Below are 72,089 nucleotides of genomic sequence, written 5' to 3'. Positions count from 1 at the left end.
GAGAATCCAAAAAGTCTCTTTGGCCTTCCTTTACCCTCCTATGTGGAGTTTATGCATTAGATGATTTCAGGCATGTTGCGCTTGAAATTGATCACATTACATGTTTATAGCTTGCCACCATTCATGGTAGACAATTTGACCCCAATAAGGTTGCACAAAATTTCACTCCTTCAGTGAAAATAAGAAAATTCAATGACGAGGAGCATAATTTTGATGACTTGTTTGAGTCAGCTGAGCTATTTTCACAAGTGTAACGTTTCGCTGCTCTAAGATTCGACCCACAAGAGTTAGCCCGATTCCACCAGTATAGGAGGAAAAGGTTACAAAAGGTCCCTTTGGATATATTAGAAATCCCTCAGCCAAATTCTCAAAAGGAATAGAGCTCAAGCCAAAGCTCAGAAAATGGCTCAAAACACAGTTCTAAGCATGATTCAAAGAATAAACTAGATCAAGGTTTTGAAAAAACCTTAGAGAAGAAGTTGGCCACAAGTTCAGAGCAAGACTTGGGGCATGACTAAGAGCATAACTCATAGAAGAGCCCAGAGAAGAATCCTGAAAAGGAATTTGAAAGTGCCTCAACAGAGAAAGAAGTGGAAGATGTTTCCACTAAAATTCATACAAATGAAACCCCCTTAAAGAATAAATTGGATGAGGCATGCAACGATTTGATCAACAACTAAGAGGACAATAAGGGGAAAAAGGTTTTGAAATGGAAACAACATTCAACTAACTCCAAAACAGTTAACAAAGCTTTCTCACTGATAGGGCTACTGAAAAATTTGTCACCATAGAAGAGATTGAAATCATCCTGGCCTTCCCTTTAACAGAAATTTTTCTCAGATTGGAGGAAATTCCTCCTCTTGATGTCTTTTATAGTCCAAAGCATTGGGTTGTAGTAAAAATATAGAGGAAAAGGAGGAGAAAAAAATAGTCCTCAAGGATAATTCCTGATAATGAACTAGTGATGTAGTGTGGAAAGATACCCCTATGGATCCTTTAGTAAATCTGAAAAAACTATCACAGTTTGTAGGTTCTCAGGCATCTGCCACTATTGACAAGGCAGTGGAAGTCAAACAACTAGTATGGGAGAAAGATGAAGGGATAAAACAACTAGAGTAGTAGTTGGCCGAAGAGAGATATAATTTATACCATCAAATGAAGGCACGGATGGCACAATCATAACAAAGCTTTGACCAATTGAAGCTCCAGTATCAAGTAGAAACAAGTGCCAAAGACAGTCAAATACAACAACTGCAGTTTTCTATGGATCAGTTGAAAGACAATTCTAAGATTGAGTATTTTATAAAAGAAGAATTAGAACTCAATTCTTTATTATCTAAGAAACATGCGACATTCTGTCAGAATCTATCAATCATCAATCCAATGTGCAAGCAAAGTTATTTATTGATAAATCAAGCATCTAATTTGAGAATCACATTTAATAATATTGATCAAAATCAGGGTACATTACATGGAAGGATACTCTAGGGGGTAGAGCAACAATCGTTCCCAAGATACAAGAATATCATAAAGACATCCTCTTTACCGATGGGATATCCAACTAAAGAAGGCAGAAAGAGAAGCTTCAAGAGCCACTGATGCTGTAAATAATATCATTGAGACCATCAATGATAATTTGTGCAATGCTAGTTTGATACATGAATGCCACCTGGGATTCACTCAGATATCAGATCCCTGGAAACACACTGGAAAAAAACTTTAAGAGCAAGAGAGGAGGCAATTAAATAGCTAACAAAAATTGACTGGGAAGTATATTGGAGATATCTGGTGAAGCCACACAGTGAGTGGCTAATGATACGCTACCTCACTGACTCATCCATGCATACACTTCCTACTCTCTCAGATGCATTCTATATATGACAACTGCGCATGAGGACAGGTTAGTCACCTGAAGTCAAGTCGATGATGGATATCTACGAGCTCAGACAACGAATGAAAGAATAAGAACTGCTACATGTTGGAGCTTGACAATTCAATAATTTATGTTTTATGTGATTATGTCACTTGTTTTAAGGAGATTTGTTTAAACTTCCTCATAAATTTCATGTAATTTCTATTTTAGTACTTTATTTTTATTATATAAAACCTTTCATGTATTGAAGAAAGGATCCTCGGTTTTATAAAGAAATACTTTAAAATATTGTGCTCTTATACTTTTAAAGCTTATCTTAGTAAAATCACTGGATCAGAGTCTTGGAGGTTTGTGAGGAATGCCTTTGGAAGTTTGCACTTTTGTACTTTTGGAAACCATGTTAATGAAAAGGACTGGACAAAGATATTTACTTCATTAGAAGATTTATATGCATCGGGTACTTCTACGATTGTGTATTTATTTTTTTTATGAATTGATAGCCACTTCTCTTTATATTGTTTATCATGTGTATCTCTTTTCATGAAGTTTTGTATTCATTCACTTTTTTTTTTTTTTTGTTGATAAGTGGGTGAATCCTGAAAATCACTCTTACCCTATGGCTGAGAGGCCACGACTCAGGGGCATCTAAGCCGTCAAAGTCACCCGGGGATCGCACCCGGCCTTAGCCGCACCAGCGGAAACCATGCTGGATTTTTTGGTATCGGCGAGACTAGAACCGGTGACCTTTGCATACGGAGCGCCTTAACAGCGCGCTCCTTCACCAACTGTTCTATATCTCTTTGATTTGTATTCATTCACTTATAAACATGCTTGGAGTGTTATTTTTTACATATATGATCAAGTTTTCAAATGATATTTGATGCGATATATGTTTATCAATTATTTTGATTAACTATTTAACCAAAATAATTATTTCAAAGGATTTTCATTTCTATCAGTGTTTGATTAATCTTCATTGTCATGCACTAAAGATATTCATTATAGATCGCACAAGTATAAGTAAAGTCTTGGGTAATATATAAATAGGTTATACATATATGTATTTCAGTTCAAAACCATCTTTCTATCACTTAGATTTTGGTAATCAACACCATATCCATCCTATCAAATTTTTATTGGGAAATTTGTCCCATTATATCCAGTTGGAGCCACTAACCCAAACGGATAAGGGGCGATATTCAAGTGCTTGACCGAGTGATTTCCCCCATGTTGTTGCAACTATTTTCAAGGCTTCAACACGATCTTAAGCATATCTGTGAATATACGTGCTTTCCTTGAAGCATGCCTGCGTTTAGATCTCAAAACACTGAACACTAAAACTGAATCAATGTTATTCTGAAAAAACATTGAGGTACAACCTGAACCACTGAATCATTATGAAATCATCATAGAACAATCGCAGATCTTCAATCACATACAACTAGAAGCATCATCATTCTTCAATAAAAAAATTCAACTTCAATCATCACTATTAAACCTATATCATGAAGTAAGACTTCATTGACAGATAGAAGAAACACAACATGGATGATTAGACTCATCAAACATCTTATTCAACAAAACCATAGCTTATATATGCACTTTCCAAAAAAGAATTCCATGTGTATGTACGCACCTTTTACGTTATCAAACTTGTATATAAATATGTAATTATTGACTTATAGCTTCGCTGCACATCGAACCTTTAGAACAAAACCCATCTCTTGGCATACATAATAAAACATGCATTAGACATAAATGTTATAGATAAAATCAATCCATTATCAATGTAGTCATTTCAGATCTATTGGAACTAATCCATCATCAAATTCCCAGGTGCATACTTACTTTCAGATCAAACAATTCATTACTAGCCCATTACATGCACACTTGCTTCAGATCTACCTATTCATGAATTATTCATTACTTGCCCACCAAGTACTTTGACCTTCATCTCCTTATATAACTTAGCCCTTATCCAATACCCAAGGTCGGAACCATAATCATGCTAATGGTACTCTTTGACAGGGTCAAATATTCGTTGTTGGGCTCAATACTATGGGGGAGCACCATGGTAAAGACCCTTAGTATTTACTATACCATGGTGCGAAAATAGTACGTGCATTTTATTCTTCATACCCATGTGTGTACGCAACTTTTCTTCTTAGAACCCACGTATACTTCTCCAAACTTCATCTTTATCATTTCTCTATCTTTGAACTGATATTCCTTTTTTGTCACATCTATATTGGCTTGAATACTAATCCTACTATCATCATGTTGGCATATTTATTAAGTAGATTTCCATCAAGGACAACACATTTTTTCATAATGCGAACATATGTAAACAAGTAATAGCAAGTGCAAGAAAAGCACAACCAAGAGACACTGACATTCACAAATACTTGTGACATTTGATAATAAGAGAATGTTCTAAGACTAATCATAGAGAGATTAATCATGTCATAGGTTCTTGGATATTGATCATAGTCCAAAAACAGAACTAAATACTAAGATGCATAAAAGCATTACTCCTATAAGCTCCATTTCTCTATTAAGGAAGATATTAGTTGATTGTTACTTTATGTAAGAGTACAAAAAGTGATGGTCAAGCTACCATCACCCTATAGAAGAAGGTATAGATTGATGAATTTCATATTTGATTTTTGTCTATAAAATATGTCTCAAATCTAATAGATTAGGGGTGGGTATGGAAAATATATAGAAAATATAAAAATTAATTAGAAATACTTTGTAGACTAAGAGAACCAAGAATTAACAACCAATTGAGGAAAACTATAATATATTTATGCCTAGTGGAGTGACCAGTTCTATTAGTAGGAATTTATCCCTATGGCCAAGAGAATATTCCATATATCTACCCAAGATCAATAAAGACAGACTAATAGGCCACTTACTACTATATCCCCCAGACAAATCCATTAATTCCTTCATATACATCAAATGGAGTGTTAGTGTCAGTCAGTTCAGCCTGTCACTGGTGATCAAATATGCTCTTACAAGGTGTTGTTAGGGTGTCAAGTCAAATTTTTGTCATTTCAGTGAGACTTCAAATAAAAATTTGGTCACTAGTTGTTGTGTCTAGGTCACTTCTACTCGCTTCACTTACTCATGGTCTTCATCACCCATCATGGTCATTGTCTTCATTTAAGTGTCTTGGGTCATGAAATGGTTAAATTCCTCATTTTAGGTCATGGTTTAGGGTTTCGCTCCATGTGTCGTCATGATACCATATGTCAAAACAAAACATTTCCATCATGTGATTTAGTGGTTAAAGGGAGTTAGCAGCTTAGGGAAAGAAAAATAATGGTAAAGGTAATATTTAATTTCAAATAAGACAATGTTACAATACACTACCTCGCCTCATCATTCCTCATAGAGACATGTTTGATTCAAAATATGTTTCTGACAAACTGGAGAATAATTTTACAAACATGAAAGAGGTTTTTGTACACTATAGTCCAAGGAACAAAAACCTCCTTCATTTTATGCACAGGTGTTATGATTTTAAATAAATGCCCCAAATACACTTGCTACGGGAGTGTTGCTCCACTTCTGGACAGATTGACTTCAAGACAATTTTTCAGCGGTTTGGAGCAAGTATTGGAAGTTCTCAAGGACTCTATTGTGTAGACGACATCCCAATATTTCCAATGGTACCTTCATATAATTATTTGGATTAGTGGAAGGCATCCAAAAGTAATCTTCAAGTTGGAGTTGCACTCTAGTCAGAGAAACTGTGAGTTTTTGGAGTGGCCTTGGGAAAATCAATGTTTCTCCCTCATGGAGTGTCCAAATTACATTCTTGAGGTGTCCATATAATGGTAGACTTCAAGATATTTCCAACAAGCTATCAGGATCTCAATTTGTAGAAGTTTAAGGCCTCCAAAAGTGGTTTTGAAGATGGCACTGCGCTTTTGTGAACTGCGTTTCACTTTGGCGCTGCGCGTAGGACAGAGTGTGCATAAATCCTTCAAAACTCTCCCAAATATCAATTTTCACTTGCAGGCTTGATTTTTCTGACTTCTAAGCTAAGGAACAAGCAATTACACCATCATCCTCCATCTTTTTCTTTCCCAATTTCATCTCATGTCAATGATTCTTCAAGTTATGGTTTGTAGCAAAATTTGCATGGGAAATGTTAGGGTGAAAATGGCCATCATTATTTTAATTTCTAAAACATGTAAAATGATACTCTACACCTTCATACATTTTTGGTGAGCCATTTTGACCATTTTACCCACCTCAAAACAAAGTTTAAAGACTCAAAAAGCAAAACGCTAGTTTATTCTTAGAGGTTCTTGGGCAAATCTCATCATAAACCCTGTTGTTCCCATCTACAAGAAAATCATTTTTCCACTATTTATCCACTTATTTTCATCAGATTTCAAAGTCCTCTCACATTTCCCAAGACCCCTCCCATCATTTTGTCAAAATCCAACTTCACATCAGTTCATTTCCATTTGTACCTCACAGTTTATTTTTCATTCAAATGGAGGTGGGGTAATCTAGCAAAATAGTGGAGAAGACTTAACTATCCAAACCTGAGGTGACTAAAGTGTATAAGAAGGGTTAGAGGCTAGTTTTTTCTTCTCACAAAGAGAAAGGGGCCAAGCCTTCTTCATCGATAAAGCAGGAACCGACAACAAAAGAGAAAGACATAGTTGATCATGAGTTTGAACTGGTTGACTCAGAGGCTAAGGATAAGACATCAAACATGCGACAGAAAGACAGGAATAAGGACTATCAAATCAAGGATCTGGCGATAAACTTGGAAAGGGAAAAGTATGTTATAACATTCCTTAAACATGAAAACAGTCAACTCAAAGCAAAATAGTTGATCATAGAAAAGGAAAAAGCTAAGCTAATGCAGAAAGCTAACAAAGGTAAGGAGATCATGAAATCAAGCGAGCCTGAAGCATAAAAGGGGAGATGAAAAAGGAAAATACCAAGAACAAGAGGCCTCAAGAAAGATTTGCAGGAGGAACAAGAACAAATTATGCTTAATGAGGATATTGGCCTTGAAGATAGGATCGCCCTAGAGGTCCATCAAGACAAGGAATATTGGCTTAATAGGGTGAATGAACACTTGGAGAAGTTCCTTGAGAAGGAAAACAAAGACAATCAATTTCTCATACACATGGCACATCACTATCAAGCTCACAACATGATCGCCGATGTCAAGGTAAAACAACTTGAAAACAAGCTCGAGGAGGCCAGAAAAGACCAAAAGGATGAGGTAAACCTGGAGATGCTTGCTGAAGCATCCATGAAGTTATAAAAATCCTATTTTTACATCTTCCCTCCAATTTTGAGCAAATTCTGAGCATTTTGAGGTTTTTGAGAAATTTTGGTCAAAGTTCGGAAATTCAGCTGCTCCAGAAGCACAACGCCTTGGTGCTGCGCTTTTTACTCAAGCATCCATTTGAGGAAAGGTCTTGACATCCTCTAAAAACCCATTTTCCTAGATTTTGAAGAGGTTGCTTATTTTTGGAGGAAAATGCAAAAAAATGGCAAAACACTAGCATTCAGGACCATTTTTTGACAGGCACTGCTTTTCTAGAGCGACCTTGGGAGAATGGATTTTTGAAGGTCTTCCCATGCTTCAAATTCAGAAATGAAAACTGTTATGGAAACTAGACATGAAGGGATAGTTTACCATTCTCTCAGATTTGAATTTTGACCCCTAGAAGGCACCTCAAAATCAGCTCAAATTCAGCACTACGCTTCTTCACTTTCTGTGTTTTTATTTGCAAAATCTCACTGTGTAAAATTTCTAGTTTCTAGTCTGAATTGGTCAAAGTCAAGATTCTCTATGTAATGGCACAATTTATGAGGCTAGGTGATGTAGGAATGAATAAATGTATATCATAGGTTGTTTTCGATGTTTATTAGGCCTCATAAAAGAAGTAAACTCCTAATCAAACTCTTCATGAGGTGTTTGAGTTGCACCTTCTCAATCTCACCTGTTGGTTGAGAGATTCTTGGAGTCAGTTCCTCCACCAAGGAATTCGACTCTTGAAGATGGGAAAGTGGTCTAGGAGAGTCTATAAGTACTATTTCACTTCAGGAGAAGATGGTTTAACTTTTTGTAAAGGAGACTTGCATTGTAATCATCTTTCAGCTAATACAGATACAGGTTGCAACTATTTTCAAGGAACTCTAGCCCAGTGAGTTCATGGTGCTTGTACTTCATTTTTTTTTTTCTCATGGTCTAAACATCTTTATCTACATTATGTCTCTTCTTTCTATGAGTTCTATGTGATAAGATACTAAGAATTCTTATTTTTCAAGCTCTGTTATCTGGTTTTCATGGTTATGTGTTTTGTCTTCCTAAGCTAATGAAATTATGTTTATTTATGTTCATTAGTTTCTTTGACACTATATCCTCTATACTACACTGAAAAATACTCAAATTACACCATGGCTTCTAACATCTAGCTCCTTTTTATGTTTGCTCCTATATTCCCATAGCCTAGACCTACTTGTGGCTCCAAACCCTAAGTTCAACAAATCCTTAAAAAACCAAATTTTCACAAACAAACAAACAAATACACATATCTAGCCTAAAATTCATTTGCTTCGTAATCATATCACTCATAAGAGACTTAGAGAGATCCCTCTTATGCTTAGTAGGGCTAGCTGCTGAGCTGAATTAGTTTGAGGTTACCCTTGTCGATTTCCTTTTTAGCATAGGAGATTGTAAGGACTAACATTTTTGGCATTGCTACTGGGGAATGAAAGATCAAATTTTCCCTAGGAAATAACTACAAGGATCAGATTTGATTGTTGATGGTGAACAATGATCAGAAACAAGAAAGGATGTGCTTCTTTCACCTGGCGACTCCAGTGTCGAAGAATCCAAAGGTTCAGAATTTTCATGGCGACTCCGTTGTTCAAAAACCAGTAGTTTGAAGAACTTCTTGATGTATTAATTATTTTCAAGATGGATTCAACTGCTCGAAGGTATGATCCTATGAATCGAGCTCATATTCCTGGTTTTCCGAATCAAATTCCTTGTATAGATTGGCAAACAGGGCTGCTAAAGTTTAAAGGTCAAGATGGAGAAGATCCTAGTTTGCATTTGGTCAAATTTCATTTTCATATTCACAGATTAAAGGCTAAGTTTCTTGAAGATTGTTTGATGAATATTTTCATGGCTACCTTGGAGAAAATGGCAAGGAAATGGTATGAGAGTCTACCATCTGCTAGTATATATTCTCTAAAGGATTTTCATTCAGTTTTTTTTCAACATTGTCAAAGCTGCAATTTTTCCTTATCAATGATGGATAACTGATGTGAAATTTCTAAAAATATCATTAAATTTCTTAAAAAATCGTATGGGGATGAATAATGTATGGAAGAAGATATATTAGAAGCCCTTTATGATTTTTCCTCCCAACAAGAATCAATAGTTTCCTCCTTGAATGAAACAGAGTGGGATCAAAATAGAGAAAGGCATACTCCTGATCTTGAAAATGAAAATCACCAAGCCAATGTTGATTTCTATAAAACTCAATTGTCTCCTTTGTCTAAAGATGAAATTAACTAGCTTTTGAAAGAACATGTGACATACCAGGTTAAGGCAGGTTTATAGTGCTCACATAGTCAAGATTGTGTGAGTGAAATTTCTTCCATTATTGAAAATGAAAATCTGGGTTTAAATGATGAGAGTCATGAGACTAATGGAACTATACATGAATTTGTTGTGAGTAAGCAAATTTTTTATGTAGATTTCTTACAAGGAGATCAGCTAACAAAGACTGTTTTCTTTCATGAAAAGGATAGGTCTGACTTGCTTAATAATCTTGAAGAATGTGTTTTGTTCAAGGATGATTTAGAATATGAAATGGAAGAGTATGAGTCTGATATAGATAGTATGACAGAGATAAAATTAGAGTTGCTCATGCTTGAGAAATTTGTAGCCAACACTCAGGTGGTAGAAAGCCATATTTCCCTATGCCTTCCTATCGATCAACAACCAAGTATTCTTTCAGATGAAAATGAAAGCAGTACTTGTATTTTTGCTGGATTTCAAGACAAGGTAACATTTCAGATTTTTAAGGATCCTTACACTGATTTGTTGCAACCATCTGGAAAGATGAATTTTCTTGTATTTATGGATCATGAGCACATGTTTAGTGGACACTCGAAGTTGCCTAGCTTTTGTTTGTTCTACCTGCTCAAGGAAAGTACAAGCAGATTTCAAGTAAGTAACCACTTGCTGGATTAGTTCCACTGGAGGGATCATTACACATGATTGTATATACATCTTCAGTAGGTGGGCGATTATCATCAATATTTGAAGCCCGAGGTGAAGGCCCTAAGATCCCAATGGTCTGCTGCCATAAGTACATTTAGTCAGTATGTTTTCTACAGTCAAGTAAGTCAGTTAGTCAATTAGTTTTCAGTTTGAGTTTAGGATTTGCATTTTGACTCCATTTCCCAATGGATAAGGCTAATTGGTCTACGGTGTTCTTGACACCTCCAAGGAGCTGCCATACCTAGTTGGAGCCAATGTTAGTGTCAGTCAGTTTAGCCTGTCACCGATGATCAAATATGATCTTACAAGGTGTTGTTAGGGTGTCAAGTCAAATTTTTGTCATTTCACTGAGTCTTCGAATAAAAATTTGGTCACTGGTTGTTGTGTCTAGGTCACTGCTGCTCCCTTCACTTACTCATGGTATTCATCACTCATCATGGTCATTGTCTTCTTCGAGGTATCATATCTTCATTTAAGTGTCTTGGGTCATGAAAAGGTTAAATTCGTCATTTTAGGTCACGGTCTATGGTTTCACTCCATGTGTCGTGATGATACCATATGTGATTGAGTGGATAAAGGGATTTAGCAGCTTAGGGAAAGAAAAATAAAGGTAAAGGTAATATTTAATTTCAAAGAAGACAATGTTACAGTACACTACCTCGCCTCATCATTCCTCATAGGGACATGTTTGATTCAAAATATGTTTCTGACAAAATGGAGAATAATTTTACAAAAGTGAAAGAGGTTTTTGTCCATTATGGTCCAAGGAACAAAAACCTCCTTTAGTTTATGCACAGGTGTTATGATTTGAAATAAATTCCCCAAATACACTTGCCATGGGAGTGTTGCTACACTTCTAGAAAGCTTGACTTCAAGACTGTGTTTCAGGAGTTTGGAGCCGACATTGGTAGTTCTCAAGGACTCTAGTTTGTAGCAGACATCCTACGCCTTTCAATGGTACATTCAGATCATGATTTTGATTAGTGGAAGGAATCCAAAAGTAATCTTCAAGTTGGTGCTTCGCTCTAGTTAGAGAAACCCTGAGTTTTTGGAGTGGCCTTGGCAAAATCAATATTGCTCCCTCATGGATTGTCCAAATTACATTCTTGAGGTGTCAATATTATATCAGACTTCAAGAGCTTCCCAACAAGCTATCAGGCTCTCAATTGGGAGACATTTAAGGCCTCCAAAAATGGTTTGGATGATGGCCCTGCTCTTCTGTGAACTGTGCTACGCTTTGGCATTGTGCGTAGGAACACTACACTGCACGCAGGATAGAGTGCCCAGAAATCCTTCAAAACTCTCCCAAATATAAATTTTTCACTTGCAAGCTTGATGTTACTGACTTCTAATCTAATGAACAAGAAAATACACCATCATCCTCCATCTTTTTCTTTCCCAATTTCATCTCATGTCAATGATTCTTCAAGTTAGGGTTTGTAGCAAAATTTGCATGGGAAATGTTAGGGTGAAAATGGCCATCATTATTTTTAATTTCCAAAACATGTTAAATGATACTCTACACTTGAATACATGTTTAGTGAGCCATTTTTACCATTTTACGCACCTCCAAACAAAGTTTAAAGACTCAAAAAGCAAAGCCTTAACTCATTCGTAGAGGCTTTTGGGCAAATCTCATCATAAACCCTGTTGTTCCCACCTGCAAGAAAATCATTTTTCCACTGTTTATCCACTTATTTTCATCACATTTAAAAGTCCTCTCACATTTCCCAAGACCCCTCCCATCATTTTGTCAAAATCCACCTTCACATCACTTCATTTCCATTTATACCTCACAATTTATTTTTCACTCAAATGGAGGTGGGGTCATCTAGCAAAATAGTGGACAAGACTCAACTATCCAAACTTGAGGTGACTAAAGTGTATAAGAAGGGTCAGAGGCTTGTGTTTTCTTCTCACGGAGAGAAAGGGGCCAAGCTTTCTTCATTGACAAAGCAGGAACCGACAGCAAAAGAGAAAGAGACAGTTGAGCATGAGTTTGAATTCATTGATTCAGAGGCTGAGGATAAGACTTCAAACATGTGACAGACAGAAAGGGATAAGGACTATCAAACTAAGGAGTTGGTGATAAACTTGGAAAGGGAAAAGTATGTTATAACATTCCTTGAATAGGAAAATAGTCAACTCAAAGCAAAAGACTTAATCCTAGAAAAGGAAAAAGCTAAGCTAATGCAGCAAGTAGACAAAGGTAAGGAGATCATGAAATCAAGTGAGCGTGAAGCATAAAAGGGGAGAAGAAAAAGGAAAATACCAAGAACAAGAGGCCTCAAGAAATCTTTGCAAGAGGAACAAGAACAAATTCTGCGTAATGACGATCTTGACCTAGAAGATAGGATTGCCCTAGAGGTTCATCAAGATAAGGAATATTGGCTTAATAGCGTGAATGAACACTTGGAGAATCTCCTTGAGAAGGAAAATAGAGACAATAAATTGCTTGGACACATGGCACATCAATATCAAGCTCAAAACATGATCGCCAATGTTGAGGTAGAACAACTTGAAAACAAGCTCAAGGAGGCCAAAAAAGACCAAAAGGATGAGGGAAACTTGGAGATTCTTGCTGAAGCATCCATGAAGCTATAAAAAACCTATCTTTGCACCTTCCCTCCAATTTTGACAAAATTCTGAGCATTTTGAGGTTTTTGAGAAATTTTGGTATAAGTTCAGAAATTCAGCTCCTCCAGAAGCGCACCGCCTTGGTGCTGCGCTTTTTCCTTACATCTCCATTTGAGGAAAGGTCTACATTTTTGGAAAGGTCTTCACATCCTCTAAAAACCCAGTTTCCCATATTTTGCAGAGGTGGGTTAGTTTTGGAGAAAAGTGCAAAAAAGTGGCAAAAAACTTGCATTTTGGACCATTTTTTGACATGCACTACACTTTTGGAGCGACCTTGGGAGAATGGATTTTTGAAGGTCTTCCCATGCTCCAAATCCAGAAAATCAAACCATTCTGGTAATGAGAGTTGAAGGGCTAGTTGACCGTTCTCTCAGATTTTCATATTGACCCCTGGAAGGCACCTCAAAATCATCTCAAATTTGGCGTGACGCTTCTGCACTTTCTGTGTTTTTATTTGCAAAATTTCACTGTGTAAAATTTCTAGTTTCTAGTCTGACTTGGTCAAAGTCAAGATTCTCTATGTAATGGCACAATTTACAAGAATAATTGATGTAGGCATGAATGGATATATATCATAGGTTGTTTTTGAAGTTTATTAGGCCTCATAAAAGAAGAAAACTCCTAATCAAACTCTTCATGAGGTGTTTGAGTTGCACCTTCTCACTCTCCCCTGTTGGTTCAGAGAATCTTGGAGTCAGTTCCTCCACCAAGGAATTCAACTCCTGAAGGTGGGAAAGTGGTCTAGGAGAGTCTATAAGTACTATTTCACTTCAGGAAAAGATGGTTTAACTTTTTTTAAAGGAGACTTGCATTGTAATCATCTTTCAGTTAATACAGATATATGTTGCAACTATTTTCAAGGAACTCTAGCCCAGTGAGTTCATGGTGCTTGTAATTAATTTTATTTTTTTTCTCATGGTCTAAACATATTTATCTACATTATATCTCTTCTTTCTATGAATTCCTTGTGATAAGATAATCAGAATTCTTGTTTTTCAAGCTTTGTTATCTCGTTTTCATGGTTATGTGTTTTGTCTTCCTAAGCTAATGAAATCATGTTTATTTATTCTAATTAGTTTATTCCACACTATATCCTCTATACTACATTGAAAAATACTAAAATTACACCATGGCTTCTAACGTCTAGATCCTTCATATTTTTGCTCCTATATTCCCATAGCTTAGACCTACTTGTTTCTCCAAACGCTAAGTTCAACATATCCTTAAAAAACCAAATTTTCACAAAAAAACAAACAAATACACATATCTAGCCTAAAATTCATTTTCTTTGATATCATATCACTCATAAGAGACTTAGGGAGATCCCTCTCACGCTCAGTAGGGCTAGCTGCTGAGCTGAAATGGTTTGAGGTTACCCTTGTCGATTTCCTTTCCAGCGTAGGAGATTGTAAGGATTAACATGGAGAATAAAAGGAATGGAATAATACCATTGTTTAGTGATGATTACAATGATCTTGATTGGTAATGGTTCATCGAGATCTCACTTCAATATAATATAATCTAATCTAATATAGTTCCAAGTAAAATAAAGTGTTAGAGAAAAACATATCTAATCTAAACCTCTCAATCTAGTTCAGATTCAATAAAATGAAACATCATACAATTCCATATAGGGGAGAAATAATAAGGTCTATAAATTATGAATAGAAATATCAAGATACAAGAACACATACCTTCGATATTCATGTAGGTATTCTCAATATATTGGTTGTATATCCTCCTTAGCTAATAGATAAAAGCATGGAAAATTCTCACATGAAATTATTAGTCTCTTGGTATTTCAACATCTCACTACAATTTTTTTATCTCAATTATATTTACCCTTAGGAACTACCTTAGATGGATCTACTAATTAGATGAGAGGATGAATGTAGACACCTAGTTCTTAGAGAGTTTAGATAAAAACATAAACTTCTAGGCCATATGACAAGGAATCCCATCATTCATGACTTGTTCTCCTAGGAAACTAGCAAATATAGAATGTTGGCAACACCATTCCTTCATATTCGTGTCTATAAAATGACATCACCCATTTCATGAGGGTATAGAGTGATGGAATCACTTGTCACAAGATAAACATTAGTGATGGAAGAACAAAACTAAGATCTCCAAGTAAATGTATTACTATCGCATCCTAATAACCCATATAGGTTACTAAAATTAGCTAAAGACTGGAAAGCAAGCTTACATCTAAAGTACGGTTATCTAAAATTTAGAAGTTGTCTCTAGCCTATTGACTAATAGTGAGAACTTTTATAACCAAATATACACTCAATTATACCTTGAAACTTATTTAATTTTTCACCCGCTAGTCAGACCATGATACCACTAGGGTAATTGGACATCTCTCAAAGGTTAATGGATTGATTGAAAAACACTATCACATTTAGCAGTCTAGTAATGGTTCCTTTCTCCATTGGGTGTAAAGCCTCGATGAATTGTAGGTGCTCTTTTACTAGCTTGGACAACACCTAAGGGAGTACCTTGATTTCTCCAAATTCCCTCAATTATTGATCTATATTTTTTTTATTGTTCACACCTATCTATGTAAGAAATGACAACTCTCACACTCAATAATTTTAGGAGCCTCCTTGTGTTAGTTAATCGATGAAGTTAGGGTGCTGAAATGCAGTTTCATTGATAATGAGTTGATAACTAGTGGATTCACTCTACAAGCATGAAATCATTATTTTTCCACCTTTACTCCTATATTTATTTCTACTTATACTCCTACCTCCCATTCAATGTTTCCCCACATCCCATGTAATTATTATCTCCTTCATCCATCCACCCACCCTTCCCTTTCATGGGCACAATTTTGAGGGTATATTTTCTAAATGAAGGATACATGTTCTAAAGATTTGATTTGAATCATTTAGTAGTTCTCTATTTACTAATCCCATTTTTTCATAAATGTGAAAGGTATCCCTTCAAATTATTTCATTCAATAATTGGGTTGTTGAATCAATGAAGGGAAATGAAGGATGATTCACACAATTTTATTTGGGTAAGTAAATAATTAGCAAAGGTGTCTAAGGATCCTTAGACATGTTGAAATCTCTTTTTGTCCCATGCAATATTTTGCACTTGTGCTATTGTGGATCATATAGGAAATTATGTCTTAGTTAGTTGTCAGCATTTTCATCACCTAAAATGAAGTATGTTTACATTATCTTGCTCTGTGATATTAAACTTATCATTAAATGTTAATATTGGACATATAAAATTTCCAATACTAATTAATTACATATAACCATGGGGATTAATAACAGTGGATGTCACGACAATTCTCAACTACCCCACTTATGAAAAGGATCTTTGTGTGGTTATTCATATAGGGGATGGAGGTGACGGTGCAAAGGAAAATAACCAGGGTTTCGATCGATCTCAGAGGTAGTCCTCCATGAAAGGATGCATAGGAAGGAGTTCCAATCCCTCCTACAAGCAAGCAGTGGTTAGCAGGGGTAAAAAACCAAATGAAAATGACAAAGAGCCTTCAGAAGGAAAAGATAGAAGCAATGAAGAAGAGCAAGAGGGAACCAAGTCAAGGGAACACAATGATGGATTGGAAAATGTGGAAGAAATCAAGGAACAAAGCACTAAAGATAAAGCACACATGGGACCATGCAAACCCAAAGCGGCGGTAATTCCCAGAGTCATTTTAAATGATCCAGTGCTACAGGAGCACAGGGATCTCATGCAAACATATGCATTCATTTATAAATTCATGGGGCTGTGGCCCACTGAAAAAGCTTTACAAACATGGATTAAATACCACTGGAAACCAAAAGGCAGCATTGACCTACATCTTGGGTCCAAGGGATTTTTCACTGTAGTTTTTGAAAATATTGAAGACAAAGATAGAGTGTTTGAAGGAGGGCCTTACTTTTATGCTATTGCAGGCCTCTATATGCGACCTTGGATCATGAAATTTGTTCCGAAACTCAAAAATTTTACCTCAGTCCCAGTCTGGGTAAGACTCTACTCTCTACCTCTTGATTACTAGCAAATGGAATCTCTATTAGCCATAGGAAATAAGTTAGGGTGTTTTGTCAAAGTTTCTGAGGCCACTAGAAGGGAAAGGTATACTTCCTTCGCTAGAATATGTGTGGAGATGGATCTCTCTGGAGAGTTGTTAGATGAGGTTATTCTAGAAGTGTTTGATGAGGAATGGATACAAATAGTATATTATGAACACATTCCATTAAGATGTCGCAAATGTCACGAGCATGGACATCTGGTCAGAGACTGCCATCTCAGTAAGACAAAGGACAAAAGAAAAGCTAATATAATGAAGGATCTAGAAAGTTTCTTCAAGGTGGTACACAAAGGAAAAGGGAGCAAAAGAGGACTAAGAACAAGCAAAGCCATAGGGCAACATGTTAACTAGAACATGTTCCAAACCCTTGAAGTAGACGAAGGTCCTACAGATACTGATAAAGCAAAAGGAGGAAACCTAGTCGAGGAGGAGAAAGAAGAAGAAAATGAGAAAACACAAGAAAATGACAAAATGAAAGAATTTATGATGAGTAATTTTGAACATGCGATGGATCTTGACATGACCCAAAGTGAGATAGATATGGAGGACCATGAACTCCAGGAAATTCTTGAGAAAGAGAACCTAGATTTAGAAGGTTTCTTGAATCAAGGAACCAAAGAAGGGCTAGACTCATTACCTACAGAGGAATTAATAGGGTTCAAAATCTGTTTTTATGGAGGACCCAAACTAAAGGGTTGGACAAACTAAATCACAAATATAGACAAGGCAATGAAGGAGTGAAGACGATGAAAAATATGGCAGGACTAGCACACAGAATCCCAGGAAAGAAGAGGGGTAGAAAAAAGAAGAATGAGTTGTTGATGGAACGTGGAAAGCTAATGATAGATTCAGGTAAGATAAAGACCTATCCAGTTATTCCTTTACTAATCTTTAATTATGAAATTCACTTCTTGGAATATCAGAGGTCTAGGCAGTAAAAGGAAACAAAGGTTACTGAGTAGTAGAATGAAACAAGAATCTCCGAATGTGATTTTCATACAGGAGACCAAGTGTTCCATTCAGACGATAAGAGATATCCATAGTAAATGGCTCAATAGATTTGAGTTTCTGGAAGTCAAGGCAGAGAGTACAGCAGGAGGTATTCTCACTCTGTGGAATCCACAAAAGATTGACTTAATAGATGCAGAGGCATCTAGGGATTATTTATCTGTAGTAATTCAACCAGTAGGAGATAAGGAAACCTATCTGATTACAAATGTCTATGGCCCACAGAGAATGGATGCTAAAATGAGGCTTCTAAATTCTCTGGAGACTCTCAGAAACAGACATGCAGGAATACCCTGGATCTTAGGGGATGATTTCAGCATGATTAAATCACTCACAGAAAAAAAGGGGGAACTAGAGTACTAGGCAAGGACTTTGTGGCTTTTCAAACCTTTATTGATGAAATGAAGCTGGTGGATATTGAAATGCATAACGACATCTACACCTGGAACAATAAATGAGGAGGAGAGTCTCAAGTAGCTTCCAAATTAGACAGATTCATAATCTTAGAGGATCTTATGCTCAATGACAAGGAAATGGTAGTAGGAGTGCTACCCTTTGGGGGATCAGATCACTGGCCAATACAACTGGAGGTACAGGGAATTGGTAACCCCAAGAACAAACCTTTTAAATTTGAAAATATCTGCCTTTCCCACCTAGATTTCATCAGCAATGTAACCAGGTGGTGGGCAGAGGATTTAAACATTCAGGGTTCCAAAATGTTTATCCTACAGAATAGATTAAAACATATCAAGATACAAATTAAGGACTAGAACAAGACTGAATTTCGCAATATATTTGAAGAAAAAAAAATGATTGAAGGAAAACTATAGGAACTTAACCAAGACCTTATTAAAGAAGGCCATGACAAAGCATGACATGATCAAGCTATCAGATATCAATAGCAATGGGAGAATATATGCAGTCAAGAGGAAATATTTTGGAGACAAAAATCTAGAATCCAATGGCTAAAAGAAGGTGAACGCAACACCAGATTTTTTCACAAATCCACCATGGCAAATAGATCACATAATAAAATTTCTCTGATTAAGGATGAAAGAGGAAATAATCTCAATTCTGATGAAGAAATAGAGGGAATGCTAGTCCAGCACTTTAGAAACATAGCTCAGGAAACCTGTTATGACAGAGAACACTACATCCAGGAATTCACTAAGAACATACCCAAGATAGTTTCCAGATAGGATAATGTTAACCTTTACAGGCCTGTGATAGAAGAGGAGGTAGGTGGGGTTCTCAAAGGAATGCATAATGGTAAGGCGCTAGGCCTAGATGGTTTCAATGTCGATTTCTTCAAAGCTTACTGGAATATTTTCAAATAGAACATTCTACAGGTAGTGGAAGATTCCAGGAGACACAGGACCATTTTGAAAGCTCTGAATTCCTCCTTCATAGACTTGATCCCCAAATAGGAGCAAGCTCAAACCCTTGATAGATTCAGACCTATAGCTTTATGCAATGTTGTTTACAAGATAATATCAAAGGTTTTTGCAAATAGGCTCAAACCCCTCTTACCTTTATTAGTTTCGGGGGAACAATATGGATATGTGGAAGGAAGGAAAATTCTTAATAACATCATCCAAGCTCATGAAGTGGTGCACTCCCTCACTAGTAAGAGAAAAGCTAGAATGATCATGCAACTTGATATATCCAAATCTTATGATAAACTAAATTGAAACTATATCAGGAAGGTTCTTATTGCTTTCAGGTTTGATCACAATTGGGTAAGATGGATCTTGGCTTTGATCACTTCTTCTAGTTTTTCAATTCTTGTCAATGGCGCTCCTTCGGAGACTTTTACCTCTTCGGGGGGCATCAGGCAGGGTGACCCTCTATCTCCCTTTCTCTTCATTCTCATGGTGGAAGGTCTAGGTAGATCCATCAAGTATGAAAAAGTAGTCGGTAACATCAGGGGTATATAACTCTCTAACAATGGTCAGGCCTTAACCCATCAACAATTTGTTGATGACACCATGTTACAAGGAACACCCACAGTCAAAGAAGCTCTTGCCTACAAACAAATCCTTAAGGACTTTTCCATGGCCTCTGGCTTGGAAGTTAATCTTTCAAAATCTAAGATCTTTTTCTTCAATACTCATATTGCTATTAAGAGGAACATTTCTAGAATTCTGGGATTCCAAAGAGACTCTCTCCCCTAGAAATACCTGGGGGTTCCTTTAACTACAAAACTGTTTCACAAAAGTACATGGGAGCCGATTATTAGTAAGCTGCAAGACAAAACCGGGAAATGGACTATGAGATCTTTAAATTTGGCTGGCAGGTTGGTCCTCACAAACGCTGTGCTTCAATCAATCCCAATATTTATGCTTTCTGCCATCCCTGCCCCTAAAGGAATTCTGAATCAAATGAGAGACATACAAAGGGACTTTCTTTGGGGAAAGGGGGAGGAAAAAAAGAAATGGGCCTTAGTTGCCCAGAATAAAATATGCAAACCCAAAAACCACGGGGGTCTTGGATTAGATGATCCTGAGATTCTTTTTAAGGTTCTAGGGGCTAAACTTTGGTGGCGTTGGATAAAGGAACCAGAAGCACAATGCTATTACCTGGAAAGAAAAATATTCAAATACTTGGCCTGATAATGAACGCATAAGGATGGATGGGAATATAAGAGGATCTCACATTTGGAACAAAGCCTGGGATAACAGAAGATCAATTTAAGACCATAGCTTCTGGGAAATTAGAGAGGGAGACTTAGCCTTATTCTGGGAGGATATATGGCAAAAAGAACCTATTCTCTTACAGGAGGACCTAGAGGACCTCAAAGTAGAGACTGATACTAAGGAGCTCACCCAAGTTAGGGACTTTTGGGATCAAACCAATAGTTCAAGGAAATGGAGAAAATGGAGAAAATTAGACCTCTGAGATGACAGTCATCTAAAAACCAAGGCCGAAAGACTAATGAAAATGTTGGAGCAAAGGAAAATTCTAGTTTCTAGGGGACATGACCAGCTAAGATGGGGTAGTAACAATGAGGGGAAATTCAATCTTAAAGAGGCCAAACTCATACTCCTTGAACTTGATCCCCATGCTCCTAACATGATTCGGAAAAACCTTTGGAAGCATCAGGGTTGGATGAAAATTCAACTCTTTCTGTGGCTGGTTCTGCAAAGGAAAATCCTGATCTAGGATAATATTAGGAAAAGGGGATTCCTAGGGCCTTCTAGATGCCAACTATGTGAAGCCCAAGAGGAGACCATGGAGCACATTCTCAACAATTTCATTTTCACTTCTAGATTATGGGATTCTTTTGCAGCTATCTTCCAACAATCTGACAGAGGTTTGGGATGTCTTTTCAACACTCTCACCAATTGGAGAAATAACTTTTCGGATAATGATGTTCATGGTTCCGCTTGGGCTCTTACACCAAGTTTCATAATTTGGAAGTTTGGAAAGAAAGGAACAACAAGTTATTCAAGAATGTTAAGAAGTCTTCCCAGAATATCTATGATCTAATCCTAAAACAAATTAAGGAAACGGTTAGTACTACCATTTGAAATCTTCCCTTGAACCCCCCTTAAGCCACAGACTGGAGGATTCTCTGCCAGCTAGATTTGCAAGGACTGGTTCCTCAGGGCTTTGTTAGGAAAGGTTCTATGGGGGACCCTGAGCTAGACTTCTGGCATCCTCCCCCTAAGGGATTTCTCAAATTCAACATCGATGGGGCTTCCAAAGGTAATCCAGGTGAGGCAGGCCATGGAGGGGTGTTAAGAGATGATAGGGGAGATATTCTATTCATCTTTTATGGCCACTTAGGAAAGACCACCAATAACATGGTAGAGTTAATGGCCATGGAGTTCTTGATTCAGGAAAATCGACAAAACACAATCATTGAAGTTGATTCTGAGCTTGTCATCAACTCTATCAAAAGAATAAGCTAGGGAACAAGATCGGAAAAAGCCTCTTCAAACTGGAGGCTAATTCAAGTCTTCCAACAGATTCATAGTCAACTATAGAGCCTGAGAATAGTCATATTTACACATGTGCGAAGAAAGGCCAACAAGCTAGCAGATTTTCTAGCCAATCAAGGAGTGGTCTGCACAGATAATAAGGTAGTGATGAATTGGCACGAATCCCCTAAAAACAAACTAAAAACGGATTGTCAAAACCAAGCTAGTGAAGATAATACAACATTCCTTAAGAGAGCAATGGAGACAGGTATTGGTAACCAGCAAGGGTTTGCTCAGAGGCATGCTCATGATGGGGTTTTTTGATAACGGTTCGGAAAAGATAACTTGAAATTCCTAGATCAATGGAGGCACGGAAATTTACAGGTGTACTGACGAGGATAAAAGAGCTTCAAGGGTGGTAGAAAGGAAGGCGCTGAAAGCTTCGCACATCGGGTCTAGGAGGGTTGACGATGTGAACATTCGGGAGCAGATGAAACTTGATGAGCATGAAACCAGAGATTCTCTTTCTCGACCATTCTTACCATGACTTGGGTCGTTTTCTGTTGATTGCGGCCTGCATAAGTGGGAAGCAGTTTTTGCTTTTTCAGAGTGATCCCACTCAGGAAGCTGCACGTGGCAGTGGGTTCGAGAGGAATACCACCTTTATCGCATGCTAAATTCCTCGTAAGTTGGCGGGTGCAATTTCCATCTCCACCTTCGGATCTCATAAGGCATTTCAACGGTTCAGATTGATCGAGCTGGTTTGCAGATACTTGCGGTTCACGGTGAGTAGCTTTTTCTTGCGGGATGGTTCTACAACCATCAAATCTTTTGGACAACTCAAATGGTCGAGATTAAAAGAGGAAGGCCAGGTCCGGCGGAGAAGGAGTTCATCGGGGGATAAGAGGTTCTTAGTGCGGGAAAAAGAACCCAAATCTAAGCTTTCGAGTGGGTTTAAGGTCTTTTCTTGTATTTAATTATTTGTCATTTTCGGATCCTACTCCAAATTCTTATATTCTACTTTGGAGGAATGTAAAGTTCAAAGATAGGGGTAGAGTATAGTTGTTTTACAGTTTCCCTTCTTTCTTAAAGCTTGGGAATTTTGATGTACTCTATGTACTTTATTTTGTGATTAATGAATAGAAGGTCTGACTCTTGCATTAGCAAAAAATAATAATAGTGGATATCACGCCCTCTTATCTGTAGGGTTTAAGCCCATACATTTATTTCATGAAATTATATCCTTGATAATATAGAAAATATGGAGTGCCACAAGACACACATTAACATAAATACCCTTAAAGAGTTTTCTTATCAAAATCATATATATTTTTGAATATATTCATAGTTAAATTATTAAAATAAAACATATATCCCAAAACATCCCTAAAATACCAATACAATTATTCTACATTAGAATACAACTATAGATACTTAATCAAATCTATAAAACCATTAGATAAACTAGCGTGTATGATAAAACCACTAAAAGAAAAACGCATGTGTTGAAAAATGCCAAAAATCGATGCAAATAATTGCACAATTTTTTTCAAAGTTTCTTCACATGAATTATGATGCGATGCGGCTCCTGTCCTCACATGACAAATCAAAATAGGGGGAAGGTTTCCCCTCCTACAACACTTGGTGCTATGTACATTGCATTAGTGTAGTCATGCACAAAATGCAACACATACAAACACTCGCCCACTTGTTGTTTTGTTTTCACATAGGGGGTCTATTGACGGTGCTAGACACACCAACATGTCAAGATATCTCCCCAGTAAGAAGTCTCAATTAGACCTCCAATTTCACACAGAGGCAAGTAAGATGTCCCTGTTGGTAGCAAGGGTGTGACAGCTGCAATAAGTCAAGGAAGGTGCATGAGAGGTTCTAACACACTGAGGGTGAGGTGAGTGCACCCCTTGGAAACCTGTAATAGTACGTGGCTTGGAAGGGAACACACGAGAACATATGCATCACAACGTTGAAGGAAATTTAGTGAGCAATCCAAAGTGACGGTTAAACCAGCAACACATTTCAAAAAGATTCATACATACTTATACAAAGTAGTCGATACATGCATGCATAAGAAAACAAATACATATGTCATTTAGAGTAAACAAGATAGCTGGAATAAAATACAACATATGCATGAAATGTGATGGCTCTATTAAGAAGTGTAAATTCCAATCATACAATAAATCCATGTCCAACCACCAGTTCCGATAGATGAATGTTACAGCCATAACCGCCTGCTCCTCCAAAGAGATATACTAGCTCTGTGCAGTTGTTACCGGGAAAAGTGTCTATTTAGAACTACTCTATCCCACTAAGGTGTGACAACTGCCTTAGAAACAAACCGAGAAAAACTACTTTTGTATTTCCTTTTTGAACTATAGATAGAGAGGAATAGAAAGAACCAACCTGTGTCTTGCGCTAATCCTTTGATCCAATCCCTCTCTTCTTTGACAGCCTCCAGCTACCTGCTCCCTTACTTGCCCAGCTTCACCAAGTACCTGTATGATCACAGAAGAGGAACACTATACAAAGACATGGATCTATATTCATAAACAACTTAGGATCAGATTTAAGTTAACCATACAAATGTAACAAGTATCAATGATACAAAAGCATGGAGGAAAAACTCAAATAATTTTTATTGATAAACAAGAATAGATCCAGGAGGAGTTACAACCGATGGTTCCTTACCCAGCATCAACCTCCCAGCAAAGAAGCCCCTCTTCACCTCCAACAAAGCATAGATCACCCAATACTCTGATGTTTGTCTCAAAACCAACATCAATTCCTTACAATGTGCAAAATCCCAGCCTCTGGATCTCTGGGATGAGGGATCCATATATAGATATGTGTAAGGAGGATGAGTCAGATTGTGATTTGATTAGTGTCCTCTCTCTGTCAATTCTTGCTTCCACTTGGAGACTGAAGGCCTCTTACTCATCCTTGGTCGAATTCAGTGAGGCAAGTGTCATAGGAGAAGATTCTGGAAGCTTCCATTGTCTCTCCACCTCGCGGAATGACACTGCCATTTGTCATTTCTTGCCCAACGCACCCTCATAGTGCATAGCCAGTGTAGCAGCTGAAATGATCCCGTTTTGACTTATTCTGAGTAGTTTCTGGTGGAGAACTTCTGGGAGAAGCTGTAATTTGTTTACCTTGTTCCTTTAGGGGTTAGAAAAACACTTTTAGGGACTTAGGAGCCCTTGGTTTATGGAAATTTCATGCTTGGAGTTGTAAGGCACAAAAATGTCTATAACAATTCCCCCCTAAAGTATGAGGCCGTTAACCTTTTGGTGTCGGGTGAAATGCTTTATTATGAGGATACAAAGTTCTTTCAATGTTGGGAGGAGACCTGTAATAAGATACAATACAATACATTATCTTCATACTGCTTTTCATGATCTAGCTGAGGTGGGCATTCCCATGCTCAGCTTTATAAATTCATTTTCATGTACATAGGACAGACAATCGTCTGATTGTAGACTGATGATTCTGATAGAGCCACCATCCTTTTGGTAGGATGATTATCTGTGCTGCAATGCTGTACATTTAATGTCTTTATTTTCCCTGAATATATATCGCAGCCCGGATGGATGAAACTAGATCCGGGGTCTTCAATCTCATACGATCTTCACTCGAAGTACAAGTCGATCCATGTGAGAAATGTTCTGAAGTCGAACATGGAAAGACATCGCTTGATTACCAGTCAATGATGTAAACTGTTAACAAGTGCGAGAGGAATCACCGATAATGATAATGACCCTCAAGGTACTGCAGTACAATTCACGTGGTGTGAATAAAGGACTTGGCATTGAACACCACGCAAAATCTTTCGGTTGAAGGCCATTGATGTAAACCTGTCACCAGAAGTGAGAAACTTGCCATTAAGGCATGCAAGCTTCAAAGTACTGAATGGGGTGTTCCTAGACCAACTTCTTGGATAATGAGCTAATGTCGACAAGAAGTGATCCGTCAAAGGAGGGCCTTAATGAATCCCACATCAATGACACGGAACGGAGCAAATGATTTTGATGGAGGTGAAAACGATCTGATGATATACGGTTCAGGGTGGCGGTCATGAAAGAATGGAGTATAATGTATGGTAGTGGGTGAGACACAGGTGGCTTCTCTGGATGACTTCTCTTGAACATGTCGGCGACACTGATGTGATGGATTGGTAGCATTAACCCCAAATGTGGATGGTATGGTGTGACCATGGCGATGTGACCGGTGAATGAAACAACCCAACCCGACTCGGACACAGAGTGGAAGTGTCATGTTCAAGAGCGACTTGCTACCAATAAAGATTCTTTGAGTTTTCTTCCCAATTTTTCCCCAGTCATTGCTGACCAGTACCTCTTTATTTTTTTCAAGCTTGAGGACGATAACATATGCTTGTTCTATAATTTTCCCTTCGGGCAAACCCATCGCTATGTTTTAACGAGCCTAGCGATAGTGAAACTCGTTCTTGTCTAAAGACAAGTTTGTCACTATTAATCTTTTTAAAGAGTTTAACGACAAAGATAACTCGGTCCTTTTCAATTTTAGAGAGTCTGAAAAGGTACGTAAAGGTAACTCCAAAATTCCTTTTTCGTCATCTAATCCCTTAAGTCCGAAAAAGTATAAAACAATACAAAAGGGATGAATTTTCGATAGTTTTAACGAGCCGAACAAAACAAGCGCTCGATCTTTTTGTGCAATAATCCCTCAGGTCCAAAAAGATTAAAATCTAGAGGAGGGATAGCACTTCCTGTCCCTTTAACGAGCTGGAAGGCCAAGGACTCGACAATCTTTTCATATTTTACGAGTCAGTTGAAAAGAGCTTAAAGAAGACTCGTCTTTTGAGGAACGAGTGATAAAACGGGTAGCAGCTGATTCCAGGTAAAGTTTGGAATTTTCCAATCACGACAGTGTCACAAGGATGGCTAGTGAAATCACTCTTCGCAGCTGTTCCTCAAAATGGGTAAACAATCAAATGGAGGTGAATGATCGGCCAATGAAAACGTGGAGGTGATGGTGCAAACACGACCAAGGCTTTAATGGATGAAGTACTACATTCACGGTGGTTATTTACCAGGGGATAGTTCATTTTTTAACAAGCTTAAACGCGGGTGGAAACATTTGCTCATGTCTTATGTTTATTTTTTAACGAGCTTGAACTATGTGCTAAAACTACTCGATTAATCCAGTCGTGTGATAAGAATGTCTCATATAAAACGACAATTTTTAGAGTTTTGCCCCACATCCTTTTTTTATGCAAGTTAGGAAACGACCAATCCAAAAAATAGATAAATGATCGCTCTTTGCTTGCATTCCAAAAGGTTTGCATGCCCCTAGGTATAAAACAGAGTTTCAAGGTCACCCTCTATTCGAGCTGACAAAACATTTGTTTTATCAGGAAGGGTATACCTCTTTCAGGTTACCCAAAGATTGCTCTATTCACAGCGCAAACAAAACACTTCTTTGGCAATGTCTACCGAAATAAACAAAGGTGAGCGGATGGTATAGTGTGACCATCCCTGACATAACTTTGACAAGAGGATTTTGTTCCAGTCCAACTCCCTCTTCCACTCATGGATGGGAGTACGGAGGTCATATTCTCTCGCGGAAACCTACCTTATACCCGAAGTTTCCCTGCCGAAGCAGACCAGGATGCATGCCCCCTGGGTTTCAGTCATATCCCTCCGAATTACTCACATTCATTGGGAGGAGGGACTGGAAATTGAGACATTTCTTGCGTGAAAAGACCATTCAGGGATGGTATATGACTATTTGCTATGCGTTATCTGGGAAATGAAAGTTGGTCTACGAGCTTGACCACTCTTCCTTCGTGAGGAAAACACATTACTCTAAAGAGTGAGGAGACAATTGCTCCCATGCAATAAATATAGTCTCGTCCAAGGAGTAGATTGTAATCCAGGGGTCCTTGAACTACCATTACGTTCATGTGAACTGTTTTCCTTCTCAATGTTATGGTCACATCAAGAAGGATCCCTAAAGGTCGACTGGTTCCTTTATCAAAGCCTGTCAGATTTCTCATCTCAGGAAAAGCGATGGTGAACCAAGTGCTTTCCAAGCAGTTGAGGAAAGGATACTCACAGAATCTCCCTCATCTATGATGGTACCAGCCATAACCATTCTATATATTTGAACGATAATTCGGAATGGTATGCTTGCTGGTAAACGGGGTCTGCCTAGTTGATTCCAGTTGAAGGAGACAACTAGGTTGCTTGGAGGTGGGACCGAACAGACGGCCGGGTACGGCTCTGACGAACTTCCTTCCTGCGGTAAAGGAACGGGTAAATTGCCCCCTTGTTCGTCGGAGTCTGTGTTTATGAAGAGAATTTGGACGGTGTCATCCTTGTTCTCTTCAGTGACTGTATCATCTGAAGATGAAACCTTTGAAGGCAAGACCGGGTCAACTGCCGCCTCGACCTTTTGACTTTCGTCTGGTATGGATCCAGATGGTTTATCTTCAATGGTAGGTGCTTCAGCTGACCACCTGAGCGGGCCAGTCGGATTTTCAACTAGTGATGGACTCGGCAAGAGTTTTTTATATCCAGGAGGAAGTCGTAACGGTGAAACCAGATGATCATCCAAAACTCTTTTAGCTTCGTCTAAGAAGGGACAATGGTGGACGGCATGATCGCCTTCGCACAGTTTACAAGGAAACCTACATTTCCCTTTTTGTCTTGGGGCTTCACTTTCACTAGTTGACGTTGTGCTTTCAACATGATCATCAGAGGTTGACGACACCGGGTTGTGAAAACGAGGAGACAAGTCCCTTAATATCCGAGGGATGCAAGGGAAATCTCTGTGAAAGTGGTCTCCTTTGCAAATGACACATGGCGATTTAGGCCTGGTCGGTGCAGTGTGTGGATTTTCATTAGACGACACTCGTTTTCCCCCATTCGCCTTTGGCTCCTTCTTCTTCTTCTCTTTCTTCTTCTTTTCCTTCTTCTCCTTAGGAACTTGAATTTTGGCTTTACCAGCCCCATCAAGCGAAGAGGAAGGAGGAGAGGAAGAATTAGAGGAAGTATAAGGTTGGTGGGCAAATCTAGACTCGTCTAATTGCTGATTTGATTGTTCAGGAATAGTGGTGTTCTGAACGACAGAGGTTGAGAAGAGCCATACAAGCAAACCAATTGTCAGTCCTGGAAGCGACAATGTGGCCATATGGGGCGCACCAACATCTCCCCAAGAGGAGAAGGGACTAGGATTTCCTCCAAGGGGAATTCCTTGGTTGGTAGACTCCATTTTCTCAACCCAAGATCATCGTAGGAAAGGGTAATGAATATTCCGTTTAAAATAAATTTTTATACTCTTTGACACAACTTGTTTTTTCAGTTTTTAAGAGTCGAGAAAAAACAAAAGATGACTCTAGTCTCCTTCGATTTTTAATGAGCCTGAAGTGACAAGTGCTCAGATGGACCTTTTCCGTTAAGGAGTCTGAAAAGGAACGAAAGGGACTGCTCTGGAGATCTAGGTAGAGGGACTACCAAACCAATCGCAAAACTGCAGAATAATTTTTATGGTACGGCAGTCTGTTATAGACATTTTTGTGCCTTACAGCATTGAGCATGAAATGTCCATAATCTAAGGGATCCAAAGTCCCTAAACATGTTGTTCCTACCCCTAGAGGAACAAGGCTAACAAACCACAGCAATTCACAGAAGTTCTCCACCAGAAACTGCTCAAAAACAAGTCAATTCAGGATCATTTCAGTGGCTACACTAGCTGTTTGCGCTGAATGTCAAAGCCAACACTGGCTACCTGCGTTGAATGTCAAAAGGAACACTGGCTACCTGCGCTGAACGAGAGTGGACATGTGGCAAGCTCATTTCTCAAGGTGTCAAAACCCAGGAAGCTTCCAAAATGACACTTGCCTCAGGGAATTCGACTGGTGATGAGTAAGAGGTTCCAAATCTCCAAGTGGAAGCAAGAACCTCCAAGTGGAATCAAGAACTGACAGAGGTAGAGGACACTAGTCAGATCTCAAGCTGACTCATCCTCTCTCCAAACATCTATATATGGATCTCTCCTCCATGAGATCCAGAGGCTGGAATTTTGTTATTGCAAAGAATTGCTGTTGGTTTGAGATTGGAATCATTGGGTGCTTAAGGCTTTGAAGGGGTTGAAGATAGGAATTCCATTTGCTGGGAAGGAGATGCTGGATTGGAGCCCTCTGGGTTGTATCTCTTCCTGAACCTTGTTATTCATCAATAAAGCTATCTTGTTTTCTCCTATATACAGATGTGTCTTTGATGTATGATTGCATTAGTGTATTTGGTTTATTTCTAATCCTAAACTAGTTATGAATGTGAATATCTGTCTTTGTGTAGTGTTCTTCTCTTGTTGCAAGTAGCTGTTCTCTTGTGATCTTGCAGGAACCGTTGAAGCTGGACAAGCAAGAAGGCAAGTAGCTGTTCTCTTGTGATTTTGCATGAACCTGTTGAAGCTGGGCGAGTGAGAAGGCAAGTAGTTGTGAACTCCCAAAGAGAAGAGAGACCAGATCGAGGGACAAACGGAAGACACCGGTAAGTCTATTTATCTCTCTTCTTTCACATTTCATAAAGGAAGAAACCAGAATAGTTGTTCTTGTTTGTTGCTAAGGCACTGTCACACCTTAGGTGGATAGGATCGTCCTGCATAGGCGTTTTTCCCCACAACAAATTGGCGACTCCGCTGGGGAAAATTGTTTAGTCATTTTATTTGTGTTTCTATCATTGTTTGTTTCATAGACTTGACAGCAACAATCGAACTGCATCTGCTTTTCCCGGATGCAAAGTAGATAGTTGTTGCTTTGATCCAATCACTGGACTTGTCTATGATCTGAACAATGGACTCACAAATGATTTGATGATCCTTTGTGATAGATCTTAGTACCCCCTCAAAGCATCCCTTTGATTGTACCTTGCTTGTTGCTTTGATTTTGCCTGAAACAGTGAATTAAATAGCAATCTGTGACCCAGAACCTGTGAGAAACGAGAGTTTCTCCTTCAGCGCAGACCCAGTGAAGGGATTCTGCATTTCAACGCAGGTCCCGTGAAGGCTACCTACGCTGAATTTCAAAACCCCTGTGTTGAGGTTGCGCTGAACCAGTTTTCCCTTGTGCAGCTGGGGTTCTCTGCTCTGTTTTGCCTTGTTTTGATCTCTGATTTTTGCAGCCTGTAACTAGCATAGGTACCAGTCTGATAACTCCTTTTCTCTGCTTAGATTCCACCTCCTTTTGTACAAAAAGACTGTGAGTGTTTTTATGTGTTTGTGGCATCATTTACAGTTTTCCTTTGCATGAGTGAAATAGTCATCCTGTAGCCCTTGATTCAGATCTGTTGATTGTGATCTTAGAAGAGAGTTCATTGGCTGTTTGCAGATTGATTATACATTTACTCTTGCTTATTGGTTTGAGTTTGTCTCTTTTAAGTGTCGAAACAAGTATTCATTTCCGAAATCGTTAAGTGTTGTAATCTCTTCTACCCTCTCTGATTTCGAAAAAGTAAACTTGTTTGTATTTGTCATTTAAAAGCAAATTCAAAGTTGTACAAAAAGCTTTTTGTGTAGGCATCAATACTAAGAAAGCGGAAAACAAACACCTGCATTGTGCATTTGCATCTTGATAGTTTGCATGTCTGATTTAGGAAAAGTGCATTAGAGTGTGCTGATTGCTCTTTGAGAAAAGATGGTGTCTTTCTTTTCCCTTAGTAGCTAGGATTTTCAAAGTTGAAAAGATATAAAGCTTTCTTATCATCTTTAGACTGCATTTAGGAATTGTATCATACATCTCGTGGTGAACCTTGAAAGGCAAACTTCTAAAAAGATCAACCTAAAATAAATTGAATGAACTTAACAACGCTTTGCAACATAACGCACAACATAGAGGTCTAGGCTAGAGACGTGTTCCGGCGTCGTTAAGCCTGGTGACTGTCGATCTCATGGATGGTGGGTGATTCCTCCTGAGGGACGATAGCGCCAGTACGGATTATGCTCCCACGTACTGTCGCATATATATTGGGAGACCCCTATAGGCATAAAACCTTTATCCTTAGGAAGCCGTGTCGGCTGCCCTACTGATCGCAATGCACTGAACACAGCATTCAGGAAGATCGACCGCCCGTACCCTAAAAAGTATTCTGCGGTTTTGCGAAAAGTTTGGCACACCCTCTGCCTAGAACTCCAGAGCAGTTCCTTTTGGCCTTTTTCAGACTCTATAACGGAAAAAGTCCATCCGAGCATTTGTCTCTTCGGGCTCGTTAAAACATCGAAGGAGACTAGAGTCATCTTTAGCTTTTTCTCGACTCTTTAAAAGTGAAAAAGCAAGTTGTTTCTAAAAGCGTCTAAAAAATTTATTTAATTCGGAAACACACTTTCCCCTTTCGTATTTTGGTTGATCGAGTAATCCGCAATCGTGGAAGAAAGTCAATTGAAACCCCGTCGTTCGCGGAGGCTTACGAGTCAACCGTCTTTGTCTCCGGAATCGAAAACAGTACGAACAAAGCGAACTCGTTTAACTAGTTCGAAATCTCCTATCAAAGTTAGAACAAGTGTTCCAACAACATCTGAGATTCCGGTTACTCCAAACATTTCTGGAAACCCTGCCTCTATAGAAGAAGTTCAACAGCCACAGAGGGACAGTAACACTGATCCTAGTCTGGGGGCAAATACTTGTCTTACTGAACCAGTCCCATCTGTGACCAGTTCGGAGAGTCTTGCTCCTCAAACAACTGTCGCTGTCGATTCAACCCCTTCTTCGGCACCAGAAATATTTTACGGACCTGACGGTCTTCCTCTTCCACCTGGTTTTATTGTGATAGAGGAAATTGTAGAGGATCCGCAAGAAAGTACTCCAACACATTTTGGAGTCGGGGTCACTCTATTTCCTTCATCAGAAGTTAGTCTACCACAAGTGGAAGTTCTTGTAGAATCGCTAGGCAATCTCTTGGATAGACTCAAAATGTCTGAACAACCGTCAACATCTAGGACTGTGTTGAATGACACAGCGACAGCAGAAGCCCCTACCACCACTCCGACAATGTTTGCCGGCATACCATCTGTCCCGACTAGCTCGCAACCGCTAGAAGGAGTCCACCAAGGGACTATTTCGACAGTGTGGTCCGTTCAAGTTTGTTCCTCCGGAATAATATCCGGCAACTCTTATGTTGAAACGCGCCAGATTGATCCATTTGGAGGTCAATTTGGGCAATCCAGTCCCCAAGGACAACCAATCCCCTTGAGTTCCGGATTGCTACCGTATGGGGGGCAGTATGCCCTTTCATTACCCCCTCCGGGAGGGTATCCATACGGGAGTTCACAACAGTATTCAGGTTATACTAGAATTACATCAAGTGGTTGGGTACCTATGCTACCTCAACAACCAAGGGTTGTATATTCTATGCAACAGTGTGCACCTATGTCGAACATCCCGACCACACCAGCTATTATGACAGTGTCGCAAGTTCAAACGTTGCCTGTTGTATGTCAACCTCAGATTTCTCAGGTTGTAATGCAACAGCCCCTTGACCCTGTGACACAACCACAATCATCAACTGGTGGGGCGACACAGGTCCAAACGGGTACAATTACCCCACACCTTGGTCTAACAGTTAGTATAGCACAACAGAACATGGCTTCACAACCATGGCTGGTGCAATACCAACAACCACAATTCCAGCAAGTGTACCAAGGTTCTGAGCAGCAAATCTTTGCGAACAGTGGACAACCGTATATTCAAAACGGTCAAAACCAACCGCTTTACAGTGGTCAAGTCCACCAACCGTATCAGTCATACCAACATCAATTACATTATGCTGGTATGCAAAGGCCCACTGCTCAGGCGATTCCATCGTACCCTGGGTATGCTTCACCTAACCTGAATCAACAGTTACCATTCGTGGCAACTTTAGAGTTACCTGATTTACACCGGTTAACCAACGATCCGATTGCTTACGCCCCTTGGTGGCCAGCGATTCCTCACAAACTTCCATCTGACATTCCTAAATTCAATGGAAATCCAGGTGAAGACCCATCGAATCACGTGATGAATTTTCATCTGTGGTGTTCATCAAACACCCTAAATAATTATTCGATAAGGCTTCGCCTTTTCCAGAGGACGTTAACGGGTCCAGCGGCGAAATGGTATATTGAATTACCTAGAGCCTCGTTCGACAATTTCAGCTCCCTAGCCACGAATTTCTTAACCCATTTTCAATTACCGATAAGGTATGAAACGGGAACAGAAATCTTAACCAACTTCAAGCAGACAACGGCCACTCATATATCCGATCATATACATGAGTGGCGACGTCGTCGTAGGATGGTAAAAACGTATGTTCCCGATCAGCTATTAGCTGAATGGTTTATCAAGTCGTTACTTCCTGCCATAACGGAAGATGTGGCCAAGGGGGGAGTCGTAACGGAGGAGCAAGTTATTGCTCGTGCACAATATCTAGACTTAGTCTATACTCAGTTTGGCACGCTCTACGACAAAATACCTGACGCCCCTAGACCGGAATTCTCAATTCCTCCTCCTCCTAAATCAAATAGTGACTCTCATGCCGGCGATGGTGTGATTGGCACGGCAAACACGAAATCGAAAAAGGCTTCTTCTAAGAAAGCCCGTAAGAATTCGGATCAAAATGCAAAAGAAGAAATTCTTGCTTCGGAAGTACCGTATCAGCAGATAAGGGCAAAGAAACCAAACAACCAGGGAGCAAGAAGAAGCAAAACAAAGGGAAGAAGAAGAAACAGGGTTAGTCATCTTCTGGAAAAACTTCTTCAAACCCTCCGGGGAAAGGGAAACCAAAAAATCCATGTTTTATATGTGATGAGGATCATTGGACACAAAATTGTCCATATAAAGCTGAGCTTAAAAGGTTCTTCAAAATTTCGCAAACCTCAGCTGTGTTAACTGATCCGTTTCCCAATCCAGGTCAAAATCTGGTTGATAGTGGAAATGCTTCCCCGTCGCAAGTGCTCATGTTGTCGGTTTCAAAATAGCAAAATGATGCTTTGATTTCGACAAGGAACAAAGATTACGGGAATCCGCAGCTGTCGAACGACAAAGGTAAAGATCAACCAAGTAGTTCGACAACAACTTCGACAAAAGTTGTACCACCCATCATTCCTGAATTAACAATAAAACCGCCAAAGGGAGTAGTACACAAGTCGACATTTAATCCTCGCGCCAGAGCGGCACAGCATTATAACATAGTGGAAGATTTAGCCCAATCGCCATCCGCTATGTCGACTCTTGAAGTACTACAAAATTGCCCATCCCAAAGGCAGGCTTTGTTATCGGCTATTGGTGGGGTTGATCCTAAGGATTCCAATCTTGTATCCTTCGACCACAAAGGATACGATCCTCAGTTACCAGCTCAACTAGCTTTCCTTATTCAAGTGAAAGCCCTCAACAAAACTGTTCACCGAACAATTATTGATGAGGGGGCATCTACATGTATTATGTCGATGAGTTGCTGGAAAACTTTAGGATATCTAACCTTGTCGCGATCTTCGACAACATTAAAAGCATTCGACGGAAGGACATATACCCCGTGCGGTATCCTTAATAACTTGAAAGTTGAACTGGGAGGAAAAACAGTAGAAATAGATGTTGAAGTCATCGATGGGAATCTGGACTACAACATCCTACTGGGAAGACCGTGGATATATGCCATGGCAGCTGTAGTGTCGACTTATTTTAGGAAGATCGCATTCCCTTTTCAAGGAGGGATTACGATCGTCGACCAACAAGACTTCCTCCCTAATGGTTCACAAGTTACAGGAAGCATTCCCATGATCCATGGAAGCAACCATTCACTTCAAGATATCGGAGTAGGCCTACTGAAAGACCCCACATTAATGGGAACTTTCGCACTTCCACCTCCAATCTATATAGGAGAAGTAGCCTTGGTAAGAGCCTGCAACATGATATCTTCCACGAAGATCTCAGAAGACGATATCGACATGGATCATGCAATGGTTTTGCCCCCAAGCCCTATATAAATATTGTAGCAATCAATGTTTCGAACATGGGAGGCGAACCCAAATCAACGCTCATCAAGCGTTTGGGTAGATAGGTCTAGAGAATATGGTACCCCATTAGATCCTTGGTCGAAAGTGCATGGGACTGACGAAGGAATCCTACAATCAATGTTGATTGAGGGGGCACCATGGAATGATTGCCACCATCGTTCCCTTCTTCCAGAATATGAAGAAGATACTCAGCATGACCTTTACCACCCTTCGGTTTTTGAATTCCTATCAAATACTGTAAATACGGTGGATTCCGAGCGAAACTTATCCAATATTGAAGAGACTATAGCCATAAATATCTCGACTAAAACAAATGTTGTAAAGAATATTTATGTTGGCAAAGGTTGTTCTCCTTCAGAACTAGAAATATATAATGCTCTTTTTCGCGAGTTCAGAGATGTCTTTGCTTGGTCATATGATTAAATGCCAGGCATTGACTCGAGTATCGTTGAACATGAAATTAAGATGTATCCTGATGTCAAACTAGTAAGACAAAGGCTTCGGCAGGTTCACCCCAAGAAAGCCGCTGCCATTAAAGCAGAAGTTGAAAAGCTCCTACATGCTGGTTTCATCTACCCGGTTCCTCTAACCGATTAGGTATCGAATATTTTCCCTGTTATGAAGAAACAAGGGACAATTAGAGTGTGTGTCGATTATAGGGATGTAAACCAAGCTTGTCCGAAGGACAACTACCCTACACCCTTCATCGACCAGATAATTGATGAATGCGCCGGATGTGAAATCTTTTCATTCATGGATGGATTTTCCGGGTATAATCAAATAAATATCCGCCCACAGGACCAGTCAAAGACTGCATTCATTTGTCCGTGGGGCACATTCGCTTATCGAAAATTACCCTTTGGTTTAAAGAACGCAGGGGCGACGTTTCAGAGGGCAATGAATTATGCCTTCCATGACATCAAGAACATCGTTCAACCATATCTCGATGACCTTCCGGCTCATTCGCGAAAGCGGACTGATCATCCGCAGCATTTAAGAGCGATATTTCTACGTTGCCTACACTACAAGATAAGACTCAATCCGCACAAATGTGTGTTTTGTGTCGGTTCTGGTCGTTTACTTGGCTTTGTAGTCTCTAAGGATGGGATTCGGCTCGACCCTTGCAAGGTTCAGGCAATCATTAATTTGCCTCCACCTTCAAATTTGCTTCAGATTCAGAAACTCCAAGGGAAAGCAAACTTTCTGAGGAGGTTCATTCCAAATTACGCAGAACTTGCTAAAGGTTATACTCGTCTTTTGAAAAAGGATGAACCTTTTGTCTGGGATCAGGTGGCGCAAGCTTCCTTTGATGCTCTGAAAGATTCTCTAGTAAAAGCATCATTAATGTATGTCCCGGACTATCAAAGAGATTTTAACCTGTATCTGGCTGCAGCAGATACGACCATTGCGATAGTTTTAGTTCAAGAAGTCGATGGAATTGAACATCCTATATATTATTTAAGTAAAAACTTGAATGATACAGAAAGCAAATATTCTTATGTTGAAAAGCTAGCACTCGCTGCTGTTCAAGCGATACAAAGATTTCGACATTATCTCCTCTTTCGGAAAACTACCATTCTATCAGATTGCAACCCCATGACTTATATATTGTCGCGACAGTTGCTAGGGGGCAAGTATTCAAAATGGATAGCGATCCTTCAAGAGTTTGATCTGGAATTTGTCAAATCCAAATCAAAGAAAGCTTTAGTTTTTCGCAGAATTATTGTGCGATCTCCCATCGTCGTCCAACGATGAAACATCCGAAGAATCGATTGTGGACGAAAATTTGTTTCTGATATCTGCAAGCAATGAGTGGTATGGAGATATAATAATTTATCTCCAAACCCAAAAATTCAGGCCTGACACCTCTCACTTAGAACAAAAACATATACGATACCAAGCGAAAGACTACATGATCGTCGGTGATACGCTTTACCGTCGTGGTATCAATACAGTTCTGAGGAGGTGCCTCACCCATGAAGAGGCCGAAAAAGCCCTGAATGAGTGTCATTCAGGCACATGTGGGGGGCATTAATCTGGATATGCTACAGCACAAAAAATCTTATGAGCATGATACTTCTGGCCAACCATGTTCAAAGATTGCATAACCGCAGTCAGAAGTTGCCATGCTTGTCAAATTTTTGATAGCAAAACCAGAAGACCACCCGCACCTTTACAGCCAATAGTTGTTGTTGGGCCTTTCGCCAAATGGGGCATCGATTTCATGACATGTAACCCCACCTCGACCCGGGGGCATGGGTATATTATAGTCGTCGTTGACTATTTTACCAAATGGGCCGAGGTGATGCCTACATTAGATAACACTGGTGAAACAACTGCCCTTTTCTTTTTCAATCATGTAGTCGCCAGGTTCGGCGTACCACAGGCTATAGTTAGAGATCATGGGTCGCATTTTGGCAATCACATGATGGTTGAATTAGCTGCCAAGCTAGGGCTATCTCACGACAGCTCTACCCCGTATTATCCGCAAGCCAACGGACAAGTTGAAGCAATCAACAAGGTCCTGAAGCGTATGTTGCAAAGGATGATCGGGGTTCACAAAAGAAGGTGGCACCTAATCCTATACTCAGCCTTGTGGGCTTACCGAACATCGGTGAGGAATGCGACCAGGTTCACACCTTTCCAACTGGTGTATGGCCTGGAAGCAGTCTTGTCAATCCAGTGTGAAATCTCGTCTCTTAAACTCGCAATTGATCTCCTCCCCGGAACTTCGGAAGAAGAGGCTCGTTTCTTGGAATTAATCCAATTGGATGAAACCCGTCGTGATGCCGCTTTCATTAACGAAGCCCATAAGAAACGAGTCAAGGCGCAGTTCGACAAAAATGTCAAACCCCGTGTCTTCTCAGAAGGTGACTTGGTCTTGCTTTATGACCAAGAATCTGATAAATTGGGAGCAGGTAAATTTAATTCTTTATGGATGGGCCCCTATATTGTTAAATGAGTGTTAGCAAAAGGAGCCTACGATTTAATGGATTATGACAGAATTCCACTGGCGCAACCCAGCAACGGGTTGTACCTCAAGTGTTACTATGCTTAAATAGTAACATGTATGCTTTTGTTGTATTTTGTTTTCGCTAAAGTGTTTGTTTTGGTCGAGTAATCCACCTTTTTACATTTATTGCAGATGTCAAACCTTCTAGAGACATGTGTTGGATATGCGGACGGAGCGAGTCGTAGTTCGCGGAACCTGTCCTCCGCAGCCTAGGCCATTTTTGATCCAAGCGGCGAGTTAGTAAGTTTCAGAGGTGTATGTATTGGGCAATCAACGAATAACATCGCTGAGTATAGCGCGTTGATAGAGCTACTCTCTGATGCCATCACCCATGGTATACGCTGACTAATCGTCAGGCTAGACTCACAACTCAACTCAATGGTATATATTCCGTTCGCAATCCAGCTATTTATTGCATGTTCCTAAGAGTTAAGATTTTGGAAAGACAATTTGATTTAATTCAATACCAGCATATTTCCAGAAACTTAAACACATTAACCGACTCATTAGCAAACTATGTGTTAGATAGACATTTGCGACATTTATAAAAAGAGACACATCATCAATGTTGTACATATGGATCATATAACTCAACCAGAATAAACCCCGAAAATCAAAATATATATATATATATAAGTTGTTTATCGTTTATACATAATGTTCTGTAACCAAGACAAAAATCAGTCGCATGACCCAAAAACTCAAAAATGCTAGGGGGCACCCTAGCCTAGTGATGCTCATGATAGCACGTCACGGCCTGTGCAATCATGCGCAAGAGACGAGTCCATCGTCTAGGCACACCAGTAGTATGCCGCTGCAACTGTAAAGGTAACTCATCAATCCTCACATCGGGAATGCCAAGAGTAAGGCTCTCAACCTGCTCCTGCACAGCTGAAAGGGTCTCGGCCACGTCAAGGTCGCAGAGAATAACCCTCCCAGCAGTCTCCCCTGCTGGGGCAGCGACTGGCGCTCTCGGGCGAACTGCTGGACGAACAGGACCAACATCTGCATGCACACATGAGTTTGATTAAAGTCTTGATAGAATAAAGAACAAGGACATTATAAATAAGAACAGTAAACAGTAATATGGTCGAAGATTTTACCAATAGCGCCCCACTGTTCGCCATCCGGCAGTACCAAGTCCGGATCACCTCGGAAATCCATACCAACATAGGGATACTCGGAATAGACCATCTCCTGACGCTCGAACCACCTGAAGAAGGTATCAGTGAAAGAAATCTGAGATTGACCAGCATGCCTAGACATGTGATCAACCCATCTCTGCATGCATGGCTCGGTAGGAGAAGGCAAGTCGAGTGCGATATACTGAGGCTGCATCAGTGGTATTTTCTCCAAGGCAAAGGCAGTCAGAATAGAACCAAATCAAAAGTTCTTCAGCTTCCCGTCCTTTACCTTGTTCATCTGAATTTTCATCTGAAGAAGTATTGCATCACACCAGTTTAATATTTTCGGTTGGAGGCACTCCAAGGCGTGCTGCACATAGGATCTGTTGGCAACATGAAGAGATGCGCTACCGGCCATCCTACCGATAGTATACATAATGGACCTGAGAGACCTGTCAGTAATCTCACGGATAACAACCTTCCCGTCTCTACTCGGCTGGGATCCTTCCCTGCAATACTGACGGACATAATCTCTCACGGAGTCATTCCCTCGGGCCGAACCTGACAAAGAAATGGGGGCACCCCACCTCGACAAACCAGTCAAGAAGTAAATGTCTACCACGGTCAAAGGGATGGATTTTCTCCTGATCTGAAATACTTGGTTGATAGGATCCCAAGCATCAAGCATATACTGCAGTAAGGAGATCTGTGCTCTCATGCTAGAGATACGAAGAACTTCAGCAGGCCACAGTTCCACAGCGCGTTCACTGTGACAGGGTCATGGAGGGCAATCATGTCCTCTTCTTCATGTTCTCGTTCTCGCCATGTAAGGGTAATTTTGCTCAAAAGTCCCTACAAAACAAACAAGAGAAAGAGTAAGATCCTGGAGTTGATGAGAAACTGGCAAAATTTTCATCAAAAACTGTGCAACAGAACTATTTTTCTATGCCCAGCGCAACTGGCTAGTGTTCCACCTGCGTTGAAGGTCAAACTGCCTTCATGTAGCTTGACATTCAACGCAGGTTTCGAATGGACTGCCTGCGTTGATGGCAGAGCACCCTAGCAAAACCCCAGGGGCTCAGGGGAACAGGAAAACAGGCACAGAATGGAAAAAGGAAACCATGAAAAGAAAGAGCTAGGGTTTAGCTCCTACCTGGTCCAGACGGCGCCGAAAATCGTCCGCAGAATCTCCCGGAATTAGCTGATGAAAATCAAGGGGGAAGAGGCACCTCCAAAGCTCCAACAAACCAAGTTCAAATGAAATGGTAAAATGAGAGGTAAAAACACCTTTTAATTGCTTTTTACATAGTTCAAAGTGAAATATTAGGGTTCTAATCTCATTTTCAAGCAAATGTTGTTCATTTCTAACTAGTTTGATGCAGCAATTGAGGATACAGTACTATCTTTGAAAAGGGCAAAGCTAGTTATGGTAAAAAATCAAAAATTTGACCATATAATATCGAGCAGTTTTAGCACACAGTTCATGCTCGTTAAAAAATAAACGCAAGATCCGAGCAGTTTTAGCGCATAGTTCATGCTTGTTAAAAAATAAACATAAGACCGAGCAAATGTTTCCACCCGCGTTTAAGCTCGTTAAAAAATGAACTATCCCGGTAAATAACCACAGTGAATGTAATATCATCAGCCATTAAAGCCTTGGTCGTGTTTGCACCGTCACCTCCACTTTTCATTTGGCCGATCGTTCACCTCCATATGATTGTTTACCCATTTTGAGGAACAGCTGCGAAGAGTGATTTCACTAGCCATCCTTGTGACACTGCCATGATTGGAAAATTCCAACCTGTACCTGGAATCAGCTGCTAACCCTGTTTATCACTCGTTCCTCAAAAGACGAGTCTTCTTTAAGCTCTTTTCATCTCACTCGTAAAATATGAAAAGATTGTCGAGTCCTTGGCCTTCCAGCTCGTTAAAGGGACAGGAAGTGTTATCCCTCCTCTAGATTTTAATCTTTTTGGACCTGAGGGATTATTGCACAAAAAGATCGAGCGCTTGTTTTATTCGGCTCGTTAAAACTATCGAAAACTCATCCCTTCTGTATTGTTTTATACTTTTTTGGACTTGAGGGATTAGATGACGAAAAAGGACTTTCGGAGTTAACTTTATGTACCTTTTCAGACTCTCTAAAAATGAAAAGGACCGAGTTATCCTTGTCGTTAGACTCGTTAAAATCATTAAATAGCGACAAACTTGTCTTTAGACGAGAACGAGTTTCACTATCGCTAGGCTCGTTAAAACATAGCGATGGGCTTGCCTGAAGGGCAGGTTATAGAACAAGCATATGTTATCCTCCTCAAGCTTGACAAAAATAAAGAGGTACTGGTCAGCAATGACTGGGGAAAAATTGGGAGAAACTCAAGAAAACTTTGATGGTAGCAAGTCGCTCTTGAACATGACACTTTTCCTTCGTACCACAATCGGGTTGGGTTGTTTCATTCACCGGTCACATCCATGGTCTCGCCATATCATCCATATTTGGGGTAATGCTACCAATCCATCGCATCAGTGTCGCCATATGTTCAAGAGAAGTCGTTCAGAAAAGTCAACAGTGTCCCATCCACTGCCGTACATTATCCTTCATCCTTTCATGACCGCCACCCTGAATCATATGTCACAGATCGTTTTCACCTCCATCAAAATAATTAGCTCCGTTCCGTGTCACTGATGTGGGATTCATTAAGGCCCTCCTTTGACGGATCACTTCTTGTCGACATCAGCTCATTATCCAAGAAGTTGATCTAGGGACAACCCCTTCAGTACTTTGAAGCTTGCATGCCTCAATGGCAAGTTTCTCACTTCCGGCGACAGGTATACATCAATGACCTTCGACCGAAAGATTTTGCGTGGTGTTCGACGCCAAGTCCTTTATTCACACCACGTGAATTGTGCTGCAGTACCTTGAGGGTCATTATCATTATCGGTGATTCCTCTCGTGCTTGTTAACGGTTTACCTCATTGACTGGTAATCAAGCGATGTCTTTCCATGTTCGACTTCAGAACATTTCTCACATGGATCGACTTGTACTTAGAGTGAAGATCGAACGAGTTTGAAGACCCCAGATCTAGTTCCATCCATCCGGGCTGCGATATATATTCAAGAAAGATAAAGACATTGACATGTACATCATTGCAGCAGATAATCATCCTACTCAAAGGATGATAATTTCATCAAAATTATCAGTCTACCATCAGACGATTGTCTGTTCTGTGTACAGAAAAATGAATTTATAAAGCTGAGCATGGGAATGCCCACCTCAGCTAGATCATGAAAGCAGTATGAAAAATAATGTATTGTATTGTATCTTATTACAGGTCTCCTCCCAGCATTGGATGAACTTCGGATCCCCCTGATAAAGCATTTCACCCGATAAATGGCCTCATACTTTAGGGGGCAACTGTTATAGACATTTTTGTGCCTTACAACATTGAGCATGAAATGTCCATAATCTAAGGGATCCAAAGTCCCTAAACATGTTGTTCCTACCCCTAGAGGAACAAGGCTAACAAACCACAGCAATTCACAGAAGTTCTCCACCAGAAACTGCTCAAAAACAAGTCAATTCAGGATCATTTCAGTGGCTACACTAGCTGTTTGCGCTGAATGTCAAATCCAACACTGGCTACTTGCGTTGAATGTCAAAAGGAACACTGGCTACCTGCGCTGAACGAGAGTGGACATGTGGCAAGCTCATTTCTCAAGGTGTCAAAACCCAGGAAGCTTCCAAAATGACACTTGCCTCAGGGAATTCGACTGGTGATGAGTAAGAGGTTCCAAATCTCCAAGTGGAAGCAAGAACCTCCAAGTGGAATCAAGAACTGACAGAGGGAGAGGACACTAGTCAGATCTCAAGCTGACTCATCCTCTCTCCAAACATCTATATATGGATCTCTCCTCCATGAGATCCAGAGGCTGGAATTTCGTTATTGCAAAGAATTGTTGTTGGTTTGAGATTGGAATCATTGGGTGCTTAAGGCTTTGAAGGGGGTGAAGATAGGAATTCCATTTGCTGGGAAGGAGATGTTGGATTGGAGCCCTCTGGGTTGTATCTCTTCCTGAACCTTGTTATTCATCAATAAAGCTATCTTGGTTTCTCCTATATACTGATGTGTCTTTGATGTATGATTGCATTAGTGTATTTGGTTTATTTCTAATCCTAAACTAGTTATGAATGTGAATATCTGTCTTTGTGTAGTGTTCTTCTCTTGTCGCAAGTAGTTGTTCTCTTGTGATCTTGCAGGAACCGTTGAAGCTGGACAAGAAAGAAGGCAAGTAGCTATTCTCTTGTGATCTTGCATGAACCTGTTGAAGCTGGGCGAGTGAGAACGCAAGTAGCTGTGAACTCCCAAAGAGAAGAGAGACCGGATCGAGGGACAAACGGAAGACACCGGTAAGTCTATTTATCTCTCTTATTTCACATTTCATAAAGGAAGAAACCAGAATAGCTGTTCTTGTTTGTTGCTAAGGCAATATCACACCTTAGGTGGATAGGATCGTCCTACATAGGCATTTTCCCCCACAACACAGTCAATCTTCCCGAATGCTGTGTTCAGTGCATTGCCATCGATAGGGTGGCAGACACGGCTTCCTATGGATAAAGGATTTAAGCCTATAGGGGTCTCCCAAAATATACTCGACGGTACGTGGGAGCACAAGTCCGTACTGGCACTTATCATCTCAAAGTGGAGGAATCACCCAACCAACAATGAGGACAACAGTTACCAGGCTTTACGACGCAGGAATACATCTCTAGCCTAGACCTCTAAATGTTGTGTGTTAAGTTCCAAAGCGTTGTTAGATTCATTGAATTTATTTTAAGTTGATCTTGCTTATGAAGTTTTCCCTTTGGGTTCACCACGAGATGTAGATGTAATTCCTAAAATGCAATCTAAAGATGATAAACAAACTTTTACCTCTTTTGTGCAATGAAAATCCTAGCTACTAGAGGAAAAGAAAGACACAATCTTTTCACAAAGAGCAAAGAGCACACTGTAAATGCACTTTCCTAAATCAAGCCAAACAGACTGTCAATATGCAAATGCACATGCATGTATTTGTTTTCGAATTTCTTAGTATTGATGCTAAAAAGAAAGTTGATGTACAAATCTGAATTTTCTTTCAAGCGACAAACACAAACAAGCTTCTTTTCGAAATCAAAAGATAGAGATGATTACGACACTTTACGATTTTGAAATGAATACTCATTTTGACACTAGAAAATCACAAATTCAGACCAAAGGCAATAGTAAAAGTATAATCGACCATCAACAGCAATCAAACTTTCTCCTATGATCGAAATCGAAACTTGCGACAGATCTAAATCAAAGGACAACAGTACAACTATTCTACTTTTGCAATGGAAAACTGTAAATGACTCAACAAACACACAAAAAGATCTACAGTTCTTTTGTACAAAGGAGGTGGAATAACAGCAAGGAAAAGGGGTTTTAAATAGACACAGGCAGCAAAATTCAGAGATAGAACTGGAGAAAATGAATCACAAGAACCACAGCTGCACAGGGCTAATCTGATCAGCGCACCTGTAACACAGAGAAACTGCACTGCAGCGTAGGTTGCCCTTTCGGAAAGTGCGCTGAAATTCAGGATCTCTTAACAGTACCTGCGCTGGGCCAGAAACGAGAATCTGTCCGGGTTCTGGGTCACAGTTTGCAGTTCAGTCTTTGGTTTTCGGCCGAGTAAAAGCAATCAGTAATGCACAATCAGGGGTAGATCTAAGGAGGATCTAAGAGCTATCACAAGGGCAATCAGATAGTTTTTGAATTAGCTATTCAAATCATAAACAGATCCAGTGAATGGATTGAAGTAGCAGATGTCTACTTTGCATTTGTTATGGCAAATACAGTTCGAATACTAATTATAAGTTTATGAAACAAACAACAAAGAATGATACACAAACAAACTAATTAGACATTCCCCAGTGGAGTCGCCATTTTGTTACCAGGAAAAGTGTCTATTTAGAACTGCTCTATCCCACTAAGGTGTGATAGCTGCCTTAGAAACAAACAGAGAAAAACTACTTTTGTATTTCCTTTTTGAACTATAGATAGAGAGGAATAGAAAGAACCAACCTGTGTCTTGCGCTAATCCTTTGATCCAATCCCTCTCTTCTTTGACAGCCTCCAGCTACCTGCTCCCTTACTTGCCCAGCTTCACCAAGTACTTGTAAGATCACAGAAGAGGAACACTATACAAAGACATGGATCTATATTCATAAACAACTTAGGATCAGATTTAAGTTAACCATACAAATGTAACAAGTATCAATGATACAAAAGCATGGAGGAAAAACTCAAATAATTTTTATTGATAAAAAAGAATAGATCCAGGAGGAGTTTCAACCGATGGTTCCTGACCCAGCATCAACCTCCCAGCAAAGAAGCCCCTCTTCATCTCCAACAAAGCATAGATCACCCAATACTCTGATGTTTGTCTCAAAACCAACAACAATTCCTTACAATGTGCAAAATCCCAGCCTCTGGATCTCTGGGATGAGGGATCCATATATAGATATGTGTAAGGAGGATGAGTCAACTTGTGATTTGATTAGTGTCCTCTCTCTATCAGTTCTTGCTTCCACTTGGAGACTGAAGGCCTCTTACTCATCCTTGGTCGAATTCAGTGAGGCAAGTGTCATAGGAGAAGATTCTGGAAGCTTCCATTGTCTCTCCACCTTGCGGAATGACACTTCCATTTGTCATTTCTCGCCCAACGCACCCTCATAGTGCATTTAGGTGCGTTGCAACGCACCTAGCCAGTGTAGCAGCTGAAATGATCCTGTTTTGACTTATTCTGAGCAGTTTCTGGTGGAGAACTTATGGGAGAAGCTGTAATTTGTTGACCTTGTTCCTTTATGGGTTAGAACAACACTTTTAGGGACTTAGGATCCCTTTGTTTATGGACATTTCATGCTTGGAGTTGTAAGGCACAAAAATGTCTATAACAGCAGTGAAGAGGCCAGGGCACGTTAGAATATTGTCCAAGCTTTCTCTAAGATACTCCTATCAAAGCTTGGCTAACCAAAATCATTTACAATGAGTTATCAGGGACTATTTATAGCAAAGGGTGGGGTGGCCCTTGACATTCCCCTTTGTGATAGTTCATGAGCCCTCATGACTCTTCATATACTCTATGATTATTACATACAACTATCGACACTTGAACTTACACTTGACAAGATGTTACATTACAATGCACATGTACCCATGTGAGACAAAATGGCTTGAGCAATCCATGCAAGACATCACTATGACTTGCACAATTTTTGGAAGACCAAATCTTCGACATCCTCACGGTGGTTGATAGTAGTGAAATGATGCCAAGATAGGTAGTCTGTGATGGCGTCTATGTACTCCAAGGTGACATCTTTCTAGAACATGACTCTTGCCTCCATAGCATCTGGGTACACCGCTCAGGCTCCTATGTCCAACTCATCTAATATCATGTGCATCATTGTCTTTAGCGCGGCAAGAACAACAACATACTTGTGCATGGTGTTTGTACTAATTGACAAGTATGGGCTAGTGGCTATGTGCATCAACCCGTCAAAGTACGAGTCAAGCTCTAGTCACACTTGTGCCTTTGTTTTCACCTGGGGGAGAGTCCCAATAGATGGGATCGCATGTGCGTGCACCAAAACATCCATACTCTTGAATACACATGCATGGGAAGATTGTAGATTAGTGATGAGCTACGAGAGCTCCTCATAGTTCTAGATCTAATTTTGGATGCATTCCTTCAGCTCGAGCACTCTGGGCTTCATCATATTAGGCAAGTGAAGGGGGGCTCCCTTGTATCTCATCGTCCATGTTTGCATGTAATACACAACAGCATGTACATTCAACAAGATATGCGCTCTTCTAGCACATCATTGCTGCCATCTGTTTAGATGGATGACTGCCTTATGGACGCTACAAAACTTGGAATACAATGCTTGCACGATTGTGTTAAGGGAAAATACTTCATCCGGTATTTCCTTCTTCAATTCTTCTTAGGTGGATGATGTAACCAATTCTCCTCCTTTCTTAGTCATTTGTGGCTCCTTACCTGTTTGCTCGTTCTCAACTATTAGAAAGCTAACACTCGAGCTAGTGGCTTTAGCATATGCTCTGCTGGCATCGGCCAATCTTGCTGGATGTTTATGCACATCAGACACGATCACTCATTCCTCATATTGCACATGATATGTATGATCTTCCAGAGTTGACACTTTGTGAGATTGCACAACTCTATGTTGAGACTCTTTGAATGAGATGTTGTGCATCTCTCCTTCCGCTTGATATCCAAGGATTTTCATTCCTCCTTGGTCGCTTGGGACTTGCTCGTCTTCTGGTTGCGGTGAAGCTGGTGGGTCAACCTCTTGGTGGTGAGGCATTAGGTTGATGTCTTACTCTACTCCTACCTCTCCATATCCATATCCATTTGTTCAAGTGTTCGCTCTATCTCCTAAGTGAAGTCCTAATCCTGTGATGGTTCACCCCGTCTGCCTGATACCAGCTGTTCTGATAAGTCCACTACCTATATGGGTGTTGTTTCATTTGTTTGCACAAGTTGTGCCCCATACTGTACCTGTTCTTGTTGTGCTTCATTCTCCTTTCTGTGTAGGTCTTGTTCCTTCCGGAGTTTCTCCTTCAACTCATGCAACTCCTTCTCTATTTCATCCATTCTACTTTTCTCTCTCTACCTTTGCGCGTTTATTTGTTGCGTTGTTTCCTCTTTGACTCTATAGCCATATGTGCTTTCTCCACAAGTGGATCGGTTCGGAACTTGCAGCTTTTCTCTTCCTCCATGTGGTCAAAAATCTTCCTCTTGCACTTGTCGTGCACTAGTATGTTCACCTCTGCTACTTCTGGTGCTCTTTGGGATGCTACTTAATGTTTCTTCGCTAACCATTCCATAGTGAAGGCAACCTATTAATTGGGTCTGGAGAAACTGTAGAAATATCTCCATGGTTCCTCTTTCGCCCAATGAAATGCCCTGTGGATCCAGTTGAACTGTAGTCTCGAGCAGTGATCTCTCACAAGATAGTGCAAGTCATATGGATTGTAACTTCCAAGGTTGAATGTATACTTATTCATTTGTTCTACTTCTACATATATATGCTTGAAACTCCGAACCTCATATAACCCAATGCGCAGTGGAAGAGCAAGCTAAGGTGCCTTCATCTTTCGGTGCAACCTAACTGTCAATCGTGTCGAGATGTGATACACTACTTCCTGCATGATGAGTATGTCCAAGGAAAACTTTAGTAGAACATGCGGAGGCTTCTCCGCGTTTTACATCGTATGAATGTGCGAGACGGTGAGGCATACCAATCAGCTATGTCTATTAGTGCCTCCATTGTTTCCTTCACCATGCAGCGTGGATCCTCTTCGAATATCATCTTGTAAACTGGGGTGAAAAAATGATCAGAAAACTATGTGATAACCCCTCTGAAGCTATATTTGGACAACATATTACAATAAGTGTTCATAGCAGTCTCCACCAGTTCCCATGTCGAATTCAATCTAGGGAACTCCTTTCGGGCACAGATTGCATCCAAGATGTAGGTGGAGATGTGGATATTTTCTTGCATACCTTTGGATGGTTATCGAGCCCTTGTTACATGTTCCTTCATCTAATGAGCCAACATGACTAACCAGTTACATGCTTTTCCTTCTCTGGCCAGTTGGTCCAACGCAATCACCCAACTCTATGGGAAGGTTTATGTTCCTTCTTAACCATACAGTTGACATGCAAAGATTACCAAGTATTGATACGCCTTCTGTAGTATCTTCATCTTATAGATCTCATTGGGTGTCATTTAGAATTTAGCCGGCTCCTTCACCCAGTTCTTCAAAATGTCTCTGGAGTTGGCATTGCTACTGGGTAAGCTGAAGGCTGTTAATCCTATGCCCTAAAGGTAGAAATCTCCATCCCATTGACACTTCTCAATGTCATCGTCTCAGGATGAGTGTGCGAGATGATCCAATGTATCATGTCTGCGCATGGGAACGTGAGGTATCTATATGCAATCTAGTAGAAGCTAGACTTGTGAACGTTTGCATATACTTGGCAGCCTTTGAGGTCTTCCCCAAGCGCCTGCAAATGCATCATTGACCTCTTGCCATTTCAACTTGATTTCCTTGTCTACAATTAGCTTGATGTCTTCATAGATCGACAGACTTGTAGACACTCACTAAACTGCTACTCCAGTTGCACTTTCGTTAGTGTCCTTTGGTCCTGCTCTCTTGGATGCCATTGATCCTAAACTGATAAGAGGTGGATGAACACCTACAATATCTAGAGATAAAGTGACATGCATGGCAAGTAATCTGTCATCAAAAACCAAAGAAAATTTGAGTAACGACATGCAACATACCTGGGGATTGACTAGCAAGGATTACACAATTTCTTTTGGGAGGTTGGATGACTGGTTGCCAAAACTCCACAAAAGGTAGTTTGGGCTATCTGGGAAGAAATGTGCATTTTTGGAGGGGAATACAGAGCCTTCCCTTTTAGGATTGTGCAATACTGTCTTGGTGAGGCAGAGTCCAGGCCAAGGCTGGCCAGACCCACCGACGGTTAACTGAAAGCAAATGTGAAAGTGAACGCATGGCGATGCTGACTGTAGGCAGGAGTGAATGATCACACATGCAAATAGTGAATGAAAGATTTAGAAAACAGAACAATATGCATGTGGGTGATGCGAGTCACCGAATCAGTGACCATCCGTGGAAAACAGTTTCATGCATGTGACAACAGTGAGATTGCTTACAAAAACTAAAATGGTGCTAGTACAAGATAGTATGCATGTAAACAATAGACATTGTTCATAGAAATCAAGCAAATAGAACTCACACAAGTGAAAACACGAAAAGAAATAGAAATGCTACAAAACAAAAGTTAAGGCCACTTACCCATGAATAGTTGAGCTGGATGTGTCGAAGAGTCCTGTATGTGATATGGGATGTCAAAGCTCGAATATTGATGTGATGAAATGAGCTCTGAAATGTTGAATAAATAAGTTCAAAGCGCATGAAGCACATGCCACAAATATAGGAAAAACAGACACTTGGAGAAAAGATTCTAAAACGATATACGCATGTAACCTTCAACTGCTAAAAATAACTCCCTAAAATATAGGGATGTGTTTTGCATGTATATTTTTATATTTTGGGGAAAAGCAGGCCATGCATGTAAGTCAATTTTTCTTGTTCCTGGGTGGAACCAATGAACTCAACTTCACATGCAATGTTCTGCTCAGCTGGGAGGAAAAATTGCGCATTTCTGGGAGGGAGCTGGGCTGGCTTCCCAGGATATTTGTACTATTTCTAGGCAGAGCAGCTGACTCCTGCCCAGGATTGTGCAATTCCTGTGTTGAGTAGCCCTGTTGCAAGGAATTGTGCAATTTCCCAAGTGAAGCTTGACTCACAAATTTGCGCACTTTTGGAGCCCAGCATGCTGCCAAATAGAATTATGCAATTTTTGGAGGGAAGGTTGGCTCCCCTCTAGAATTGCACAACTTCTTGAGGGATCTTCTTAGCCTATAGCTAGACCATGTCCGGAGAAACAACCCGTGAGGGGAATGCAACAAGATTTGATGGATAGGTTGTCATTCTGCAAGAAAATTATTGAAGCTTGTGTACTTGACGAAGCAAAACATGTTGGTATGAAAGGTTGCTAGGGAGGCTCCAAAACGAAGTGACAAGAAAATTTTGGAGGGTGATTGTAGCTTCTACAACACTTAGTGACACACTGGTAGAACCCAGCTCTCTGAATGGACCTTGTTCATGAGAAGGAAGTATAACACCTCCAGAAGTATTCTTCATTTGTTAGTTCATCTTGGTTTCCACACTTGCTTTATGGTAAGATGTAGCATTTTCCAAGCTCTTGTTCGATTGACACACATTCCAAGACAAGGAAACATAGTTGTTTCGATTGGGGTTGAGGGCTATATTGATGCAAAAGTAGTATAGTCACCAGAGTCTTAGCTTCATCTCTGGTGTTGCTCTGCTACTAGTAGGCCTGGACAGTACCCGATGGAGTCACGTAGGAACACAAGAATTGCTCTGCTGCCAACGAGCCTGGTTAGTACCCCAGCGGAGTTACTTACATCTCCTCTTTGCAAAGGAAGCCTTTCTCTTCTTTCACCTTATTCATTTTTCATTTTTTTTTCATTTTTTTCATAACTGTGCATATAACTTATTCATTTCAGAGGTGGAATAGGAATCCCGGCTTATTGAGAGAAGAATAGGTTGTTCCTTTAGAGAAGTAGTTTATTATATACCTTTGACATTCCTATTAAGGTTCCCCCCCTCACCTTACTCTACTTGATTGAGCTAACAAGGGTTAACCCAAAAGTAACTGACAAGAGTAGGTGACACTAGTTAGCATGCAAGCATTGTGTTTTCACCAAGGCTCAACTCAAACAATACATATTTTCCATTGAAGTATCATGGAATAAAAGTAACAATTTCTTTGTATAGAGGTAGGATGATAGATAACCAAGTAGTGATAGTTGTACAAGGCCTCTTGTACTTTACGTAGCTTGTTTCAAGATTCATACATGGTTTCATGCGAAACTAACCTACGAACATTGAAACAAGCAAACAAACAACAAAGAAAAGCGGAGGCAAAAGAAAATGCGAAAGAAAACTAAGAAAACAAGAAGGAAAGCAAACAAGAAACGCAAGTAATAAAACAAGCATGTAAGCAAACAAACTAAAATCAAACACTAGTCCTAATCCTAAGCTAACGGTGCATGGGCCTAGTCACATGAAGTGATATTTCCAGTGTAGCCACCGATGCACTGATTGACCCATGTTGGTGAAGACTTGGTCCGTGAGAAACCCGGTTGTGTGAAACATCAAACAAGAAAGATATAAAAATCAAGACAAACACACTTCATGTTTAGAAGTGTCCATAGGACATATGTGAGTGCAAGTACATGACATGTTTTTTGTGGATTTGTCAGAGTGTTGTGTGACACCACATGTAGCTTTGAAGCATACACATACTCTTCACTGTGACATGAAAGAAAATGAAAGAAACAAAGAAAACTTGTGATGAGCCCCAAAAATGGACAATTATTTGGGCTCATTCAACCTCCTAAGTTGACTTAATCCACCATTCTCATTGGTTTATTGCATGTTTTTTATTATTTTTATGTTAATAGAGTGAATGTGGTTAGTCATTATGCCAACAAGTCTAATGGGTGCTTTGTGTAGCCTTTTTGGTCCACTTGGAGACAAAATTGAAGGTCTTAATGAGCACTTGGCAGCCAAATTCGTGGGTGAACAAGCTAGAGGATTTGTAGGAAGGTGTCCCCCTCATTTATGGGCCCTTACCTCGAATTCTCCACCATCAGCTCGGAGTTCAAAGGCCACACAATCAGTGAGCACAAGGGCAGCCAAGCAAGTCAAGTAGTACTGCTGTTAACTACAAGTCTTGGGCAGCCAAATCCCTAAATTTTAGGAGGACTGTTGGGTCCTCAATTTGTATAAATAAGAAGGCTTAGGGCCTCATTTTGGTTAGGCAGTTAGCCAGTGTAGCCAGTGGATGTCAGCTAGTTAGCCAGTAGATAGTTAGCTAGTGGTTAGTCATTTTGTAGCCAATAGTTAGCTAGTTTATAGTTCGATTTGGATGCAATAGATTAGCTTTGCTTTCAGCTCATTTGCAAGTTCTTCTTGTGGACAGTTTTGATGTAACTTTTCATTTCTTGATCAATAAAGATGAATCCAGCTTTGCACCAGCTCAAAATCTCTCTTGGGAGGCTGTAGCTCTTGGGGTTGGGCCCATCTCAAGCGCCCAGTACCTCCTTCGTTTCTCTTTATGTTTTTGCTGCATTCTTAGAATAAAATCTGCTATTTGTATTTAAATCTTGCATTGTTATTTGGATTTCTTTTGATGGTTAAAGTAGCTGTTTGTGTTTAGAATATATTGGTAGGATAATAACAGGAAACAACTCCAAAAAAGGGTCAGCAAACGCTTTTGGTTTCACCTCTTCCTTATTGGATCAGGGGCTGGAGTTGAAGTAACCGTGCTGTCCCAAACAAAAACACTTTCTTTGCTTCACCATGCAATCATCAGTGTTTGAATCTCGAACTTGATATCAGTTTGGATGCATGCTTAGGTTTATGATCACTTAGTTTCATAGTTGTTTCACATGGTTCCACTGCAAATAAACTTCTGTTCATTTCCTTTTGTTGTTAGGTCAGATTAGAGTGAAGTAACTAGGTCATAGGTTTTATAACTAGATCTTTGTTTTCTTGCATGTCTTTGTTTGTTCAGTTTGAAAAACCACTTGCAGAGTACCTGTTATCCTTCCTTACCTACCCATACTCCATCCAACCTACCTGCTTCACCCTTCACTTATAACCCTTACCTTACATTTGCCTCATCCGCTTACTTTGCCATGATTCTCATCTTCTTGTGCAACATCGTTTCATCCATCCTTGAACAAATCCAATTGCTCCTTAGCCTCATCCACCAAGTCCTAGACCTCTTCACACCCCTATTTCACCTTCATACTCATTCCTCCATCGTTTTCCCTCCATCCATGCTCCAAAATCCCATTTCGAAAAATCCTGTAGAAGAATTACAGAACATCCTGTAGAAACCCCTACAGACTTCCTGTAGAAGTCCATAACCTCGGTTGCATAGCATCCAGACTTTGTGAAACTCTCGGAAAGAATGTTAGGGATCCCTTAGACCCTCTCTGTACCATCCCAACCTTTTCCAAGCATTTCTCCTCCTTGATCCATCCCTGCACATTGAAAAGCCAGTTAAAAGCACATGCATGATAATTCTAATAACTTAATCAAAAATACAAAAAGATGTTTTCTTCAGATAGTGATAACTTAGACACATGCATTTTACCTTCCTAGAAGTAATGGCATCTCTTCTCGTAGTTTGCATTCTCATTTTTGCATCAGTAGGACTAGTTGGTAGAATTAGGGTTTGCTAGGGTTTGTATTTCTTTTTGGCTTTCAGTTTCTTTCCGAAAGTAGATTAGCTTCCTTTGAGTTAGCTTTCGTCCATCAGTTAAAAAGCTTCTTCTAAGAGCTCATAGAAGTTGGCTTGAGCCCCTAGCGGACTTGTGCCAGCTGACCAAGTGACAGCTGCGGCAAGAGCTAGTACTTGTGCATACAGCACCGTCGCTTCCAAGTTTGTTACGAACTACCGGGTTGATAAAATTAAAGAAGGGAGTTCCAGGAGTTGTAGCATTATTGCTACAATACTGGGGCCCACCACCTTTTTGGCGCCATTGCCGGGGAAGTGTCAGAGTATTGGTGATTGTCGATTTTCTTCTATTTTCCACTACAATCTTCTGCTAAGTAGTTTATTTCATTTCCATTATGCAATTTCGTTTATGAAAAAGTAGATTAGCCTTTCCCGCTTTCTTAGATTAGCATTTCAATTCCGCAAGAGTAGCCTAGCATTTCATTCCTGCAATTTCATTTGACCAAAATAGATTAGTCCTTTCCTGCTTTCATTTCAATTCCACATTTTCATTTTAGCAAGATAGTTAGTTGCAGTTCAATCTATTTCAGTTTTGTAGGTAGAAGTAGAAAAAAAGAAAAAAATCAACCAAAAAGATTTCATTTCATGCCTTGTAGGAGTAGAGATAAGTTAGAAAAATGATTGTACAACACCCCCACTGCTTCACACAGCCAACATTCTCTCTTCTTCGATGGTTGTGACTAAGAAGAACCCCTGGGTGGACATTAAGGCATATTTAAAGAACCTCTAGGGGAGAAGAAGAAGAAAACATTCCTCTGGAGCAAATGGCTACAAGTAGAAATGTTGGGAGCAACATCTTGTCCAAAGATGAATTTGAAAATCAGATCAAAGATTTCAAGAGTGATATGAGGCATTTTCTTGCCATGCAACTGGATACCTTGCGGATCCAACAGAAGCAAGAGGAAGCCAAGAGGGCTTTGGTCATTTTTTGTCCTAGGTGCACTAGAAAGCATCCTAGGAACGAATGTCCATTGTACTCCATAGAAGTGTGTTTTTTCTGTGAAGAATGCCATCCTACAGATCAGTGCCCTTCCTTACCCAGATTCAAAGCTGCATATCAGAGAGCCAAAGGAGCCACTGAATCACTCTATTACATGAACCAAAGTTGGCCGCATGGACCTAGATCTTACCAACAGGAACTGCAAGGGACACCCGAGACCTATTATGACCCTTATCAAGCCACTTTCATGCCTTCTTGGGGTCCCCCTACTCATCCTTCCTGGTCTACACCTCCTCCTTGGTCATATCCTCCTTGTTCCTTCACAGATCCATATTATGCCCAACCAGCTGCTCATTCGTTTCACTCTTATGCTCAGCCACAGCCTCAGTGGAATGCACCTCATCAGGGGTGGAGGCCCCAGTACAACACTCCTCCCACTTCGTTTCCTCCACCACCTGCTCATCCACAACCATCGCCTCCTCCTCCACCAAGGAAACCCCAAATGCCTGCCCAACCACAATGCCATCCACCTCCATCTCAATTACACCCCTCCACTTAGCTACCCGTAGCACCATTTCCAAAACCATGCAATGGAGCAGCTCAACCAAATTGCAAAGCTGAGGCACAACATGTGCAAATGACTCCTTTTGAGCTCAATGATGTTCACCAAAGCTCAGGAAGAGCCTTGCAAAAAAGAGATTATCTTGAAAGCATTGAAGGACCACATCCGGAAAAACAAGATTCAAAAGAGGAGATCAAAGAACCATGGGCTGCACTTGATGAAGAGAAGAGATCTAAATCATAGATCGAGAGAGTTCCCTCATGGTTATCATCAAATCCTCCATGTACTCAAGACAAAGATCAACAAAAAGAGGAAGATCAGAAGGTCATGATAGAAGGTGACATGAAGAATGATCCAAATCAGCAAGACGACCAAGGATATCAAAGCTATATTGAGATATGGTTTCAGAAGGTCACTAAGTTGCAGTGGTACTTTCTTCCTAAGTTATGTTTGATCCCTTCAAAGCCAGAACATTTGGTCTCTGAGATCTGGATACCTATCCAAGCATGCATTTCGAGCCTCCACATCATCTTGTCTCTAATCTTGATGTGCACATGGCTCCATTGGAAGTATTCTTATACTTGAGAACGATTTTGTTTTTCAAGTAGGGTAGGGTAGAAAAAAGAAAAAAAAAAAAAAGAAAAAAAAAAAACAAAAAATGAAAAAAAGAGGAAAATAGAAATCTAAGGTGAAAACCTCCTCGGAGGCGCCTTAGATTGGCTCATTGATTGAAAACCTCCATGAGGCGGTCAATGGGTTGGAAAAAGGAGAAAAGAGAATAAGATCTTTGGGTGAAAACCTCCCTTGGAGGTGCCCAAGGCATGCAATTAGGGTGAAAACCTCCATGAGGCGCCCTAGATGTTTTTCAAAAAAAAAAAACAAAAGAGAAAAAGAAAAATAAAAATAAAACTAATTCCATTGGTTAATTGCAGGTTGCAAGAAGGACGTTTCATGACAGGAGGAGCACTCAAATCAAGGTCAAAGGAATTTTTTTTCCTTCTACAGGAAGCTCTGTATTTCTACAGGAAACATCCTGTAGAACCTTTGGACGAGCCAAATCCAATTTCAAAAGTGAATCTAATGGTGGGAATCTATTGATTAGGCCTACAAGCACCTCTGTGTCCATCCCTTGCCTTCATCCATCATTTTTTCCACCTCCTCGTGCTTCTCATTGTGCTTCTACAGGAACTTCCTGTAGAAATTGTGGGAAACTAGACATGGATTTCAAAAAGTGGTTTGGCGAACATGGTAGCTTCCTCAAGGGTTCAGAAGCCCTCATGCAATCTTCCAACTCCTCCTCCATCATCTCCATACCTGCATCATAGCCCAAGCTCAGTTTTCCCTTCCATGCAAACACATGCAAAGTGCCTTGAAGCAAAAACACATGGAGCAAAATTTGTTTTTGCCATAACTTGAAAACCATGCATCGATTTGACAAACCGTTTTATGGGGAATTGTACAAGGGTGATGGCAACATGCTTGAGCAGTTTCAGCCAATTCTGGTGCACGGTTTCCAATAAATCAGCCTCCATCACCATAAGCCATTTTTGCATTTTCTCCATATCCGTGCATCCGTTTCAAAACCTGTTTCGTGGGGATATGCATGTGAGTGATGGTAACCTACCCAAGCAGTTTCAGCTGATTTCGATGCACGGTTTCCGAGAAATCGAGCTCTGAAATCTTCAGCCATTTTCCATTTTTCTCGAAATCCATGCATCCATTGATCACGATTTTGTTATGGGAGATGCATAATGATGATAGGAACATGCTCACCAAGTTTCAGATCAATCCGGTTTACCGTTTGAGAGCAATGGCGAAAACAAGTTCTGGTTTTGTGACCATGCAGCAGTAGCAGCTTGAAGGTGCAGATCTGAACGTGGAAACAATTGCATGCAGCTCAGATCCGGCCAGAGGACACCTGCAAAAGGAAAAGCAATAAAAAAACATCAGCCAAGCCCTCATGCAATCAAAGGATCCAAGCATGCAGCAGCAGAATCAGAGCATGTAGCAGCAAAAAGCTTCACAAGCAGCCGTTTGACTTCAGGTACGTGACTAAACCTTGTTCATCTATTACATGAATCTAGTCTAAGCATTGCATGAACGAATGGAATGGTGAAATTAAGCCATGAATGTAGCAAGGCACCCAGTTCTCTAGCACTCACGAGCAAGTCACGCAGCATGCATGGGTCAGTCATGCACGTGAAAATAAAAAAAAAACAGACAGTGTGGGCAGCCTAACTCCAGTGCAACTGATGGATGAGATTACAGGCAGAGAACACACAGTTAACCACTGCAGTTCATGATAACACAGCAGTTGCATGTGCCAGCACCCGTCTGTGCCACCTCACTCCAAAAATCACGCAGAAATCTGAGCGCTCAGCTGAAACTCATAGACTGCTATTAACTTGCACTTGCATCATGTCCAACTCGAAGTATACATCCTTTGTTTCCACAATCGGCTTAACCTATCGTCCTCCGCTGAGTTTCCTACCTGTTCTCGAATTTCACTCGTGCATCGAGCTCACTCAAGGGAAAAATCACATTCTACAGGAAATAAGTGGGGTCTTCTACAGGAAAGTGCAGCAGAGTCTTCCAGAGAAGAGAAGCCTAAGGTTCTTCATCCATTTTGGTGCTTGAAGAAAGCTCTGAGATCCGACACCATTGTGGAATAAATCCAGTAGCAATAGCAGGCCATGGAGTCAGAAACGAAAACTCCAGAGTTCACTGGTGGTCAGGAGATTGCAACTTTTCTTGTCTCATATGGACTACTGCCCAAGGTTTGGGAAGAGTCTCTTCATGCAAGCAATTCAGAGGGCTTTACTGTGAATAAGCATGAAGATTTCGTATGTGTCGCTTTCACTTCAAAGAGTAGAAGATTTCATTGTCAACCAGAGTAAACGTGGAGAGGACAATATAACAACTGTTCAAAAGGTCTCCTCTGAATGCCTCAAGGGTGATGATGGTGAACCAGCCTTCATTCATCCAGGAGCTCTTATGTTGTTTCTCCATATAATCGAGAAAACAGATTTCCAAGCAAAGTTGCAGATTTACACGGACTTCAAACAAAAGGAACTCAAGCCCATCATATTTGTGGGTCACTCCATAGGAGGGGCAGTTGCAACCTTGGCCACATTATGGGTTCTGGGAAAAGGCTAAGGCAAAGCTCTCCCTTTTTTATCACGTTTGGTTGCCCTCTGGTCGGACATGGAAGGCTTGTTGAAGCAGTTGGCCGTGAGAACTGGGGAGGAAACTTTTGTCACGTGGTTTCCAAGCATGATATTGTTCCTCAGATGCTCCTTGCACTGATTGAGTCCATTGCTAACTCCTTGACTACCATTTTTCCTTATTGGCAGGGCACAAATGTGCCTGATTCTTTAATTCAAGATGCTTGTAGGACTCTTCTGAAACAGATCTTTGTTTCTCCAAGCAACCCATACAGACCTTTTGGCAGTTACATGCTTTGCTCAGGCAATGGTGTAGCTTGTATTCAAAACGCTCAGACGGTTTTGGAAATGCTTAGTTTGACTATGCGAAGCCAACAAAATTCTTTTGATGAGATTGTACAGGCCTGTCTTTCAGAGCACATAAGGTATGATCCTGTTTTGGAGGAGGTTTTGCAAAACTCCATAAGAGGGATACGATCAATAGAGAATTCCAATTCAGAATCCCCTTACGAGATGGGTATTTTATTGCAGCTTGAAGCTATTGACGTTGGAGCTCAGAATGATCATGCACAGCTGGCCCTACGAAAAGCTGGCGAAACTGAAAAAGGGTATAACACAAATGTTGATAAGCTAGATATTGAATTAAGCGTAAAACAAAGTAGCATGGCAGAGCTTGAATGGTATAAAGAGAGATGGAAGAAGGTTCAGTTGCATGGCGAACATATCATAGTCCAAGGCCTCAAGTACCAGCCTCTACCCCACCACCAATTTGTTTCTCAGCATATCCATCAGGCCTATCAGCATATTGATGAGCCTCGTCATTGAGTTTTTGGGAGAAAATCATGGCAATTTTGGCTAATTAAGAGCAGAAACTTGAATGAGACAAGGAGGAGAGATTATAGGAGATAGATCCTCCTCATTAAATCCTCACTCATTCAAATATTACTTAATCAAATCACACTAGCTCAGAGTTGCAAGCAACAGGCAGTGGGGAAGAAGAGCAGAAGGGCGAGAAGACGAAGGCTACCACAGCCAAGCTGAAAGGAAAAGCACCCTCAGCGAAGCAGGCTAAGGCAGTGCCGACTATTTCTACAGGAAGACAGAGAACTGTTAGCAGACTGTTTCTACAGGAAGACAGAGAACTGTTAGCAGACTGTTTCTACAGGAAGACAGAGAACTGTTAGCAGACTGTTTCTACAGGAAGACAGAGAACTGTTTCTACAGGAAGTTTGAAAAGAGGGAAGCCAAAGGAGAAATCAGCCGAGATGTTAGCCAAAGAAGCCACCAGGGCCATCAAAGACGAGGAGAGAGATTGGTTGCTCAGAGGATGAGCAACACTTTCAGTAGGGGGGTGATGATGAGCCCCAAAAATGGACAATTATTTGGGCTCATTCAACCTCCTAAGTTGACTTAATCCACCATTCTCATTGGTTTATTGCATGTTTTTTATTATTTTTATGTTAATAGAGTGAATGTGGTTAGTCATTATGCCAACAAGTCTAATGGGTGCTTTGTGTAAAATTTTTGGTCCACTTGGAGACAAAATTGAAGGTCTTAATGAGCACTTGGCAGCCAAATTCGTGGGAGAACAAGCTAGAGGATTTGTAGGAAGGTGTCCCCCTCATTTATGGGCCCTTACCTCGAATTCTCCACCATCAGCTCAGAGTTCAAAGGCCACCAAATCAATGAGCACAAGGGCAGCAAAGCAAGTCAAGTAGGACTGCTGTTAACTACAAGTCTTGGGCAGCCAAGTCCCTAAATTTTAGGAGGACTGTTGGGTCCTCAATTTGTATAAATAAGAAGGCTTAGGGCCTCATTTTGGTTAGCCAGTTAGCCAGTGTAGCCAGTGGATGTTAGCTAGTTAGCTAGTAGATAGTTAGCTAGTGGTTAGTCATTTTGTACCCAATAGTTAGCTAGTTTATAGTTCGATTTGGATGCAATAGATTAGCTTTGCTTTCAGCTCATTTGCAAGTTCTTCTTGTGGACAGTTTTGATGTAACTTTTCATTTCTTGATCAATAAAGATGAATCCAGCTTTGCACCAGCTCAAAATCTCTCTTGGGAGGCTGTAGCTCTTGGGGTTGGGCCCATCTCAAGCGCCCAGTACCTCATTCGTTTATCTTTATGTTTTTGTTGCATTCTTAGAATAAAATCTACTATTTGTATTTAAATCTTGCATTGTTATTTGGATTTCTTTTGATGGTTAAAGTAGCTGTTTGTGTTTAGAATATATTGGTAGGATAATAACAGGAAACAGCTCCAAAAAAGGGTCAGCAAACACTTTTGGTTTCACCTCTTCCTTATTGGATCAGGGGCTGGAGTTGAAGTAACCGTGCTGTCCCAAACAAAAACACTTTCTTTGCTTCACCATGCAATCATCAGTGTTTGAATCTGGAACTTGATATCAGTTTGGATGCATGCTTAGGTTTATGATCACTTAGTTTCATAGTTGTTTCACATGGTTCCACTGCAAATAAACTTCTGTTCATTTCCTTTTGCTGTTAGGTCAGATTAGAGTGAAGTAACTAGGTCATAGGTTTTATAACTAGATCTTTGTTTTCTTGCATGTCTTTGTTTGTTCAGTTTGAAAAACCACTTGCAGAGTACCTGTTATCCTTCCTTACCTGCCCATACTCCATCTAACCTACCTGCTTCACCCTTCACTTATAACCCTTACCTTACATTTGCCTCATCCGCTTACTTTGCCATGATTCTCATCTTCTTGTGCAACATCGTTTCATCCATCCTTGAACAAATACAATCGCTCCTTAGCCTCATCCACCAAGTCCTAGACCTCTTCACACCCCTATTTCACCTTCATACTCATTCCTCCATCTTTTTCCCTCCATCCATTCTCCAAAATCCCATTTCGAAACATCCTGTAGAAGAATTACAGAACATCCTGTAGAAACCCCTGCAGACTTCCTGTAGAAGTCCATAACCTCGGTTGCATAGCATCCAGACTTTGTGAAACTCTCGGAAAGAATGTTAGGGATCCCTTAGACCCTCTCTGTACCATCCCAACCTTTTCCAAGCATTTCTCCTCCTTGATCCATCCCTGCACAGTGAAAAGCCAGTTAAAAGCACATGCATGATAATTCTAATAACTTAATCAAAAATACAAAAAGATGTTTTCTTCAGATAGTGATAACTTAGACACATGCATTTTACCTTCCTAGAAGTAATGGCATCTCTTCTCGTAGTTTTCATTCTCATTTTTGCATCAGTAGGACTAGTTGGTAGAATTAGGGTTTGCTAGGGTTTGTATTTCTTTTTGGATTTCAGTTTCTTTCCGCAAGTAGATTAGCTTCCTTTGAGTTAGCTTTCGTCCATCAGTTAAAAAGCTTCTTCTAAGAGCTCATAGAAGTTGGCTTGAGCCCCTAGCGGACTTGTGCCAACTGACCAAGTGACAGCTGCGGCAAGAGCTAGTACTTGTGCATACAACACCGTCGCTTCCAAGTTTGTTACGAACTTCCGGGTTGATAAAATTAAAGAAGGGAGTTCCAGGAGTTGTAGCATTATTGCTACAATACTAGGGCCCACCACCTTTCATCGTGCATGTGTGCTCGCAATGCAAGATTCCTCCAATGCATGAGGGATGGGATCGTGCAGTTTGAGTGGAGGAAGCATGATCTATGTGTGAGATTGATCTTCAATGCATACAAGTGAGTGATGAGAAGCCTCGGGTGATTGAAAAATTTCCTGATTGGAAGTGAAACCAACATTAGGATAGTGAGGGCCTGACATAACCATCAACTCGGGTTAAAGTGCCTCGACAGTATGGGGGGTTTCGATTTCATCGTCAGATAAATCAACAAAAACTGGTGGCTTCAAAAGATGAACTATGATAGAATCATGATCGTGATCAACTATGGGAGTGAATGGATCATGACAGCCATGATCAAAAAAATCAATGATTTCATCCATATCCTCATGATCTGATGAATCAAACAGAGGGGTAGATGATAAGTGAACAAATTTATCCTCTGTGTTTCTGGAGAAGGCAAATGAAAGATGAAGTGGATTTTCAATGAATAACTCATCCTCTCCATTGTAATATGATGGAGTGACATCTGGTGTGTCTTGCAAGTGATCAACAATGGGTGCATTTGTAGATGAAGATACACATGTGAAATCATGGATGGCAGGTTCACCAAAGATCTCAGGAAGGAATGGAGGAGGCTCAAATGGAAGGAAGTCATCCTTTGCCGAGTGTTGATGCTCAAGCTCCTACTCATACTCTTCATGAATGATAGTGCATATTGGTTGTGCAACACCAAATCCATTGATGGCTTGATCCTCGTTCACAACAAGTGTAGAGATCGAAATGGAAGAACACAAGACAATATCATCTGAAGGAATAACCGAGTATGAAGAAAGAGGTTGAGGTATCAAATGCATATGAAAACTTGATGGACTCACAACCAAATCTGCATGAGAATTAAGCGAAGTGATGTTGGGAGGATATGACATCTAAACATATGTGTGTGCATGATCCCCCGCATCACTCTGCAGTGGTGGAGCTGTTTGATGAGGGGACGACAAACAGTCACTTGTGACAGTGACCATGTCTATCTGTGATTGTGCAACTCCATCACTAAAGAATGCTTAGTGAGGCTTGAGTTCAAAATTATTCTTGGGATGAGAATATTTCTTAAGGCGGTACTCGAATTGGTCCCAAAGATAGAAAAAAATCATTTGGCTCTTCAGAGCTTGAAACTGAAAATCACGGAAGCACTGCCAAAAACCCATAGGCGATCCATTTGGAGCCTTTTGTCTTCAATGAGATCAAAAAAGTGGTCAAGTGAGTGCACATTATTAGCCGGTAGGCTGCACAACAATTGATGTGGAGATTCACAAAGTGTGTATGCAAGAAACATACCAGCCTGTTCGTAAGAACATCCATCTTCCTCATGAAGCATGGAAAAAAGTCATGTAAGAACTTAGGCCAAGCCACTTTTCCTTCACCATCATACATGTATGTGGAAAAGAGATCGAAAAACTCCCTCGTGATGGTAACAGATTTGGTAAGAAAAAAACATCGTGGAGAGAGGAGAGTGCAAGACTCCATGATAGATATACAAAGGTTCAAAACATGATGAGAGGACACATCTTGTGAGCTGACCCTCCTTCTAACACCAGAAATGTTGATGGTGCTAGACCTGCCAACATGTAAGGGGATCTCCCCTGTAAGAAGTCCCAATTATACCTCAGACCGTTTGGTGTAGGAGTCCCAGGAGTGGGTCGTATGGTAATGCCTTGATCTCAATTTCATATAGAGGCAAGTAAGATGTACCTGTTGGTAGCAAGGGTGTGACAACTGTAGTAAGTCAAGGAAGGTGCATGAGAGGTTCCAACACACTGAGGGTGAGGTGAGTGCACCCCTTGGAAAATTGTAATAGTACGCGGCTTGGAAGGGAACACACGAGTGAATATGCATGACAACATGGGAGACAAGTTAGCAAGAAATCCAAAGTGATGGTTAAACCAACAACATATTTCAAAAAGATTCATACATACTTATACAAAATAGTCCATACATGCATGTGTAAGAAAACAAATACATATGTCATTTAGAGTAAACAAGATAGCTGGAATACAATACAACATATGCATGAAACGTGTTGGATCTGTTATATTAAGAAGTGTAAGTTCCAGTCATACAATATATCCATGTCAAACCACTAGTTCCAATAGTAGAATGTTAAAGCCAAAACCACCTCCTCCTCCAAAGAGATATACTAGCTCTGTGTAGTGGAGAAGCCAAGGTGCATTACAATACTATCCACTCTTTCCCTAAGATACTCCTATCGAAGCTTGGTTTACCAAGAGCCTTTACAGTGAGTTATGAGGGACTATTTATAATAGAAAAGGGTGGGGTGGCCCTTGACATTCCCCTTTCTAATAGTTCATCTACCCTCATGACTCTTCATCTACTCTATGACTGTTACATCCAACTATCGGCACTTGAACTTAAAATTGACATGACATTACATTACAATTCACATGTACCCATGTGAGACAAAATGGCTTGAGCAAGCCATTCAAGACATCACTATGACTTGGAAAACTGTTGGAAGACCAACTCTTCGACATCCTCATAGTGTTCGACAGTAGCGCACTGATGTGAAGATCGGTAGTCTGCGATGGTGTCCGGGTACTCCAAGGTGACATCTTTTTGGAACCTGACTCTTGCTTCCATAGCATCCGGGTACACTGCTCGGGCTCCTTTTTCAAACTTGCCTGATAGCATGCGCATCATTTCCTTCAGTGTGGCTAGACCAACAACGTACTTGTGCATGGTGTTTGAACAGATTGACAAGTCTAGGCTGGTGGCTATGTGCATCAACTTGTCAAAGTATGAGTCAATCTCTATTAGGACCTGTGCCTTTGTCTTCACCATGGGATCGCATGTGGGCACACCACAACATCCATACTCTTGAAGAGACGTGCATGGGAAGCCTATACATTAGTGATGAGCTGCAAGAGGTCTTCATAGTTCCGGATCTAACTCTAGACGCGTTCCTTCAGCTCAACCACTCTGGGCTTCATCATCTTAGGAAAGTGAAGCAAGGCTCCCTTGTATCTCATCATCCATGTTTGCATGTATTCTCCTCCTTGTTTGGTCATCTGTAGCTCATTAGCCATTAGCTCATTCTCTATCAGAAAGCAAACACTCAAGCTAGTGGCTTCGGCATATACTTTGGTGGCATCAGTCAATGCTGCTCAATCGTTGCACATGTTAGACACACTCACTTGTTCCTCATACTACACAAGAGATGTATTATCTTCTGTAGTTCACACTTTGTGAGATTGCATAACTCTATGTTGAGACTCGTCGAATGAGATGTTGTGGATCAAAATGCACCAGGTAGGATTAATTTTACCATAGTAAATCACTTTCACCATAGGAAATAATTTAGTAAATGATTTTTATTAAATTGTTTATGATTAAAATTAAAAAAACCCATGAGAATAATTGAATAAACCATTATTTATTAATTTCCTATAGAAATAATTATTAAATTATAATTTGATAATTATTTCTTAAGATATTTGACTAAATCACCTTGGAATAATTAATTAAATCAATATTTATTTATTATTCCTTATTCTTTTTTTGGAATAATTTTTAAATTGTTATTTAATAGTTATTTCAAATTCACACTTTTCTTAATCCTTGCAAAGTGATTAATAAATCATTCTATTTGTTAATTACTTCAACCATTTTCTAAATAAAGATATTTTACCATTTTGAATATCTTTTCCCTCTGCAAAAATATAATAAAGTATTCCTAATGACTAGATTTTGATTTGTTCGATAATATTTATTATTTTCCAAATCCTAATTGAGCCCACTACTTTGTTATAAATAAGAGGATTTTCCATTCATTCTTCACCATGATCATTATCCTCATCACCACTATTGCCTTACCACATTTGAGCTTCCTTTTGAGTTTCGTCTTGCTTTTGGATTTTTTTGTGTATTGAGAGAGAGATGCAGATCCTTGAAGCACAAGGACATCATAGGACCCATACCACGAAGGGGTATTTTGAAAACCCATGTTGTAAATCCCCTTCACTAGGTGTTTTCTAATAAAAATATTATTCATTTGAAGCTTATATTGGGTTATTAGATTGGTTATTTCTTGTTGTTCTATGTTTTGGGCTGCATATGATATTTTTATTGCACGGTTTTCTTATTTCTTTATTACAGATCTGAAGAGTAAGAAACCATATTTTGTTGTTAGGGTCACTTGTCAAGAGTGACTTAAGTGAAGCATTTTTCGTAAAGATACTAAGAATTTTCATACTAACAAATGGTGACTCCATTGGTGTAGTAATTTAGATCCTTTGTGTCTGCCATTTCAGTGCTCTTCAGTGTTTTTTCCAACTATTTTTAGCCTCTTAGTTTCTATTTTTAGATTCACATTGTTTTCTGGAATGTTTTTGGCTTATATGGGTTTTCCTCATATTTCCACAGGTCACAAGTACCATCCCAGTAGGAGACAACACAATCTAGGTGAAATATGCTTAGTGAGAATTGCGCGAGAAAAACAGACTTCTTGGCCCATTATTTGTGTTCTAGAACATACATTTTAGGCCATTTTCTGCATTCCAAAACACTTTTTAGGTTAGAATCTGCATTTTGTCCCTTTTCATAATTTTTTCTATTTTTCTGACTTTGTTGTGTGTGTGTAATAGGAAGGGTTTATGTTCTTTCTAGAGCCACATTTAGGCCTATATTCTCTTAGTAATTTCTCATGGAGGGTTTTTTTCCATAGTTTTATAACCCTTTTGGATAGGTTTCTTCATCATTTTACTCCCTTTAGAGTTTGATGTAACCTTTCCCCCTTAGGATCCCCTTGAGTGTCCGAGGCTTTTTGAGATTTTTACCTATCCTTTGTAGCATTTTTCACATCTAATTTTTTTGTTTGTCTGCACCATTTACAACATATTAGTGCCTTTATATCACAGTCCCTTAGAAATTAGATCCTTTCGGTGTAAGTGTGTCTTTGAGTAGCTTCTTTTCCACCTCTTTCTTCATTGCTTGATAGCCTTCTTGGGTGGGGGTTTGTGTGCTTGGATTTTTTATCCATTTTACTATTCTTTTATAACATTATTTATAGTTTTTCAACACTTTCTTTTCAGCAGCACATGGCATCATAAAACCTGCTCAATTAACTCATCCACTTGACACATCATTTTCACACACACACACACCCTCAACAAACATGAGCTTGGTTAAGACTACCAAACCAAGACTTGAAACACTACATGTTAATAATTCAACACAAATATATTAAGCCCACTTGGGCACTAGGGCCAAAATAATCTATGTAGTTAGGTGTAGGATCGGTGGTATAGTTTTCCAATAACACCCATTAATCACTTACATTGAGACATCGAAGTTGACATATTAGGGAGCTTAAAATCCTTCACCAACCCATGGTCCAAATCAAGACTGCGTCAGAAACCTGATTCAGAGGGGCATAGGCTAGGTCATCGTGGGAGTTGTTCTCCTCTTGGCTACCCAACCGATGGAAAGAATCCATTGCCATGGTTTATCATTAAGAAGCTTAAGACTCGACCACCCCCATGGGACAAAGGTAACTGTTGTGACCAATCATAAGAAAACACCCTATAGGGCTAGTTGTGGGAAACAATTGGTTCTCTACCCCACATTTCTTTGGGAAAATCTACTTGCGGGGATCAGATTATGTTTAGTAAGAAGTCTTTTGGAAGGCCATATGAAACAAAATATTTAGGAATTGTTTGAGGATTTGTATCACCTATAGGCTAGAGGTCATTTTTCCTTTATAGGATGTGTTTTCTTGAATTAGAGTAGCATATTAATATAGTTAGTTTACACTTGGAACCATTACACTAGGTTTTTTCTTGCTATTTATTTCTCTTTTTATCATATCATGACCTTTTAGTCTATTGAGTCATCTTTGTCTTAACATCATTTCCCCCCTAGGTGTTTTTTGCAAAGACTTTGTGGCCTTCATCCCTAGTTTCCTTTAGGAGATCTTACTCCTCCTAGTCATGTTATAGACCATCCTCCTAGTCCTCCAATAAGTCCTCATTCTGAATCTGGTTCTACTGATTCTTCTAGTTCTTCCTTTGATACTACGTCTTCCCAACCACATACCACCACCATGTCAGGCACCAACTTGGGTGTTGTTAATTTTTGCAACTAGGGTCAAATTCCACATTGGATAGCACAGATGTTTGAGATGATGCTTTCAATAAATTCCTCTTTTTGAGAGGACCAAAATTGACCTAAATATCACCATATTTGGTCAAGCAGAAGTTGAGTTTTGAATTATTTTATTCATACATGTATTATGGAATGGTTGGCCCTAAGCACATGTGTTATTAGTTAGGTCAACCTCATCCCCAAGTGGACCCTAAGGAAAGCCTATAAATAGAAGTGAACTCCAACTCATTTCATCAAATTGATCAAGCCATATTCTATTCTTCTCTTTTGTCTTGGTTCACACAGGTTGATGGAAGGAGTTTGTGCAAGGGTCATAAATTACAGGAGCAAAGCTTGCACTCATCTAGGGTTTTATAATTCTGGGATGCTGGCACAAAATTGAGCATTTTAATCCCTGGAAACTGGCACATAGTCATAAAGAAAACATCCAGAGACCCATAGACACTAGAACAGAAGCTTAAGCGAGTGTCTAGGGTTTCAAAGGCAATTGTGAAGGTGTCTATCCCTGGAGGCTTGCACAGAGTGGTCCTGAGAGTGTCCAGGCCATATCGAATGCACACATATCCACTTGAAGAGAGTGTCTAAGGTTTTTAGAGAATATCTGGTGAGTTTGACCCTGGATGCATGCATAGGGTCTTCCTGAGAGCGTTCGAGTAGTTACAGACACCCTCACACAGTGGAAGAGAGAGCATCTAGGGAGTTTCGAATGCACGCAATCAGTTTTTTAGAGAGTGTCTATATTTTTGACTTTGGGTTTGACAGTTGGATCCAGTTAGTGACCTGGTAGATCTAGGTTTCTCTCTCCTGTTATATAGACATGTAGATCTGTAGATATAATTTGTAAATATTTTCTACAATATTATGTATTGGGCTTATTGTACTCTTTGTGGAAACTTTTTATGAGTATCTATTAAAGAAGAATATTTGAAAGGGTTTCCCCCTTGTGGGGTTTTTCCTTGGTCTTGGACCAATCTATTGTCTCTTATGGTTGTGTTGTTGTCTTGTTTTTAATTGCATACATTGTTCTATCTCTAGTTATAGTTTATGATTGGTTACACTATTATTAATTGGATGCATTATTAATGAAGAAGTAAGTTGGTATAAAGTAAATGATACAACATAAAATAATATGAATTAACATGGCAAAATATATGAAAGAGGAAGAAGAGACTCCTCTAGCGTCTGTGAAGAATATCATCCTTCTCAAAAGAAGTAAAGGCCTCCTAGGTATAAAATTAATTCTATAAACAAATTTGAATACGTTCTTATTTCTTCCCTTACTAGCTCTTCTCCACCGGATTTGTGGGATAGTTGGTTGTCTGATAGTGGGGCCACTCATCAATTCTATGGATATAAGGAATTCCTCTCTAATCTAGTAGAGACGAAGACTAAGTCAAAGATCATTCTTGGAGACAACTCCACTCATCCCGTGAAAGGATTTGGGTCTGTCAAATTTAAGCTAAATTATGGGGATTCAATTATGCTACATGATGTTATGTATGTACCAGGATTAATGAATAACCTGGTATCTATATCTGCATTGGAAGATAAAGGGATGAGGGTTGCCTTCATCAAAGGAATAAATTTGACTTAGCCTATTGATTCACCTATGAGAGATGAATTCACATTAGCATCAATATTTGAAGGACTATATAGAGTCACTTGAAGGTCACTTCTAGCATTGGTTCATAATACCAATCATCTCAACGAGTTAGGGAACCGAATGCTGGCTCATCTACACTATGATGCAATTTCGAAGTTGAAGACATTAGTCTCAGGTATCCTGGATGTTCAAGCTCATCATGGTGGAGTTTTTCCAGGCTGTGTGAGTGGAAAGAAAATGACGGGAGCATTCCCCTCTAGTAAGAACAAGACAAATGACATCCTCTATCTCATTCATTCTGATATATTTTTTCCGATGCCGATACATTCCTTTGGTGATCATCTCTACTACATCACCTTTGTTGATGACTTATCTAGAAATACATGGATATACCACCTTAATCACAAGGATGAAGGCTTTGATATATTCAAGGAATTCAAATCCTTGATCGAAAATCAATCAGGAAAGAGAATCATAATCTTCAAGATCGACAATGGTGGGGAATTCATGTCAAACGAATTCATAACATTTTGCAAGAAAGGAGGGATCAAAAAGGAAACAATTGTTCCATATACTCCTAAACATAATGGTTTGGTTGAAAGGAAGAATAGGTCTATAGTAGAAGTTTCCCATGTCATGCTCCATGATCAAAAGGTACCAAAATTCGTTTGGATAGAAGCGACATCTATTGTTGTATATCTTCAAAATAGGGTGCCTCACCAAGCATTAGAAAACAAGACCCCTTAATAAATATTCACAGGTGTCAAGACTAATATTAGCCATATTTGTATATTTGGATTCCCTATATATTTTCATGTGCAGAAGGATAAAAGGAACAAATTGGAAGCTACAAGAAGAAAATATACGTTTGTGGGTTATTGTCAAAATTATAAAGCATATAGAATATATATTCCTAGTCAGAAGAAGGTCAAAATTAGTAGGGATGTAACTTTTTATGAAGATGCAGCTCTTGGAAAGGAAAGAGATCTTCCTTCGCTTCCTCCTCCCAAGGAAGAGAATGATGACTGGGATATTCTAGATGGTCCTTTCATGCCCAAGTCCAATATGGTTGATGATCCCTTGGAGAATATG

This window comes from Pinus tabuliformis, chromosome 4_2 (assembly GCF_031772625.1).
Source record: "Pinus tabuliformis cultivar Carrire ecotype Pingquan chromosome 4_2, CPIR1, whole genome shotgun sequence".
Classification (NCBI taxonomy): Eukaryota; Viridiplantae; Streptophyta; class Pinopsida; order Pinales; family Pinaceae; genus Pinus; species Pinus tabuliformis.
Note: the sequence above shows the minus strand (reverse complement) of the source record.